The sequence below is a fragment of the Heterocephalus glaber genome, unplaced genomic scaffold (assembly GCF_053883595.1).
Source record: "Heterocephalus glaber isolate CG9 unplaced genomic scaffold, H.glaber_assembly_v1.0 deba00001577, whole genome shotgun sequence".
In the NCBI taxonomy this organism is placed as follows: domain Eukaryota; kingdom Metazoa; phylum Chordata; class Mammalia; order Rodentia; family Bathyergidae; genus Heterocephalus; species Heterocephalus glaber.
Genome location: NW_028258358.1, coordinates 5,080,458 through 5,152,546, shown reverse-complemented (window position 1 = coordinate 5,152,546; position 72,089 = coordinate 5,080,458). Strand labels below are relative to the sequence as shown.

The window sequence follows — 72,089 nt, the reverse complement described above, 5'->3', positions numbered from 1 at the left end:
AAAAGAAAGCAAATCACTGATAAAATGAACAATGTAACTGAAAGATGCATCACAAGGAAATATATGCTAATGACCAATATACATAAGAAATATATTCAACATCATTAGTTATTGGTGAAATACAAATTAAAACAATGAAATACCACTTCACACCAACCTGAAAAAATAAAATTAAAAGTATGACTATAATATTAGAAAATGCAGATCATAAAATATTTCTTGAGAGGAAAAATAGATGACATTCTGAGCAGGTACAAGATTAACCTTTGGTGAACACTATTTTCTTTTCACTAGAAAGAATATAACAGAAGCGAGTGAGAGTAGGCACAATCATATTTTCACTACAGTGGTAATGTCAGAATTCTTGGGAAAATATATCTTTTGGGGGATTTATCATTTATATTCTGGTAGTGAAAGACGCAAGAGCTTCTGGAAGTAGTGGAGAAAAGAGAAGTGAAAATTTAAGAGCAGGAAAATGAAAGATTGTTGAGCAGTGTTGAATCACCATTTACCTTTTGGGTGATTGCATAATACTATCATCCAGGATTTTATGTACAGGTGGCAGATTATATAGATTCAGAGGACAGAGTTTGGAGTCTTACCCCATGATTTCCCATCTTATCTCTGAAGTAAACCATCCTTGTGATCTTAGAAATGTTACATTTTACTGTGCTTCCATGCCCTCATCTGTAAAATGGGAATACTAATTGTAATTAGAATTTCTTTTGTAAAGATGATGTGAGTAATAGATGAAATTATAATAGCAATAACTTTACCCACATTCAACTGTTCTGGTATCTGCAAGGCAAAGTACATTGTTCAAAAAAATCAGACTTAGATTTTTTTTCAAGTCATTACAACAGGCACTCAATCAAAAGACTGAAGAATGTTTTCAAGTATATTATTATTGTGATAGGACCTCTTGGGACAACATGTCAGGGGTGGTAACTTTTTATAATGTATTGATATCAGCCTCTGTGTATACATGTGCAGTTCTGATGTAACTCTGTGACATAAATGATATGTAGACAGACTGTAGAAGGTTAATGTATATTCAACCAAACTCTAAAGTGTTAGTGTGTATCCATATAAGGGAGATACAGACTCCCAAAAATTGTATAAAAGAGTGCAACTAGGCCATGTTCAGCACTCAGCCTTTGGAATCTAATCTGGAGTCATTGCTGAATCTAATAAAGCTGCTTCTTGGTGTCCTGTCTCTACATGAAAATTCTACACCATTTCAGGGGACTTGTGGCCAGGATTAAGAGATGGTGTATTTCCACCACCTGAGTCCAAACCTGAGAGCTCCAGCCCAGGAACCAGTTCAGCAAGCACCTCCTGCCCTATTTGGTAAGACTCAGGTTCAATCTGGTAGTTCTGCCTTTAAAAAGAAAACAATCCTAAAATTTATTTGGAACTAGAAGAGACCTAGGATAGCAAAAACAATTCTGGGCACAAAGGTAAGCCAGGTGGCCTCAAAATCCCTGACTTGAAATTATAGTAAAAAGCTATAGTGATAAAAACAGCATGGTGGGGGAGGGGGCACTGAGGATCAGTGAAACAGATTAGAAGATGCAGAAATAATTCCAAAAACACTCAGCCACCTCACCTTTAACAAAGAGGTCAAACACCTTCATTGAAAGCCTCTTTAATAAATGGTGCTGGCAAAACAGGTTTTCTACATGCCAAAGACTGAATCTAGACACATGTCTCTTATCATGCCCTACACTGAAATCAAAATGGATTAAAAATCTAAGTATTAAAGCAGAAACATTAAATCTACTGGAAGAAAGAATAGGTGGAACTGTAGAAGACACAGGTGTAGGCAAAGACTTTATAAACAAAACCCCATTTGCATAGGAAATATCACAAAGAATCAACACCTGGGATCTCATCTTATTAAAAAAAATTTTTGTTGTTGTTTTTTGATTTTTTGTTTTTTTTGGTACTGGGGATCGAAAGAAACCACCAACAGAGTGAAGAGACAACCTACAATGTGGGAAAAAAATTTTTGCCGGCTGTTCCTCAGAGAAAGGATCAATAGCTATATATAATTATAATATATATAATATAATTATATATTATAATTATAATATATATTATAATTATATATATTATATATAATTATAATATATATAGTATATAATTATATATATAATCAAATTTAAAGATCCAATACAAAAATGCGCACCTGAAATAAATTGACACTCCTCAGATGAAGTACAAGTGGAAAATAAATATGTAAAAAAATGTTAAATATCATTGTTCATTTGGGAGATGCAAATTAAAATAACACTGAGATTCCATCTCACTCCAGAAAGAATGGCTATTATCAACAAATCAACTAATAAATGCTGCAGGGACTGTCAGAAAAAAGGAACCCTTTTCCACTGTTAGTGGGAGTGTAGACTAGTGCAACCAGTGTGGAAATCAGTGTGGAGATCCCTCAAAATACTAAAACTAGTTCCATTTGATCCAGCTATTCCCCTTCTTGGTGTGTGCCTGAAAGAATTAAGAGAATCATACCACAGTGATATAACCTCACCCATATTTATAGCAGCACAGTTTGTAACAGTTACTTCTTGGAAACAACCCAAATGGCCATCAATTGATGAATGGATAAAGAACATGTGGTCTTTTTATCAATGGTGTACTACTCAGCCATAAAGAAGGATAAACTTGAGAAATATCTAGGTAAATGTATGCACCTTGAAACCACACTCTTAAGTGAAAGAAATTGTAAATGCAAGTTCAAATATCATGTTGTTTCTCCATTGTGAGAAATGGAAAGTGTAAATAAGGACCAAAATATATAATAGATATTGTGAAATAGGAAGAAAATATTCAAGTAGGAAGGGGAACTAGGGATGGGGGAGGAGAAAAAAGAAGAATGGGAAAAGGAAAAGAGAATAGAAGAAAAAATGGATACAAAGCTTTTGTAAATAATAAGGGAAAGAGGGGTTGAAGGGAGAGGAGGGTAAGAGGAGAAAAAAAGAAATAAGGTAGATCATGTAGAGATACAAACATGATGAATGTTATCATTATGTAATATAAAATGAATCAATAAAATTAAACTTTTTAAAAAAGCTATAGCTCAGCAAGCTGTGTCAGGAAACTCACCTGCACTGGGATCAACTCTTGCCAATAGGTCTGCTAAGAATTAGATCTAGTCCCACTAAACAGGCAGGACTTTCCCCTTTTGAAATTCTCTATGGGTAGCCTCATCCTCTTTTTAAGGGGATAAGGGGGAACTTAAAGGAGCTAGGAAACCTCATTCTGAGACCACAAATGCAGGAATTAGGCTCAGCCTTAGACACTCTATACCAATGGGTTAAGGAACGACTGTCCATAAGTTTGAGCACAGACACTCTTTCAAGCAAAAGGACGCTGTGTGGGTAAAAGAATGGAATGTCCAATACCTGAAGGCCACACTCCCAGAGAGGCCCATTCACTGTTATCCTATCCACCCCCACTGCAGTAAAGGTGGATGAGATAGTCCCTTGGATTTACCACAACAGAGTAAAGCTAGTGTCTCAAGACTGGGAGCACATCCCCAATTCATTAGCACTGTGTAAGCTGATGTTCTGGAGGGAAGTAGACTGTGAGCACTGGAACACTGAAAGACAACAACTCTGCTTTAGTCACTTTGGAGGCTAAGTAGTCTACATATGACAGAAGCCTGAGGATGCTGCTGACTGGTGACACAGATGAACTGAAACCCTTTTGTAATTATCTGTAATGTACTCTCACCCCTTGCTCTTAACTGTATTTGAGTCTCTAGCCCTGCTTTTGCCATAGATCTGGCTGAGACTTCTCCAGACAACTGGCAATGTGGCTAGAAGTGCCTGTTGTACTTCACCTTCCTCTTGGGGAGGGATATTTTGCTGTTATTAGCTGGTTTTACTAGGGGCCCCACTGTTGAACCTGAGTTACCTATAATGTGACCCATGTATTCCCCTGACCAGATCAGGCCAGGGAGTTACTTGGACTTCACCATACCTGCTACTCATGCTTAGTGAGGATCCAAGGAGCCTACACACATGAAAAGACAACCTATTCTTTCTACCAACATGAAAATCAGTACACTGGTTTTGACCTGAAGTACTCCCCAACTGAGGAATGGTTTGAAGTCTGACACTCCCAAGGTGAAAGAACTTCAACTAATAAATCCTGGGTTATGAATCCCCACCTGCCAGTATCAATTGATGTGTGTGCTACCATTAGTAAAATATCCCTGGAGATGATGTTTGAAAGAAAAACAGCCCCACAGGACCTGTCAGGGCAGGACCTTTTTACAATGTAGCTATACTATGCTCTGTGTATTTATGTGTAGTTCTGATACATAAATCATAGTGAAAGAGACTGTATAATGTTAATATATACCCAATTAGACTGTAAAATGTTAGCATATAAACATATAAGGGAGACAAAGGAATAAAAATTTCATAAAAGCGTTCATCTAGGCCATGTTGGCATTCAGCCTTTGTATACAAATCCACTGAGTCAGTTCCAGGGTGAATAAAGCCACTTCCTGTGAGAAATGACTCAGTGTCCCATCTCTCTACACAAAAATCCTGCAGCATTATGAAGCAGTATCTAAACTGAATAATTAAAGAATTGAGATGGAACAATCATGGCAGAGCAAATGAGTAGGATTTCCATACTAGTAGGAACAGTGGAAAATAAAATAGAAATATAGGGTATATATTCAGAAAGAAGAGCAGTTCAGATTTCTGAAATATTGTGCTTGTCAATCATAAAGATTTTATGGTATTTCTATGGGATTGTGGGATGTGGTGATATGAAAGAAATTTTTATTTTAAAAAAAGAAAATGAAAGTATTGTAGATAGGTAAGTTAATTAGATATCTTGTAGGCAGTTAGACAGGGTCTCCCTGAAGGAGCCAACACTGGGAGGAGCCAACATGGAGAACAATTGAGGTACATTCACTGGTTAGCATTATATAACAAAAAGAGGTACTACTTCCCCTAGAGATGAATTGCAGTGATATTTTAAATGGGGAAATTCCTTTTATGTGACTTGTTTTTTCATCTGATCACCCATTTAATCAATATTACCTAACTGACTGTACTTGTAATCTTACTGGTTTTGCCCCACCTCATGCCCACCTTGTAATTTTCCACTAGGTCTTATAATTTTGTGCCACCTTGAACCTGCCTCACTTCGTGGCTTTGCTCCATAAAAACACCCTGAGAAATAGGGTACCCGACAACCTATTTTTCAATCCTCCCTCTGTCTCTCTTAGACAGGAGCTATCTTTTCTCAATAATTTTTCCTACTCTTAACCTCCATTGTTCCTAGAATTCATTCTTTGATTTTACAGAACATGAACTCATGTTTTAGATATCTAGCAGATTTAGGAATTTCATCTATTCCCCTTATTTCAAAAGAAGGTGAATAGCATATTTCTGAACTGCTTATCCATGTGCAGTCTGAAGTCACAGAACTGTGAAAGCAGTAAACGTAGATAATTCTATGATCCAAATTTCAAAGGTCATATTGTTTAGAAGGGAGTGAACAAATGTCTGAATATCAAGTAATATATAGGGGAGAAAGTGATATTCTCATATCATGTGCTTCATTGACATAATCTTTTATTGGAGAAAAGAGGATAAAACCTTTGAAAATGCTTTGAGAAATTTAGAAAACTCACTCCTTTCTGGTATCTAAAGGATTCAGGGTGCTATTGTTAAGGAATATTAAGGATAGGAGGCAAAAATAACTTTTAGAAAAGTGGCTGGCCATTGAAAAAATATTTCAGGATGATAGAAAGTTATGTAGAATTAGACAAATACAGGATTATATGGAATATAATAAAGTACAAACAAAACTGGAAAATGACAGATCTGGGACTCTGGGTGTACTTGGCATTATATACATGGAGCTTAGTAATTGAATTTAGATCTCAAAGTCTCTTAATAGAAGATGTATGGTCTACCAGTTCTTGAAAGACATCTGCAGCAGTCATATATCTGCTCTTTCCTGAAGTTAATGATTGTTTGTTGGCTGTGAGGAAGAATAAACTCAGTTGGAACATAGATAATATTCATATATGATATTCAGGTGACCATCCTTGCTGGAAACCGTGACAATTGGGGATTTTCCCCTTTGTTCCCCATGCATATCCAAAGCCATAATGTCTCTAAGACATAGAAGCTCATCAATGAGTAGTAACATTTGAGTAGATTAATTGGTATAAGTAGCAAAGAAATACTAATTGGGAGAAGTGCAGAGAATGAACTTCTCTTCACTAATACTGGTTCAATTACATAAGGTTATCTCTCTAATAGGCAGTGTTTAATATTTATTGACTTGTCTATAAAAATAAGTTCAAATTACCTGTTACTGAAGCCTTTCTAAGTATGTCTATAACCCATTTTCTCAGTCTTATACTGTTTTATCCTAATATTAGTCAACACTATGTGAAATCAATCTTAGTCACCCAACTTTACCTCTTGGTATTTTATTTTTATTCTCCTTTCTTTCTACATTGCACAGAATATAAAGAACCCTTTCCTCATCTTCAACTGCTTAGAAAATAATCATAACCTCCATTATCTGTATTTTTACTTATTTATATTTTACCTCATGTTTTATATTTTGCCCCCAAGTTTTATATTTCTCATTGTCTTCCCTATGATACACACTCCTCCAGGGAAGTGTTGTCCTGATCAGTTTCTACTCTTGATGGCTGAGGAATGTGTTGTTTAGAAGCAAAATAAAACTATTTGTTAAATACCGTTAACTAATATGGAAGAGGAGCTACTATGGACACCATTTTTGCAACAAGATTTTGTGTATCTTGAAACTTTGCCATCTAACTATTCATAATTTAACTTAATAAAATTCTAGAAATGAATAAGAAACAAATAAACTTTTTGCATTGTGTGCATAAAGATGCCCTTTTTTCCTTTTTTTATTCAAGAAATATTTCTAATTGAGGAGGAATTTTTATTAGTATATGTTTGCAGTACATAATGATTACATTCATTGCAGGGAGTTGGTATATATGATATATATATATATATATATATATATATCATGTGTATATGATATATGGCATATTCATATAAATATATATATCAGATCCTAATTCTTTTTTCATTCCTTTTCCATTCCCTCCTTCCCCCTCCCACCATATCTTTGCCCAATTCTTTTTTTCAAAAGATCTATCTTCTTGTTTCTTGTTATTTATCTTTTATTTTGCTTTTTAATTAAGTGACCTATATGTCCATCAACTGATGAGCAGATAAAGAAAATGTGGAATTGATATATACAACCTAACATAAAGAACAATATGTCTGAGTTATTTATAGGAAAATGGATGCACCTTGATTCCATAATGCTCAGTGAAATAAATCAGACACACAGCTTAAATATTTTATGACTTCTTTTATATGAGAAATCAAAAGTATAAATAAAGAGCATTATAATATTTACCACTAATTATAACATAAAATTGAAATAAACCTAAAGAATCATTTCATCATTTCTTGTTACCTTTCTTTTTCCAGGACTATCTTCTAGGACCAAGGATTGAATACTTTAAATTTCCAGCCTTTTGATTACAACACCAAAAATAATATTGCACATTCAAATTCTAATTTTTATTTTTTGGATGACAATGATCTACATGATTCTCTGATTATATCTTCAAGCCACTTTTCCGTTCTATTTTTGTCATTGCATATTTTCCCAGTGAGACTGTTTGGGGCATTTCCCTGTGGAATCTTCTTCTATTCCTCATGGAATTTTGCATCAACTTGAAAGCTCCTAAGAGCTTCTCCCTCTTCAGGAAGTCCCTGTTCCTCTTTCTACTGAGCCTGCTCTTCCTTCTCTTCAGCTAGGTACTATGTTCTTCATTGCACCAGTGCCCACTCTTCTGATTTAATTGCTCTCTTCTGATGCAGTAGGGCCTGAATCTTCTCCTACAGTGATCGTATTACTGCTCCCAGAGATTTGACCTCATTCTGGGAGGTTTTCTTTGAACCTTGATCTCAGTCTCCAGGCCTCAGTTCCCTTGCCAATGAAACTTACTTTCTGTGTTCAAAGCATTGGTGTTTGTTTGTTTTTCCAAAGTACCTGATTTTTCTGTCTCCTGGAACAAATTCCTAAATCAACATGTTCCTCATTCCAGAGGGTTTGTTTTCTTCCCAGAGAGATTTGTTGTTTTTTCTAAGAGATTTATTCCATCTCCGAACACCTCATTGTGCCTATAAACATGTTTTTCTACCTCATACGTGCTTCATGTCTGAGTTCATTTTGACTATGGTACAAAAGAGAAAATAGTAAAAGAAGTGCAGTGTTTTCTCTTTATTCATTTTGATTCTGAGGCACCCATTGTTTTTTAGCATTTTAAACGAGTAAATACATATATACATTCAGACCCTTCTCAGGTATGATGGGTCCAATACACATAAACTGGTGATATTTACAACAGAAAAATCGCTAAATTTGTTGAAGAGATTTTCACATAGTATTAGTGGTTGTGCTGAGTTATATAGGGTATGATGTGGCAGGGATCTAAACCAAGCTTAGTTAGGCCAACTAAAAGACAAACAATAAAAATTTGAATAAGTCATTAGCTATTAGGCTGATATCACTCAAATGAGATTTAAATCAAACCACATAATTTGATATTAATCATTATATTAACATTGATCATTATTAATAATTATATTAATAGTATATATTATTATATTATATTAATAATATTATTAATAATTTTATTATTCTAAAATACAAATTGAATTGATCAAAGTTAATACAGTGATTTGTTACCTGTATGTCTGAGCTAAATTATTTTTACTAAATATTAATCTTTCATATACAGTTTATTTTCTCTATAGTGCATATTGTTAATATGGAAATATTCTATGTATTTTTAAATATTTCTAGCATTTAAAAGTATTTGTAGTAAGAATTAGCTATTTTAAAAGAACACAAATACTATAATGTTTAGAGTATAATGTTAAATATTGAAACAAAGGGTCACATTTAAATTTTTGCCCCCCAAAAATCCATTGGGCCCAGGGATTTGGCTCAGTGGTGCCACCACCTGCCTTGCAAGGTCAAGGTCTCAAGTTTGATCCCCAGTACCAAAAATTAAATAAATAAATAAAATAATTTTTGTGATCACTGAATTCCCTGTAAGCCTATTTTCTGTTATGTCATCTATACTGCTGTCATTTAGTATTAGCAATAATACTAGATCATATATTTAGTACTTGGCTGTTTTAAGAAAAAAAATGAGAGAAATATTATATTTGATGTTTCTGTTTTTAAATACTATGTACTTAGCTTTGTTTCCATATAAAATTATTAATATTGATGGAAACCTGATTTTCTGTGATTAGTCAAATAGCTTAAAATGATTATACGTAGGAATTGATAAATACTAATAAGTACTCTACAAAGGTGAAAAGTTGCTAAATGTTTAAAACCACTTTTGAATAATCAGAATAAGCTTAATTAGTATGTTATAGCAAGGAAGTATACCTCGTAAATTTTTATTCCAGTAATCCTATGATTAATTTTCTATTTATTCTTAATAGCATTTTTTAAAAAATTATTTATTTATTTATTTCTGTATTTTCTTTTTATTATTTTGCTGGGGATCAAACTCAGGTCCTTGCACTTGTGAGGCAGGCAGTGGAACCCCTGAGCTAAATTTCCAGCCCCTCTTCATAGTATATTTTTAAAATAATATTTGTTAATTTTTATTTTTAAGTCCACTGACAAATAATCATTGTGAACTAATTTTGTATTTTATATACTAGTACTAGTAAATTTCTAACAAGTAATACTAAGATAAGTTTTATATTCTTCAAAATATGGTGTCTGATAGAAAAATAACAAAAAGTACTGATTTGTACTTTCTTTTTTCAAATACGCAACCTTACTGAGATGAAACAATGTTTAGCTATTTGGACATTACATAGATGGTACAATGTTTTTCCTAGTATTATAAATTCATTATTGGTTTAAGATAAAAATTTGAAAATTCAAGATGAAGTAGCATGAATAAGCCAGACCCACATACATCAGACTAAATGTTTGCCAATTCATTTTTCCAGACTTGCTAGTAGCTATCTACACTGTATCTGTTTAACAATGTTAACAAGAGTGCTATTTTTCATAATGTATTCATACAGTCTAAATTAATAAAAAAGGGGCTGGGTTTGGTGTCACACACTTGAAATCTCAGCAGTTGGGAGGCTGAGGTAGGAGGATACTTGTGAAGTTCAAGGCCATCCTGGCCATAGTGAGTTCCAGGCCCAACTGAACTACAGAGTGGGACACTGTCTCAAATATATGTGCTGCAAACATGTACTAATAAAGATATTAGTAAAAAGAGAAAAACTATGGCATGAAATATGGCATGAAGAGAAATATAATGGCATGAAATAAGATTTAATATAAAATTTTTTAAATCCACATGAAAGTTTTATATTTCTTTGTTTTTAACATGATGAAAGTGGAATATGCATTTGAAAATCATCATTTGTAACTTCATGTACTTTATGTAAATATGTGGCAGTATCTTCTTTGTAACACTACTTCTGCTTTTGTAAACCTGCTACCATTCACACATATTTCTAAAAAACATAGAACCCTGTGCATTCTGTGTTGGAATACTGTGATTCTCAACTTTAAACAAAAACTGTAAAGGAATAAAAATATGGTGTTGTCTTTTATCTATTTAATAAGTTGAATTCGTAATTTAAACTTTTCACAAGTAAAGTAAAGGAAGTTTAGGCTCATAGGAATATATTGTAATATGAACATTAAGCAAACTCCAAAATTATGTAATAATATCCATCACTGTATTTGCTTTCTGTTTGATAGAAGAAAACACTTAATATTGACAACATAAAAGAGAAGTTTAATTATTTCATGGTTTCAGAAAATTCAGTCCATGGTTGACTAGCCGCAAGGAAGGAACATCATGGCAGAAGTGGATGGTGGAGCAGTTGCAGAGCAGAGAACACCGCCAGGAAGTATGAAGGATGAAGAACCAGATATGAATGCCAAGGTCATGTTTCCATGACCCACCCAGACACTAATTCCCTCAGTGGCATCCAATCCAAGAAGCTGCCAAATGAGCTTGAAGAGATAGAGATATGCTAATGTTGAGCAGTTGTTAAGTGTTCAATTTTTAGATCTATGTTAGGATTTTTTTGAATTATTGTTTGGTAATTAGTAGAACAACACACATTATATTTAATTATTCTATATGTATTGCTTCATTCAAGTAAAAAATTAAGAAAATAGGAGGTGTTCATCTGAATATTAATCTATATTTGCATTTCATTTTTTAAAAATAGAAATCTGCCATTTAGTAGCAGTGTTATGTTAAAGAAGTTATTTACTTTTTTCACCCTCAGTTTTATCCATTCTGTAACAGGGAATAGTTGAGCACTTTCCTATGAGTATATACTGATATAAAAGATATGCAAAGAACTTTAAAGTTTTGCTCAACTGAAGGTGAGTTACCATCACCATCAATATTGTCTAAAGTCTCTCTTATCAGATTATTTTCCTGCTTATATTTACTTTTCGGAACATCTTTGCATTTGTATCAAATGCATTGTCCCTTATGTCAGAAAATAAGCTGCATTTTTACATTTTCTAAAATTCCCAGTCAAATTATTATTTTCATAATTGGCAAATACATTATTTCAGATTTTTTAAGATAAATTACAAATTTCAAGGTTACTTAACATTTGGTATTATTAAGTAAATTAACTAGAAAAAGGAAAAGAAAAGTATTCCGGAGTTGTTTATTAGTCAGTATTAGAAGTTTCAGACTATATTAAAGGAAAGTAAATGTAATGTTGATAACAATATTAATTTAGAAAAGAAAAGTTTCTAATCACATAGATAGTTCTAAGTACTGATTTGTCAATTTGTGGGTGAATTATCTAGTATTTAAATTTTAACTTATTTCCAAAAGTTGACAAGTGTCATGTTCTATATACATTTAATAGTGTTCATATAATTAAAGAATATCAAGAGGACAGAACACAAAGATTCAAAATCACATCCTCAGGAAGCTTTCCACACTGATTGGCAACTATACGGCCTCATTACAAACTCAGTATTTACTTTCTGGGCTTAGGTTCAAGCCTTGGCACATATGAATGCATAAAATATTTTGAGAATATAATCAAAACATTGGGGACTTATAAAACAATATTCTGGAGTTATATTGTCTTAACATTAAAACTAGTTCAGTTGGATCCTGTCTGATACTTTGCATTTCTATGACCTTTAATATTCTCTCTGAGAATGAGCTGTCTCTGCTATAAAAGTCAGCCTAAATGACTCGTATCTAAAGTAAATTCTAGTCGTTGGAAGATGAACAGCTTTAGGAATGTCAGGTTCAAGAGTCAGAGAAACTTATGGAGGAGAGGTTGAAGTCGTAAAAGTCTTAGGTTGTTTTAGTTCTTAAATATCATTGTGTTCCACAAGTTATTTGAGATACAATATTTGGAAAACAGCCCAAGGGAAGCAAAAGACCTGCAAGATCAAGTATAATAAACACATTATTGGGTTTTGAGGAAGTATTCTCAAACAGCATTGTTATAGTTTTATGCAGCAATTCTAAACTCTAATAACTCAAAATATGACAAAATTTGGAGGCAAGAACTTAAAAGGGGTTACAAAATAAAACGTGGTCATGTGAGTGGATCCTAATCTACTAAGACTCGGTTGTTTTTAAAGGAAGAATTGTGAATACCGTCAGACCACAGGAAAAGCTGTGTGAAGAAACAAGGGGGAAGATAACCATCTAAAAGCCAAGAATAGTGGCCTCAGAAAAAATCAACCCAGTTAATACTTCCCTCTCTGACCTCTAGCCTCTGGAACTGAGAGAAAATACATTTCTGTTGTTTAAATGTTCCAGTTTGTGGCACATTTTTTAAGACAGCTCTAGCAAACTAGTAACAAGCAATCTTCTTCCTTGCTCAACTACCAAAGAAACTGACCTCAGAAAATAGACTTGTGAAGAAATAAGACCATCAACAAGTTGATGTTGACTTTCCTACATTGCCATTTTTAATCACCTCGTAATTATAATTTCTCCTTTGAGCCCCAGGTTTCTGAAATCCACTTGTATATTTATTTGAGGCTACATTTAGGAACCCTACATTTGTAGTACATTTTGAGAATATTTTCAATCTTGTACAATAATGGCTATTTCTTCTTCTACTGCTGTGTATGGAACTGTATGTGTCCAAGGAATCAGCCTCCCATGGAGGCATCTTTCTAATATCAAGTTCAGCAATTCAGAAGCAACTTAAATTCATGTGGTTCCTTGCATTAGCCACAACAATCACAGCGTACCTCATTTGCGGTTTCATTCTTGAGTGGAAATAAAACAAAACAAGAGTTTTGGAGCTGCTAAATCTTTATAAGCTCTACTCTCTACTCATTCGTATGGGATTAATACTATACTAAGAATATAATGCTAGAATAGCCTCTGATATTTTAAAGTAATAAGCAAGTATTTTGGCAAATATTGTATTAAAGATTATGAAGACATTAATTGCTTTATTAGTGCCTACAGTTGAGTCTACTTTATCTATGCTTGCTTAGAAAAACCTGAGCCTGTGAAGTTAGCAGTGGAAATGTGCATGCTAAAGCCCTATATTAAGGAAAGGTACAAGTGTTAGCTTGCAGGGTCAAAAATGTAATCTAGCCTTTGTAGAAAGTACCCTAGATGTTTCCACGCATTTTTCTTGCTAAATTCCTATGGTTAGCCTTTGCTTATCAGGTCTCTGTTGGGTTTTGCTGATGAATGAGCCCCACAGATCTCTTGTAGAGCTTTGCAATGTCTCAAGTGGCCTCTTGTGGGCATTTTCTAAGGTTCAAGTGACTGTTAAGTGGGTGTCCTGAACTTCTAAAAGCATAGATATCTTTTCTTAAGGTGATAGGTTTGCTTAAGTTTCTGCACTAGCCACATGGTTAAAACATTTCAGGCCTCAGGAATCAAAAGCCAAATCCTTAACAATAAAAATATCGCCTTGATTAAACCTAAGCATTTCCCAAGGTGAAATTTACCTGCTCACAAACTAAAATCTAAATTCCAATATCATACATCCTGTGCATAGGAGTAGTCTTCATTATATCTCTAATTTATCATCTCTGTTTTATGGTTTAGAGTACCCAGCTAGCATACCAAATTTAACATCTTTGAAAATAATTGCTCAACACTGCAAATGTCCCAGGGAGGAACAAGATCTTGTGTAACATGAAATATTCAGAGAATTAATAGTAACTGTTCTCTGTGATAAGAAGAGTGGAGTTTAGCCATACATATTTGAAATAAGTCTCTACCTTCTCAAAGCAAAATGAATAAAATTGTGTAGAGGCCAGAAAGTAGACTAAGAACTTTCCACATGGATCTGAAAAATACCTGACTCTTCTACCTACAAGAATTAGCAAAGGAATGGAGACTTATTCTTGGGAAAAACTGCTGATAGAATGCCATTCTGAAATAGAAATGAGAGCCTGATATTCTATAAGAGAGAGGTGTTAAGTATACTAAGTAAAAGAAGTTTAAGAGAGGCATAGAGCAATAGATAGAAAGCTAAATAACTTGGAAACAAGGTTTAAGGTTTTTAGACCAGGCAATAACAGTCTTTCATTGTGTTACATTTGTTTGAAAAAATCAACACTAACCTAGGTTGTGGAGATTAATCAGGATAGGTTCTAATATAAATATAACTTTTAATCCTAAAATTCCATAATTGTTATTAAATATGACAAAATCAATAATAACCAAAAGCAAGCCACTTAAGTTAAACTTATATTCAAAGGACATTGCCTCAAGTTAACTAAAACAAAATACAATCACAGCAATGGTTTCTTTGAGTTAAGTGACTATCTAATTACTTTATAGAAAATTACCTTTCTTCCTTAAAACAGTGTGAAGCTGCCAAATCCACTCTGCAGTGCTGAGCCTCATGCTATTTGGCTTCTGGGCTCCATCTGCATTTGTCTGTATTGCTTTCATCCTCCTCAGGCTCCTCTCAAAAGGAGAAAGGAGAATCTGCAATTCATGTCAGGGCACCCAGCCAGATTAGAAGCTGCCAAGTAACAACATCAAGTTTTGTGAGAATTAAGTTACTTAAACCTTCTCTGTGCCATAGCAATTGTGGTGTTGGATGAAAGGTTATGCAGTTTGAATCTCTATTTCCACCCTGCTGAGAAAAGATAATTTAGAATTGAGAGTGCGAGGTTATGATGTGATTTCGACATTTTACAGTGACCTAACCTTTTCCAGTGCTCTTCTTACTGTCTGTTTTTGTTGTTAGTGATTCTTTTAAACTCCTTTTCTGCAGTTGTCACACTATAGCATAGAGAGTAGAATGTGAATGACATTATACAGTACAGTTTTAAAGGTTTTGTAGTTCTGTGCACGTCTTCAATAATTCATTATCCTGTGTAGCAACAGTGATGATATGTATGTGTTTTTTTAAAATTAATACTTTGGCTATTTTCTTCCCGATAAATTATTTTAGATTTATTTATGATAAAAAATTAAAATTTGAGAATATATGCAATAAGATATATCAAGGAATTCATATTGAGTGAGTCATTTAATATTTTCAATATTGTTTTCTCAATAGTAAATGATAATTATGATAGGATAATTTATAGATTTAGTTTGAGATTTATAAATTGATAATGGAACATATTAAGGCTATATAGTCAGTGATGAATGAAAATAGTCACAATTATTATATTAATGCATATTTTGAATCCAACCTATGGAATAAGCTAAAGTAATACTTTAAGTAGTTACAATATTTTGTAGTTTTAAAATTATTTTGTAGTTTTTATATGCAGTAATATAGGTGAAATTTATGACATTTTTGTAAAAATAACAATTAAAATTGTCAACTTAAATGTAAAAATAGAGCTATTTCTGAAAATTAAGGACAAGATATTTAATAACTTATCCAAGTCACTTGGTTACTAAAAACAGGTCCGAACTCAATATTTTGGGCTTCAAATCTGATACTGATTTAAGCTAGTGCTTAAGATATAATAAGTTCAGAAAATAGATATGCAGGCCTGCTATATAATCAAAGTGGCTTAATGACTATAGTAAATGTAAAAATGGCTTTATTATATTAGTGAACAAAATCAGTAATTTAACATCACATCAAAGAAGGAGGTTAGCTAAAGTGGTTATTCAAGATCTCCTTAGGTTTTTAACAGAGTATATATGTGAACGCATGTGTGTTTTCCTTCCATATACATATATATCCTTTTAAGTACACTATTTGTGCTTCATTTTCTTATTTTTTTAAAGAAATATTCTGGGTTTGGGGAGGAAAGGTCACCAATACAAAAATCTTCACCATTTATTTAGCTTTCTCTGAAAACATGTAATTGGGTTCCTAAAATATTTCTAGCAAGTAGAAATGTCAGTATTAATGTGTGTCATTATTTTAAAATCCATAGACCACAGATCCCATGTTCCATACTTTTACAAGTTCTGAAAGTACTGAATTTTCTCTCAGCCTCACTCAGATGATTAAGAAACAAAGTTTTTAAAGAAGAAATTTTGGAACTATTTCTCCATATTTTTTCTGAATCAGTTTTTTTTCACAAATTCAAAAGACAAAAGTCAGGACAGGTTCATTTTGCTGTCTTGACCAGGGCACTTGTATTCTTTAATATTTAATATTAATATATAATAATAGCCATTGCAAAAATTGGTTCTGCATTGTGGTTTTAAAGAGTCAAGTTTTCATATTTATATTTCAATGATTTTATGGTCTAAAAGTAAGATGCACAAAATGACCTTTATTCTATGGCAATTGGTTAGAGCAATTCAAATAATAATGGAAATTCTTTATGGAACTGTCCAGCTTTCTCGGCCATTCAGCCTTGATAAGCTTCAGCAAAGAAGAGAAAGTAGAATTTTTTTTCTTATTTTTCACAAAATATCCAAAGAGTGATTTACTAGAGCTAAATAGCGCAATAAAACTGACAAGCTCTAACAGGTATATATGCTGAAGCACGTAAAAAGCACATGGGTCTAACATATTTATTAAAAAATATAGATATTAAGGATTGAAGGGATACAGGTATGGTTTTAAAGAAAGAGAAAGTATAAAACCTATATTAAGAAAATGTACTTTTATAGCACCTAGTGTAGCTGGAAGGGAATTTAGAGATAATTTCAAAATGTTCCCCTCTGATGGAGCTGCTGATGAGGAGAAAAGACTAAGAATATTGCCAACGGAAATATTACTAATAAATATCTGAAACTTCACCTGATTGAAATTCTTTGGCAGGAATATCTGATGACTTTTTGTTTTATCGTAGTTGACTTTATTTTATTTTATGTACTACAACATTTAATTTCTCTCATATAGTGAAGTTTCTGCTAAGAGGTTTCAGTGTATTATTTCAGGAGATATTCTGGTTCCTGGTTTTATATGAGCCAGAAAAAGCCTAGATAATCCATAGACCTTTTCCTTTGTTTATGTGATGTAGTGATGTCATAGTGTTAATGGGTGACTTAGGTTCATACATACAAGCTCTCTTGCTTGCCACTGAACAAATCTAAGGAGGCCATTTATTCAAAACTAGCTCCAAGGAAATGGAAAGTCCTATCTCAAATCACCGTCTTCCTGCATATAAGTGAATTGGGTCTTTTACAGAACAGTGACAGGATGAGAATACAGTGAAACAAAGGACATATTCAGGTTTGTTTCACCCTTCTCTTGACCAAGTCTGCTCCTTCCCTTGCCTACAGAAATGAAACTGCACTTCGACATCCTGGACCCAGCATCTGCAAATTCTGTCCTGGGCTCAGGAGAGCTGAGGTAGCCATTTATGCCCTAGGCCTGAGGAAGTGTGGAGAAGCCACTTGTCTCATAAAGCAAAAGTGAAACTTTTAAAGTTCCATTTCACAGTGCCAGTTTACCATTGGAGGGAATATGAGGAGGTTCCCCTCAAAGAGGAGATGAGGACTATAACTTGTCCATGGTAGGTACTTGACTCATCCTCACAGAAAAGCACTTCTGAACACATTAGTAATAAGGAAAAGGTTAAAGACATAGTCTACTATATTTGACAGAGTGAGAAAGCTAAAAACAGGAGAGAGATTTTAGGGTGAGGAGCTAAAGGGGCCATAGCTCTGATGGAGAGGATCAGACTGGTCTCTTGACAAAAGGAAAGGAACAGGTTTTATAGAGTTGGGGTGAGCTAGATCTGAGCCATCATTATTTCAGTTCTGGTCTTGCAAGATGGCTTTAGAGAAGTCCATGTCTCTTATTTCAGTTTCCATGATACCCCTGTTTCTGGTTCAATCTCAGTTTCCTGGAGGTTCTGATGGAACCCAAGGTTCTATTGATTTAGCACACTGACTGGGGACTTCTGCCAGCTTCCTGGTAGTAAACTGCCCTTATAAATCTTTTATTTTCCTGCTATCAGGGTTGAAGGGGGATAAGATAGTTTGGGTAAAATTTGGACTTTTAGACAGACACCCTGTCGATGATTTACATGACTATATGGAAAGCCAAGCAGAAGTCTGACCCACAGTTTTAAAGTAATAACAGAGACATATATAAAATAAAGGATTTATTCTGCTTTTAGTTACCTGTGTTTCCTGTAGGCTCAGCTGAAACATATTTTGTTCTTGTTTTTTTTTATATATATATATTTTTTAGCAAAGACACCACTTGTATCCCTGACTACCTTAGAAGAAAACGCAGATCATCCTCTTAGTGAGTAAAAGGTTAAAGGGCAGAAGTTTGTTTGTCCTTTGTCTCTATGATGGTTTTTGTTGGGTTAGGAAGTACTTATTTGTGTTTCTGAGTCTCTTGACAAACCTTACTATGACTTACACATTCTTACATTTCTCTGAGATAAGTAGAGATGAAGCAGTGATCCATTTTGAGTAGACTTGATACACATGAGGGTATACCCAGGAGCTGAGGGCAGAGGAGAGTGAATGTAGTTTGAAAAGCATATTCAATATTCTTTTTTTGGGGGGGGTACCAGGGATCGAACTTGGGTCCTTGCGCTTGCGCAGCAGGTGGCGAAACCACTGAGCTAAATCCCCGGCCCATATTCAATATTCTTGAATAAATCAAGTGTGATGTCTGCCTCTGAGTGCTGTACAATTATTTGAGAGTATCAAATTATCAGACTTGGAAATCCGAAAGCAGTATGCTAACTGAGAGAACTCTGAAGAAGCACTTAGAGAGTACACACCACCTAATTAATGGTGGACAAATATTCTCAAATACTAAACTAGAATGTGATAAACACTGTAGTAATGTGTGGGCTAATACAAGGAAAGAGAGTCAGTTTGGATAGGACTTAAATATATAGAAAGCATTCTTTCATAATTGACAGAATAAATTAATGAATGCAGCAGTGTCAGAAAATTTAAGAAGATAGGAAAACTAGTAAGCACTTCAATAATCAAGTCTAAATGAAATTCTGAAAAGATCTATTTTCCACATTGATCGTAAACTCTAACACAAAAATATAGGTATGCCATATTATATGAAATTAACAATAAATTGCCTGAAATTCTTTAGTCTCTTCATTTCCTCTGCAAATTGTTTTCTTAACAGTATTGTGCTATTCTGATCATAGAAAACTAACTAGGTAATAATGATCTTTTATAGATACATTTCTTAGTTTCCTCTCTCATATTTATTGCTGTTATCATATGCAAGTTATCAACATTTGCATTTTTTTTTTTTTTGGAGACCAACTATGACCCCATGTTCCCATGTTTACTTCATGACAGCTTGCTGAATGATACTAGGCTTATTATAAACAAAGAAAATCAGCACCTTCTTCCCAAAGGACAGATTGTCTTAAGTAGAACAGATATAAAAAATTAGAAAAAAAGTAAAAGCCCCAACCCAAGAACAGATGTTGCCATTTCTGCCAAATCTTATTCTGTCTCTAAATCTCATTTCTGTAAAGCCATGTAAGTTAATCACCAGAATATAATTTTATTTACAATGATTATATTGATACTCTGAATGAAATTAAAGTTCTTGGTAATTGATATAAATCACTAATACAATTCAAAGTGTCTTGCATTCATAAGCTAGATGTGACCTTGTCACTTGAAAAAAATTGTAGACAAAGAGACTTATTTTTCATTCTTCAGTTATATTGTTTACTAGATTTTATAGTGACTATGTTGTTTCTCATGAAGAGACTGCCGACAGTTGTTTGACAATGAAGTGTTCCTGTCATGAAAATATTTTCATAGACTCTGCTTTTTCCTTATAAACTTGTTACCCATTATATCAAATGTAGATATAGATTATTATCAATTGATACAATTTGATATATATTTAGAAAAATTATCTATACATATATACATATATAAAACACATAATTGGATATTTAGCTATATACTTGAAAATGTTTTATACATATGCACATGAATATATGAAATATATCTTCAGTTTTTACTAGTATATGCAAAGTTTCACCACTCACAAAGTTAATTCTGCTAAACTGCAGTGACTCAAAAGTTTTCCACAGAGAAAGGAAATACATTATGTGTTAAAACTCCTTAGTCTTTATTCTCAGCCTAAGATAATCAGAGATAAAGACGAAGACAAAAACAGGTAAGTCAGAGCTAGGGACTTAGCTCAGTGGTACCGTGCCTGCCTCGCAAGCTCAAGGTCCTGAGTTTGATCCCTGGCACTGCAAAAACAAAACACAAAAACCAGGTAAACCCTTGGTCCCATTTTTTTCTTCTGAAACAGTCAGGGACCTAACTCTCCTTTTGCTAATAAACAGTGACTCTTCCCTTTGGCCTACATATGTTCAATAGGCAATTGAAAACAGAGCAAACTTTGACCATTATTTTGTATCTGCCTCTTTTATTACCTTAAAGTTTGGGGTAAAATTTCTAGTTGTTGCCCTAAACATATGGTCACTTTGCATTTCTGCAGACTTCCAGAACACTGAGCCTGCCTGAAGCAGAAGCAATCATTTCCTGGAGCTCAAATTTTCCCTCAAACACTGCAGACTTCTTTGAAGTCATCTTGCAAAATCAAAGCTGAGGAAATGATTAAACAAAGCCTAGCTCACCCCATCCACACCTTAATGTCTGTAACCTTCCTTTTGTTAAAGGCTGATGTGATCCTCTCCATCAGAGCTGTGCCACTTTAGCTTCTTGAGCTGAAGTCCCACACCATTTTCTTTTACCATCTCTGCCTAATATGTCTCCCTATGCCCTTCACCAACATGACCTGAAGTCCTTTCTGTGGTGACATATCAATAACCTGACACGTCAAGGCTGAATTGAGGTCCCCTCTCCTTGAAAGAAGACCTCCTTGGTCTGATGGTAATCCCCCAGAGTATGGTAAATGTTGCTTTATATCAATGCAACAACCATATTTTATGTCTGTTTTATGTCAGTGGTTGTACCAAGAACTATGACAATAAGTGAGATATTCCCTATATACATGAGTTAGTCTTATAACCACATAGAATCAGTGATGTATGTAGTCTACTGTGTATGATGATAAGAGTCAGGAGTTGTACTTAGTTTTGAAGTAGTTAAGTTTTCTGAAAAACAAAAAGCTGTATTTTAAGTGAGTCCTAGAATAATGAGGAACTGAAGGCAAGGAAGTTGAAAAAATGTATTAATAAATTCACATGAAAGGTTAGCATGAATAAACTCATGTATTTAAACAATTATAGTGTATGGTGGGGGATAAAGGAAATAAATGAAGAAGAAAAAAATAAAATTATGCAATGTTAATAAATGTGGATTTTAATGACAAGTAAAATATTTTAAACTAGAGTAAGAAAACTCACTTTTTTATTCAGGAATTATTATTTATTAATCCCAATAGTCAAGGTTTTTGAGGGTCTACTATACTCAAGTATTTGGACATGTATTAGAAAACAAATTCAAAGGGATCTTTGCACTAATAGGGCTTAATGCCTACTATATTTTTTTTATTAAGCAAGCAATTGATTTTTTGATGAAAGAGATTATTGGAAAAAGGCAGCTTTTATTGGAAAATTATGCCCATCAAATCAAGTCTAATACTTAATTTGAGTACTCATTGGTCATCTGCAAACAACTGGTTCTATGGTTTGGGTCAGTGGGGCCAACACTGAAAAAAACTATGGAATTTTGAGATAAAATGATGTATTTATTGAAAACAACATGTAGATGAATTACACCAAATAAAATGGACAGGAATAAAGAATAGATCCAAGTCCAGAAGAGCAATTTGATGCAAATAAATACATGAAGGATAAGCATACAAATATCATTCCCCACACAGGACTGAAAAGCCATGCCAAAGAATCAGAGAAAAAACACAGAAAAAAGAAATGAGCTTCATGAAAAGATAATGATGGAATAAAGTGAGAAATTAAAATTTGTGATTATTTTGATAACTATCTAACATAATTTCCATGAAATAACATGAAAGCAATGGCTGCATTGAATTTCATGCAGCAATGGCTGGATGAAAATTTCAAAAATTGAAGTAGAAATCATACAGAATTATTAAGAATTTAGCAATGGACATAAAAACAGATTGGTAAATCGAAAGCTGATATTGAGTAAATTTTTTTCTTTCAAAATAAAAGTGCTTGAGCATGTGCATGGAATAATGCAATGAGCAGAGTCATGTTTGTGTGTGTCTGTGTATAATTATGTAGAAATAAGAAAAATTCCATGTGACTCAGTTTCATTACTTTAATATCTATCTTGCACAAATATGAGAAATGTACTGCCTTTCTGAAACCTAATTTTTCTAAGTGTCTTTTTTACCTACTAGTTGTGAGCTTAAATGTATTTAAGACTTCTAAATCTTTTCCTTATCCTTGAATTTGGCTAGGGGAGGGATGAAGCGAGGCAGACCACAACTTTAGTGATAGAAATTACATGAAAATAAATGCTCTGTTTGATCCAAAGAAATCTAATTATCTGTAGTCTCTTTATTTTGTAAAGAAAATAAAGTTTAAGGAATTGCTACATAATACAAATAATGATTTCTCCCCAGCAAATTTCCACAGGTCTTTTATTTTGCCTTTTTACAATTCTAGAATATAATAGCCCACCGGGGTTCAGAAAGTCCAGGACCTTAAATAAAAGTCACCAAAAGCCACTCCCTTCAAAATTAGCATTGTAAATGAGAGTTTCAAAAATGTTTCTACCAAGACCTTCTGAGAGCTACAAGAAGAAGTATATGAACACAGTGCCAAAGCTGTTATCAGGAGGAGAATGTCTTGGTTATTCCACGAATAGCCACATAAGAGGTCATTATTAAAAGCCCTAACATACAAAGAATGGTAACTTATGAAGGTTATTCCTAGGGTCAGAAATTTCATTGTTTGAATAAGGAGATACCCTTGCTCAGAAATCTTTGTCACTGTGACCGTAAGAAAGAAACACCTTTGAAAAAGATAACTCAGATTTCCTTTTCAGTCTTGTGATACTCAAATTCATTATCAGTATTACTTTGTTTTCTATTTATAAATGATAAATAAAACTAGAGAAAAAGATAACACTTTTTAAGAAAATTGGTGTTTTGATGCCTTAGATTCTTCAACATTTCTAATGATAAAGCAAGTGACCCAGAGATAGGATTTGCTTTGGGTTTGGCCACATGGCCCAAGAAAATGAGATTGTATGAAATGTAATATTGAGGCTTAAGAACAATTTCATGTTTTCATACTTGAAATATGTAAAAATACAAAAATCAGAGGTTATGTTAGCTTAAATATGTTTTAGAATGTACAAGATAATAGAAAATTACGATGAATGTTTTCATCATTAACATTTATTATAATAAAAGAAAATTGCTATTAATTCCACTCAAAATACTCCTCCTTGGTCAAAACATGCTTATCTGATCATTCTTGTCACTGTATTTTCTTAAATGAATGTCTTTAGTTTCACTGTCAGGATTGCCTTGATGTCCTGAATCAAAAGGTTCACTTTCATGGTCATTTTGACTTTGAGGAAAAGCTAGAATTTACACCATGCCACATCTCATAAATAAGGCAGATGAGGATACACTAAAATATTTTACTAACTTGCCTTTTCATTCATAGCACTTGGCAGCATCATTTACCATATTTTTTTTTTATCATACCTTGTAAATACTCACTAAAGAGGACTTCAAGAACTGCTTCAGAAGGTGCCAAGAACAATGACAGAAGTGTGTTTGAAGCAAGGGAGAGTATTATGAGGAAAATTAATGGCAATGTGTTTTTTACTGTAATAATTTTTAATGTAAGCGTTCATTGTATATTTCTATCACACTTCATACATGGAAAATGTGTTCTTTTAAAACATTTTTTAATGGAAAACTACTTCTGGTCATAAAGGGCTAGAATATATATGAATTATATCTCATTGAGAGTAAAAGTACAGCTTGTATAAAATTAAATTTTTAAAAAGTTACTTGACAGTATCATATAACAGACAAAACAGCCAGAATTAAGCAAATTTGAGTTATAATTTATCTATCAAGAGGTAAGGCTAACAATTTATATTTAGAGTGGATGATGATGATTACTAATATTTATGCAACATATACTATATATTTGATATTTCAAGAAATGCTTTGCTTGTGTTAGTTTAACAATGCCATATTATAGCTTTTATTGTAGTATCTGTTTTTCATTGAGCAAACATCTAGTAACTGACTGAAGTGATTTGAATATGGTTTTATATGGCTCCACGGAATTAGTGCTAAGTAACTCACTATTTAGCCTACCAGGGAATCAAAACTAAAATAGGTCAATTACCTAGTGAGGGCCTGGTTCAAAAGCATGTGCTTTATAGACCAAATGATCTTGTTTTATCTTAAAGCTGTGGATTTTGTTTTTAAAATTTACTTTATTGAGTTATGACTGACAGAAATAGCTGTACATACTGAATGCAGACAAATGGATTAGTCTGTACATTAGTATACACTTATGTTCCCCATGCTTATCCCTTGGCCTATGATGATCTCTCCCACACTGATTTTCAATGTGTGTTTTGTCATTTAGGTCTATATGTAAATATCCCCTCCTGTGAGTGTTCCTTCCTGCCCTTACTATTTAAAATAGTATTTTAATATTTTCTACCTTAGATCATTTTCCTTTTATTATTTGCTTTTGTTACTTCAACCATCATGCAATTGTATTATTACATAAATATATGTACATAAGTATTAGTTTTATACTGTCATGCTCATATAATGTTAAGCTCCATATGGATAGTAATGTTTTGCATTTTCTGCAATGCTTTATGCCTAGTACCTAAAGTAGTTCCTGGTTTATAGTAGGTATTCAAGGTATTTGTTAATTTTAAGCAGCTACTACTAGCCATTTTTATAAGTAAAGCATGGAATAAAATATAAGGAACAATCTGAAATATAATGATAAAAATCATAAAACATGACAAATATTAGACAGCAATTTCTAAAAACTGGTTTAAAAATACAAAAGTTAAAATAGTCCCAATTCATTAGGTCTACTCAGTTATTATTTTCTTAATCTCTTCCAAATAGATAATTAATACTATATTATTCTTGTTATTAATTTATATCTGTTATTATTGTAGATACCCCTGATTTATAAATGAAGAACCCTGGGGCTTATTAGTAATTTATCTTACAAGTAATACACCTAAATATTTCATAACTAGAGTACATAGTGAATATTTTTATTATTGGCTTTTAGATTTCTGATAACTATGTTTATTGTATATCATTCTGCTAGATATTCATGACATATTGTACAAATGTAGATACTTTCTTAGGGTATCCAAAACAAGCATGTTCTCTCTCCTGGTGGTTATAAACTATTGCTTGTTTTCAAAGGAAACAGAAATGTAGCACCAAGTCACAAAGGGATTTTACCTGTCACAGACTAAGAGCATACCACAGAGAGCAAAACCAATGGTACTATGCATCTGTGCCTTCAACATTTCATGGCTCAAAGCCACTAGACTCTTTTCTGCATGACCAACTGACTAATTGCTGTACTTGGCCTTTTCTATTCTCTTCAATTAATGCAATGCACAATTGCACATAGCAACAGAGTCACCCATACAGAACAGAATCTGGGCCAGAATTAGGCTCTAAATCCCAGAAGCACCTGTTACAAATATAAAGTGTCCAGATGGCCCAGTCTTTGTGGGAAAGTGTCAAGCATTGACTTATCTGTCTTTCTTACTTTTGGTTTAAGGTCAAAAACATGATCTGTTGGAAGCAGAGAGCCAAATAAAAATCAGAAAAAAAAAAAAACAACCCAGGTTTAGCATAGAAACTTCTCGATTTTGTTTATCTAAATCTCCATTGCCCAGTGGAGCTCATTGTTATCATTGACTAAGTATGTAAATGGGATTAGTCCATGATTACATGGCAGGCTTCCGTATAATTAGATAGATTTATTTAAACACAGCTGTAAATCATAAAATGTGAAATATTTGGTGATTGTAAATTCATCAGTTTGTATATTCAAAGTTTAGTCTTCAATCAACTTCATTGTTTTGGTTTTGTTTGAGATTCCAGAAAATGCAAAATAATAGCTTCATTTAGCTCAGCTTTTTATTATTTTTGTTTATTTCAATCACATAGCAAAAGAAATGAAATTACAGCATGATATGTCTTGATTGAACATTAATATACATATTTTGTGCTTCCTCTTTGCTCTGAATGACAGAATATTTAAATTTTATTTTGCCCTATGCATAACCCTTTCTAGTAATAATCTGAGTTGTAGTTAGTCATCTAGATATATTGTGAGTGTCATAAAAAGTGTTAACATAATGTACCTTACCCCATTATGAATTCTACATGATTTATGATAAATTTCTCTTGGAATTAATGCTTTATGTGATTTATCTTCAAGTGAAAAGAAAAAATTATTTTCTGAAAATAATTGTTTGTCCATTTGTTGAAAAGTAAATAATTCTCAAACATTGCAACCAATAGCAAAATTGAGTATTGTTTATTTTCCTGCCCATGCCAAAGTTATAAGAACTTTTATTACAAAGCGATCACACTGGCTGCCTGTCATTTCAGACTCTGGAAGGAGACTCCACATATAGAATACATTCTTACAGTCTTTTTCTAGACCACAAGCACCAATTGATATATATTTATTTTTTCTTTCAAAAGTAATACATTTTAAAAACAAGAAAGGCTGGAACTTTCTGTACTTTCTGATATTGTCACACAAAATTCAGATTCTAAACAGATGCATATTTTTGCCATTTGGAAATGCTAAATGTTCAGTCATTAAAATTTTAAGCAGATAATCAGGGCAATGATTGCTACTAAATTGTTTACTTTAATAGGCTATTCATTCTAAAACTGTCTACTAGAGTCCAAAAATTAAAAAAATAGTTTAGTTGAGACTTGTACAATGCATATGAGCATGCATACAAGTAGAATAATGTATAAATTTATAATCTTACACAAAAGGAAAACAATTGTATTGGGCATTTAATACTCATGAAGTAAATTTATATGAAATATTTCAAATTCTAACTAACATCTCTTCTCAATTCCTTGTTTAGAAATTAATTATAGGATAAGCAATATTACATTGATATCATTTTTTTTGGTATTCACATAGATAGTGAGTCCCTATATGTATATAATACCAATAATTATAAAGACTATATGGAACTGTCAGATTAAAATTTTCACTCAGGTAAAACCAAATGTGTATTTATTTTAATTTTGTTCTGAAGAATAATGTATGAAATCTACTTATGTACAAATTAGTTAGACCAACTAATCTCACTCAAGGCATCATCTTAAGCATATTGCTTCAAATTTGTCATAAATACAATTAGAAATAATTGCCCTCATATACTACCCACATATTAGATATAAGAGATATAGTCAAGCATGACTCCCACCAGTGGCAGACATATCTCATCCTAAAATCCCCATGGAAGGTATGTTTGATGGTAACATAGAATTGGAATGTAAAAAAGAATTACAATTTCAAAATGGGAAAGATGTTGGAATAAATGGATACATGAGGTGTTTATGGCACATTCTTTAAAAACATGGCAAAAAAGACATGAAGTTGAGCAAAACTTTAGCTTTATGAGGCTGAGAAAAAAAAATGACACACTTTGGGGCTCACTAAGGAAAGTCAGTGGTAAGACAAAATAAAAGTATGGGTGCCAAATTTTTGAATGTGACTGAAAGTAAACTAACTTGTACAGGAATTGATTAGTTTTGACCCATGTCAGGTCCACATTGGAAGTTCAATATTACTGGTGCACATACTCTAGTCGTCTCTTAGAGTCCATTGAAATCCTTTGCAGAAAAAATGAAATGTCACATACAGTGGCAAATTATCTCAGAATTTTTGAAATTTATAGAGTAGACAAAGAATAGAAATTTGATAAAATTATATCTTCAAAAATAAGAACTGATAGAAAAACAAAGGGAAATCAAGTTATGGTATTATGAATCATAAAACTCATAGAAATAACTACACTTGATATGATTAAACTAAAACAATATAATAACTTTAGAAGAAAATCAATAAATATTTAAAAATCTAAATAAAGATCCAATGAATGAGTTTAAAATGAATTAGATAGTATTGAAATATATTAAAATATTCCAATATATGTTTAATCCTCATTATCTGCACATTTTGTATTTGCTCATTTTCTAACTTTTTAAAGTTTCTTTTAACCAACAAATCAGTACTCACAGTATTTTCATTGTCATTCATGTATATGTCATGTAAAGAGAAGGAAAGAATTTGAATGTTCCATTCAACATCCCTAGCTAAGGTCAAGCAAGGTAACATCTGAAGTTTTTGAATCAGTTCTCATAATATAAATAAGTATCAATGTGAAATCTGTTTAATTTCCACTGTTATTCATTATAATGATGATTTTATTGATGGGGTCATTTGAATGACTTCCAAAACATAGTTATCAAGTATCATCTAATGTTTTTACATCCAAGAGGGCTGTGATGTGCCAGATGGAGTGTACACATGGTTTAAAGGAGCTTCATTCGGTCATGAGTTTAGTGTTAGTGAATCAACATATATTGATATGGAAAAGTTTTAGATAACTTAATAGATTGAATATTAAGGTAGTTGTCGAAGCAAAATAAGTAATGTGTTCTTTTAAGATTTGCTTTTCCTGTAACTCCTTGTTTAAGGTGAAGATTATCTGACTCTAACCAGTAACTTCATTAACCTAACAAAGTTACCAGGCCAGGGTGAATTTACAATATATATGGCCTATCTTGTGTCTGTGACTTGTAAATAGGAACTGGAATTGTATTTACATATCAAAGACCACTAGGGATGAGATAATGGCTAAAAAGGATATAAATATAAAAAGGGAAATGCTGAACAAAGGGTGCAGATATTGACCTGTTTGGTTTCTGGCATTCCCTTCCGCTGGCGAGAAGAAATTTTATTATTTTATCCGAATTCTGTGTCTCTGTGTATTTCTTTCCGAGATTTCTGTAACAATATCAAAGAAAGTGTCTCCATTATAACACACCCACCCACTTCAATAAACAATAAGGTTAACAACCAGTTTTCCGAGGAAAAAGAAAGGGAGGCAATAAACAATGGCATATTACCTTCAAGTACGGAATAAAATTGTGTTAGCTTTGCATCACTGAGACAGATAACCTGAGAAAACTAACAAAAACAGCAAAGATTTATTTGGATCATGGTTTTCGAAGTTTCAGTCCATGGTTGATTGGCCTTAACATTTTAGTCTGGAAGTGAGGCTGAGAATCAGAGTGGTAGAAGCTTGTGGTGAAGGAGCCCATTCACAACATGGTGGAGAAGAGAAGGAAAGAGGGAGAGGAAGATGCAGCAAGAAAGAGCGTGCAAGAGAGACTGGGAACAAGATACAGAATGGGTGAATCTTTAAAAACATATTAGTGACCCTTCTCAAAAACGTATCAGTCACCTACCTCCATCAACTTGTTCCCCATTTGTAATGGTTCCACCACCTCCCAGGGCAGCAAACATCTAGGAACCAAGCTTTCAACACATGAATTTTTGGAAGATCCAAACAGTAACAGAAAGCAAGTGACATATAATGAAATTATGCATGCAGATATCTGGAGAAAAAGAGACACAGTGCCATAGAAAATTTGAAGTGATTATAGAGTTAAATTTTATAGAGGAAATCTTAAAGAAAAAAACTGTAGATATTTGTAGTTAATATTGATTATATATTCCTGCTTAACAAATCACTTCAATCTCTTTTTTTTTCTTATGTACAGGGGAATCAAACTTAGGACCTTGTGCTTGCAAGGCAGGCCATAGCAATTCTGAGCTAAATCCCCTGCCCACTTCAATCTTTAAAGCTTTGAACAATAATCTTTGATGATCTTGCAGTTTATGCAAGTCAGTTACATACAGCCTCACAGGATAACCTGACTCAAGATCTCACCTATACTTGTACTTATTTTCAGAAGCTACATTTATCTTAAGATTTCCTAGTTCAACAATTCATTTCTAGGATATTTTACTCAACTGACTCTTTCTATAGATGCTCGAGTCATCACAAATGGAATTTAAATAGAACCAGCAAAAACAACTCAAGGAAGTCATTACTTGTTTCCTTATAAGTAATTCTTATAATTAACTTTCCATCACCATGATAAAATACTCAAGATAGTTGATTTTTAAGAAGAAAATATGAATTTGGGCCATGATTTCAGAGTTTCAGCCCATAGTCAATTAGTCATATCACTTTCAGCCTGTGGCCGTGCAGTACATCTTGGCAGGAGCCATTGCTAAGGCAATCTGTTCAAATAAGGGTGGATAGGAAGCAAAGAGAGAAAGGGGCTGGCATCCCAATATCCCTTTCAAAGGCATCCCCCAGTGACCTGCTTCTTCCCAGTAGGTCCCTCATCCCAATAGATAACACCATAGTCTGATGGCCAAGCCCTTTGCATATAGGCATTAGAGGGCACCAAAATGTGAAACACAAAATAATCTGAGTAATTTAAAATATAAGTGTATATACATTTAGAAATTTAGGTACTTTGTTTGTTCCAATCTTTAATTTCTCTTTAATTTCTTCTTCAGAATACGCTTTAAAAAATCCATATGCTTAAAATCAAAATGTTTAAAAAAATGGAAGAACAAGCTAAAATCAAATTCCCATGTCCAGCACCTTATTATTCCTACCTTTGTCCCAAAGTTATTCAGCCACTCCCTTGAATATGCATATATTTATTTCACATGCTTTAGGGGTATTGATCTATATATGAATTTAGTTGATAGCAATACATATGCAATAAAGGTGACTTTTTGCTCTCTAAGTTGGGTTATAAAGTTAACAGATTCAACAATTTATTCATGGCATGAGATCATAATGATGAATGACCTATGAAGAGTTTACTCCATCACCCTGCCTATTTTGATTTCTGGGAATTTTACAGTTATTAAATTGCTATCACAGTTCCAAATTCATTTGTGTGATCCTTTATTAAAATGATCCCATAACAAGTATCTTCATTCCCCAAAGTACACTGTAATGGGGACCCATTTCAATAAATAAATCATTCATTTTTTCACATTTTGATTATTATGTACTTTCTTAATAGCCCAGCTGTCCAATGTTATTTCAACAAACATATCTTAAGCATCACCCTTTTCACCCTTCTGGCTGATTGAAATTGTCAGTAGAACATTCAAATTAAAAACTGGGCAGAAAAAGCATATATTCTTGTTATTTAAGAAAAAGAAAGGAAAGTTTAAATAGGACATAGCAAATATAATTATTATAAAATATTAAATATATTTTAATTAATTTTGATTTTTAATAATATAACTCATTGATTGTGTAAAATTAAATTATTAAATATTATGTATTTATTAGGGATATATAAATGAAGAAAGAATGCAGACTGAGTTTTACCTTAATTATTCTTGAGCGCAATTAAATACCTGAAAAAATGTTTTTCTGCTACAATTGGACTAAACATGAATATATCCAGGTTTTGTACATCAGAAAGTTGTGGAAAAGTTGTATTAAATTCATTGGATTTAAAATTCCATGGTTTTTGAATATATCATTTGCAAGTAGATTTGTTTTACACAAAAGCAGCATACTCGCAGAAAATTTCAGGAAGCTTAGCTACCATGTGGCCTCCCTTTCTGTAGGTGCTCGGGTAAGATGGGAGTGGTATCCTCTTTTTTGTTTTTTTGGCGCTGGGGATCGAACTCAGATCCTTCTGCTTGTGCAGCAGGCAGTGGAACCACTGAGCCAAATCCCAGGCCCCAAGGGAGTGGCATCCTTAATCTGCCCAGTTTTCATGCCTGAGCAAGCCAGGACTCTGAGGGCTAACTGGCCATCAGGTTCAGGTGGTTTGGTCCTGCTCCATCTTGTGGCCTGAAGTTTGTTAGTTGGGGTGGTGATATCCAACTCATTATACCTTTGAGTCATATCCCGTGCATTCACTATGGCTACATATAAGGAAGATTCATCTTGGTCTGCCCTGATTTTCATCCAACTCACATAACAGATGGTTTTCTTGCCAGAAAGATGAGTGGCATCAATAAAAGTATCATTAAATGATCCAAAGTCTGATAGACACCAAATACATCCTGTCTTTGGTCACCTGAAGCCAGACATTGATGGCTTGTTCTTCCTTTTGTTTCCCCTGCCAAATGCCATTTCTGAATGTCATCTCCAGATTATGGTACTGGAAAAAGTACAAATATATTTTATATTAACATCTTCATGCAGCATTTCTAGAAATATTTGAAGTTATTTCAATATTTCAGTAATGTTACAGTAACTGTAGTGAAGAATTATTAACATGCTAAAAACAGATTTAGACTAATTAATGACCTTAAATATTATTATAAGACTATAGTTAAGACACATTAGAAAATCATTGCTTTATTGTATATATATATTAATATTATCTATTTGCAACAGTTACTAATTTATGATCCGTGACAAAGTCAAGGACAATTTGGGCTTAATTATTCATTTCAATAAATTCAGAGAAGTACAGTAAATCTCCTTGAAAAGAATGTCTAATCTAAATGTATTGTGCTGCATAATAGCAGGACATATGTAAGATTTTCAAATATGATTTGCGGAAAAAATTGATAACAACAGTGTGATACAGTGTGTTCTTTTTATTTTTTTTCGCCAAATGAAATTCAATCCATAACTTCACAGATGTGAAATTTTTTCTTCTGTGTGTATCATTTATGCTATTGAATTTTGTGTTCTTCTCAGTGTGTATAGGCAGATGATTATAATGGTGTTTGCTATTTTAGACTGTAGTATAAAACTGGATGTGTGACTGAATTTCAGTGTATTTAGGACAGGTGGCTCCTGTTGTTATGAGTAAGAATATCAATTATGATGATTCATAGATTTTGTGTAAAGAAAACCATGTCTCTGAAATATGAAATGTAAGGTTGAAAATTAATGCTTAAAAGGAGGAGTATTTTATATGCTGATAAAAACACTAAAATTGGTGCCTAGTTGTATATATTATTATGCACTACAGTTCAAATGATCATACTTAAGGAGGAGTTTGCTGAGTTTCAATTTTGAAGTAAACTATAAAATACAAATCACACATTTCACAATATATATTAAAGCATCTATTTGTGTTCTACTTTACATTTGTTTTTCTTTAGTACAAAAAAAAATAATGGCCAAGAAATCACATGCCCCAGTGCTCTGAACTATACTCATTCAGCTATAAAAATTATAATAAATCTTTGGAGATTAGATAACACATGTTTCCTGCTCAAAGTATGCTAATAATTAACCTGATGATAACATCTATGATCACTATATAGATATCAATACATCTTTAATATTTGTTCAACATAAATACCGTATATCCATTATAAGATATTTAGAATCCTATGAACAAAAAATTAAAAGAAAATCACTATTACCACAGAGATGACTTTTGATATAAATTATAACATTTAGAATAATGCACATTTACATATTATCTGAATTCACATCGCTTAAAGTATTGTGAAGAAGACAAATGAGAGCTGAAAAAAATAATTGTGACATAAAAATATAAATGATGAAAATATAATAGGTGCTAAGTGAGAAGACAGGAAAATCTACATTTAAATAAGTAGATCAGGGAACGTGTTTTTAGAAAGGTGAGTACAGGTTAATAAATACTTGGATGAAGAAAAGGGTAGTCAAATGAAGGAAGAGGGAAGAATTTCAAAGCTTGCAAATCCTGCTGTATGAAAGGTATTGGCATGTTTGATAATGTGAATGTCAATATCTCAATATCAGCAATGTTTGACACTGTTAAAAGTAGAAATGAAGAAAGGATACATGGAGGAAAGAAAGCAATTGAACTCTAGGGCATCATAAGATTTTATACTATGTGAATTAGAACAGCATTGAAGGGTTATGGGGATAATATACACTTGGCTCTTGAAATAAGTCTTATGAAGGCTCTGGCTTGAAAATGATAATGGATCTGATTTATTTAAGAAGGAAGGACAGACAAGATTTTATAAGGATTTAAAGCTGCTTAGTAATTGGGAAAGATTATGGCTCTTTTAAATTCATTATTTGAACAAATGGATAGATACTTATTCACATGGAGAAATGGGGAAGATGAGCATAGAGATTTTTTCAAGGAACAAAACTAAGTTCATCTTAATTATGTCAAGTTTAAAATATTTGTGAAATGTATTAATTAAAGGTGTTAAGTAAAAAGATTGTAGGGATAGAGACCCGACCCATAGGTAGAGAAAGATGAGGGGATACCCCCTCCCAAAGGAGTTTAGACAGATGGTTGAACTGGCTTAACCAACTGTAAAGAGCTGACAGCCTGTGGTCGCACTTCCTCTTAACCCTGTACCCTGTAAAGCTTGGTTTGCAAAAGTTAAAAGGAAAAAAAGGAAACCTGACTCAGAAGTGTGAAAAGCCCCCAAAAGACCCTTCCCCATCTTACCTAGTAACAAGCCAATCATCCAATCAAGTAGGGGTGCCCTTAGCCCAGAGACAGGATAGGCTCCGATTACTATAAAGTCAATACCTCAAGCCCCCCTCCAATGGTGGCTCTGTTTTGGGCAACACCGCCTGTCTGTCTGAAAGAAATCAGCTGTACTCTTGCATGCTTGCTGAATAAAGTACAAACTCTGGTTCTACTCTTTCAATCTCTATTTGATTCTTCCACAACCTTCTACATCATTGGGAGAGTCAGGATGGGGATTGAAGGGACTCTCCACCTGTCTCTACCAGCAACAAAGTGGATGCACATAAGGGTGGAGGGGGTGAAGGGAGGGCTATGAATGGGGAAAAAATAAGAACCAAGATGCATCATGTAAAGGTACAAGTTCCCAATGAGAAATGTAACTGTGTTGTATACCTAAAATGTACGAATAAAAGAATTTAAGTAATAAAAAAAAAAAGATGAGTACACATGTTACAGGAAAGATGTGACCTACTTGTGTAAATCTGTGACTCTCAGCATATACTATTCAAAAAAGTGATTGTGAGCTCACTATAAAGGAAGGCTATTTCTAAGAAGGAATGCTTATATGAAACAATCTTGTAGTTATAATTTCTGTTCATTTATTTTTGATACAGGGTCTTGCTCTGTAGCCCAGTCTGTCCTTGAACTCTTGATCCTCCTGCTTCAATGTTCCAAGTGCTGGAGTTACAGGTGTGCACCACCATGTCTTACCATAATTTGGAGAATAAAAAAAAGGAGAATGCTATATTATAAAGTACAGTTTGATTAAAATATATTTACTATGTATATTCAATTTCTTTGTATTAAAAATATGTTAAATCTATTGTATTTGTATACTTGCTGCTGAAGCTAGCACAAATCTATTTGCATTTGTATAAAGAAGTTTAAGAAATTCATAATTATGGTAATTAAAATATTTAGCTTATTTTTTGTGATGTATGATATCCCTCATAATTTTCTTTACCTGTATTTTTATATACTTTTCAAAATGTATCAAATATTGGAAAAATAATGAATTATTTAAGACCATTAAGATTTTGCTTGTGGCCAAATGAATAAGTATCATATCATTTATTAATTATAGTAACCTCATATATTTGTGTGTATAGATATTTCCTAATAATTAGTTCAGAGAGACAGATATACATATTATTCAATCAATAAATTGTCTCATCACAGTCAGATAATACCAATCTTAAATTATTTTTCTTTGCATTAAGAAATACTGTCTTCCAAAACATGGAGAAAACTACATAATAGCAGTACTTCTTTTTTTCTATCTGTAATTTTAATATTATAGTAAACTTTTTTTGAAAATCATAGCTCATTTATTTGTCTTAATAATTTTTAAAACTTTTTAGAAGTTTGTTTTGAAACTTGTAACACTGATACTTATATTTTCTCTAATCTTCAATGGAAGAAGTGGAAGAGTGTTATTATGATTTGTGTCTAGATGTCCCCCCAAAGCCTCATGAAGTCATAGGTATTGATTTTCATAGGTGGTTGAATCTTCAGTGTGTGATACTGGAATTAAGTTTGTGTTGCTGGTATTAAGGGTGTTGATTACTAAATTAGTCCCCTGATTGATTTGGCATAGTTCTAGGTATGGATAATTTAAAGGCCACCTTGAGTGTGTAGCCTGAATAAAAAGAGGGCTACTCCTATTACTTCCTGCTTGCTGCTTTTGCTGCCTCCTGCCTTCTGCCTTCCATGCCATGAACTGGTTTTTCTCCTCTGTCATACCCTTTACCATGCCACCCTGCCTTGAAGACAGCTGAGTATGCTCTGGAATCTCTAGAAACCGTGAGCTAAAGTAAACCTTTCCTCCTTTAACTTTGGGTGTTGGTATTTTTTCTCAGCAATGAAAAAAGTAACCAAGACAGGCACTAATATTTATTAGACAGTGGACATATACAGAATTTCTCAAATGGTTATCACTCTGAACCACTGTAACTGTCCATAGTTCACAAGTCATGTTTCTGGGGCCAGGGATTTAGCTCAGTGGTTCTGCCTCCTGCCTCGCAAGCTCAAGATCCTGAGTTCAATCCCTGGTACCAAAAAAAAAAAGTCATTTCCAGTGGAAATGTGAACCAAGTTTTATAACACATGCCTCCAGAAAGGCATTGATTCGATTCCAAGAATAGAATAGATGAGAAATAACTGCTAATTTTCTTTTTTTGAAATGTGTTTTAGTGTCTAGTATGGAGGTTGATTTGGATGTGAGTGAAGAAATATTGCAAAAAAAGGCTACACATGTGCCGGGGATTTAAGCTCAGTGGTTCTGCCATCTGCCTCACAAGCGCAAGGTCCTGAGTTTGATCCCTGGTACAAAAAGAAAGAAAGAAAGAAAAAAGATATGCATGAATTTTGAATGAGATAAAAGTTGAACTCTCAAGCATTTCCCAGAGGGAGAATGTTGGTAAACTTGGTCCAGTGGCTTAAAAAGCCAGCTTTATGGTAGGATAAGGCAATCTGGAAAAACATAGCCAGATTGGTCTTAAGATAAAATATCAAAATAGACTAGAATGAATAATCGATAATGCAAAATAGGAAGAAAAGTTCCAAAGGGGTAGGGGTAGTGGGAGGGGCAGGGGAAAGGAAAGAAGGGAAAGGAAAAATGCTGAGAAATGGAAAAAATGGAAATAAAGTCTTTTTAAATACGGAAGGGTGAAGGGCGTGAAGGGAGGGCTAGGAAAGGGGAAAAAAAAAGAACCAAGATGGATTATGTAAAGGTACAATTCCCAATGAGAAATGTAATTGTGTTGTATACCTACAATGTACCAATAAAAGAATTTAATAAAGTGCAAAAAAAAAAAAAAACCCCAAAGTTAGATTTGGGCGGGTTAAAACAGTCATTTAGTGTAATATTCTTAGAAATCCAACTGTTATTACAGTATATAATAAAGAACAAGGAAAAAAGACTGTCAAATTTACACACAACAATATAAAACAAAATACATCAATTTATAAATATATAATTTTTTCAAAAAAATAGAGAAAGATTCTTATGCTTTTAATAATAATTTAGATGATTACATAAAATATGGTCTGCTAAATGAACCATTTTGTAGGCCACATTTATTGTTGATTCTATAAGTTTCCATTGGTTAAATTTTTAAAATAATTTTTAGTTTAGAAACATGCAAATGAAGAACACAGACAGCTTACTATATTTGGGGTAACCATAACATTAGCAAATTCATATACTTTTGAAAATATAATTACAAATTGTTAATAATTGCATTGGGTAACTGGCATACTCTGTGACTATCTTGGGCAAATAAGGACATATGGTGGAAAAAAGATAACAGAAAAAAAATAAAGGCATATGGTGACTTAAGTGTACAATAATTTCTCAGATGTTTTTAATGGAGAGAGGGCTTCAAGATATTCTGACACATTACCTTGAATCTTACTTTTAAGTCATTTGTTTCTCTGTATTTTTTATGTGTATAAATAGGATTTTGTTTGTTTAATATTTCAAAATTTATCAAGAAGTTATTCTACAAAAGCAGCCAATATCTTCTTAAACTGGCTCTGTTCTGAAGACTATAAATATAAATTGTCTGACAATGATCATTTGCTGTAAATATATAATATTAAAGTTTTACCAATTATAAAATCAAAAATACTCCTCTGAAATCAATTTAATTTTTACAAAACAGAAAGGGCAAATGATAAGCACAGATCTATTTCCTCCATGTAATATAATTAAATCACTAAATTCAATATTTGTGATCTTTAAAAATCACACAAAGTGGTTTTATTCTTTAAACCATACAGATATTTGATCTCGAAGTAAATTAAAAATGTTTTTTCATATCTGCACTGCTTATAGGCACCACTTAGTTTGTTGTCAGTCTCTATCATGCTATAGATAATTCTCTAGGCCACTCTTACCCTCCAGGGATGTCAAGGAACAAGATAATTACGAGCTTATTTCTTTGTAGCTCAGTTCTGGGGAACCCTTTGCTAAAAATGCAGTTCCTATCCCAGTCACTCCTTCGCTTAAGAATAAGGACAGGATGTGATCTCTGAGGCGTTTAAAGTACTGGTATTTGTTCCCCAACCCGTTTTTCCAATAATTCTCCCACTACACAGTGCTCTCTGTGTTTTCATTCCAAACTTCATCCCCTGAGGTCATTGTTAGAGCAAAAAAGAAAGTCTTTTAATTATTTCAATATATATTAAAATTGTCTAAATCACTAGCCTTAATTACTTAATAAGTTATGAATATATTAATATGATTATTCCAGACTAAGCAACTGTTTATCATTAAGAACTACTAGGTGTTGCAGTCAGCAGGTTTGTCATGAACCAAATTCATAAGACAGTAAGATTCGGGATACTCTTACAATTGACTTGAGACTTTATTTTGTAAGATATTAAGCAGGTAAATGATATTGTCAAATATTCACTTATAAAACATAACCCTTTAGCAGAGAAGGTTGTTTGGAAATAACCAGGTCAGCATAAGAAGAATCTGGTTAAGAAGCTATATAGTTATGGGCAGAATTAATCTGTTGTTCATTCCTTTTCAAAGTATAATTTTATATTTTACTATGTGTTTGAATTTGAACTGAAGGAGCTGCAGTAGAAAAAAACAAATTAAAGAAATTTAAAGTCTTCCAAACATAGAAATACATGAGTTGTTTGGAAATTCTATTTATTTATTATTTTTATTTTGTAGCATGTGGAATGTAAGAAGAAATTATGTTACTGGTGTTGGGAAATCAGTGATAGATGATCATGGACACTTGTCATTTCTTTTTTATTCTTTAAAACTTTAGCACTCTCAGCCAGGTGAGACTGTTCATGCCTGTATCCTCACATGTAAGGTGCTAAAGCAGGGCGATCAGGAATTGGAGTAAGCCTGGGTACACGGAAGGTGCAATATTGGTTTATACATAACCAAACTGTCTCAAACAAATGAAAATTAGTACTCAGCAGTACTCTCTTTGGAATATTCAGTGTGGTGTGAATACTTTGCGGGGACAGAATCCCTATCCCCAAATTGAAAAACTAACATCAGAAAATCACTGTCCTCTTTTTTCTCTGCTACAATGTTGGCTAATCAAGCATTAAAGCCTAATAAAAAAAGATCATCTGGACAAATCTGTAGTCTCAGAAAATCATATTGATCCACTCATAGTAAGAGAAGAACATCCAAACAACTGGTAAAAGGCAAAAAATAAAAAGCAAGCTTATTTTATAAGATATGGATTCTTTTTAAAAGATATCAAAAGCTGGGTCTTATAAAATGGGGATAAGTTCTGTGTTGGTTGCTCTTCTTAGAGAAAATTAGGAGCACCAGAGATTGGCTGAGAATTGGATGGTTAACAATTCGGTACCCCAGAAAAAGATAATATTCCTGGTAAGAAAGAAGTAATCAATCAAACAAGGATGAGGGCTATGACATTTTACATTTGCTGTATGACCTTTAGGGAAATGATGGTTTCTGTTCAGTTTTCAGGTGCTTTGGCCTGTGTCTCCCAATCCAATTAATGACAGAGCTGCCTTTTATTTTTCATTGTAAACATTTTCCTTTTACAATCTTACCTTTATTCTCTACTCTGTCAATTAGATGGATTCACCGAACCAAGCAGAGATTCATGTGGCAATGAGGAGGTCTATGGAGAACCAATTTTTGTAGTAGGCCAGAACAGCAGGGGCAGCAACACGCAGGTGGAGGTGAGGGCTGGCAGAGTCACCATCTGTGTAAATCTCTTGATGCACTATTGCAGCCCTTCTTGGAAGACAAATATTATACCTTAAATTGGGTTATTGCAGCAGTTTCAGCCTGCCTCAAAGTTTTGTTCCTGCCCAGGTCCCAGGTGAACATTTGCCCACCACTCTGTGAATTTCCTAGTAACCTTTCAACAACCACTTTTTTTGCTTCTAATGCAGTATTAACAAGCTGAAAGCACAGAAGGAACAGCCAAATCCTGGATAACTCAGTTCTATTGTGGTCTGAAGTTTAGGGGTGCAAAACTTTTGAAATTTAGCTGTTATCAAATATATGAATATATGAAAATAGTTTTAGGATTCTTTCCAAGTTCTTAGAAAATGCCCTTGCATATTAAGAGGTCTGCATTGTAAGCTTCATTATCTTCAGAATAAATTCACATCTGTCCAAGATGGAAGTTAAATTTAGAGATTCAGATAAGATTTTCTTATTAAATCAATAAATGAATGATAAAAATGTTGTGAAAGTACCAAGACAGTGGAGAAGAGTGAATGAGCTACTTTGTACAATAGTGGAGAAATACGATTATTTTACAAGTCACAAATGAAATACTCCTTATAATCATATTTGCTTTTAATTCAAGAGATTATATCTACTTTAATTTCATAATTTCTGACTACAGTTACGTGATAAGGCAATTGTTGAGAGATTTAAAATAGTTTCTGTAACTACTTAATAAGGATAAATAATATTTATAACCAATTTACAATAGCTGTCAAAACATTAAAAAGCAATTATAAGAAATTCATGTGTACTAAATTACCTTCACTGTAGTTTCTATAAGAATAGTCAAATTAGCTTTGAAGACAATTAACTCTTTAAAGTGTAACATAAAAAATTAAAAACCTAGTATATTATCATTTGTAATAATATTCTAAATTTTGTTTTTATGAATTGGGTTTATGAAGCTTCAACTTTAAGTGGAATAGAATTCCTTCACACAGAACTTTAAATAACTTCAGATTTCCTTATGGCCCAGGATTGGTTTTACTTCTGTAATAATAAAAAATAATAGTGCATAGCCTATATAACTATAGCCTAAGACAAACAAGGACACAGTGGGGAGATACAATTTCTTAAGAATTTTAGGGATGTTCAGTTAGTGTAAATGATAAATGGTAGTTTACTTTTAAGCTAAACAGAATGAAACAGTTTTAGAGGATTTTGTAGTATAATTTGGTAATAACATCCAGAAATAGGAAAATATTACATACTCACAGGAATATAAATATACATAAATATAGATAAGTAAATTATTGTATCAATTTTAAAATTTCTACAATGAGCCCAGGAAAGTCACAGAAACACAAACTAGATGATTTATAGCAAAGGGCTGTTCTGTTTCCACTGAATTCAAATCTTTTCCCTTTAGGATAAAAATGGACAAATAGATGGGAAAATTATATTTCTTTGGCTTTTACTCAACAGATAACTGCTTAAAGAAATCACCAAGTATCAGTTTATAAAACCAAAATAAGGTCACACCATATATAAATATAAATTTTTACTGTACCCTTCCTATCTTTATGAGTACCCAGAAATATCAAACCCCATGAGTGCTAGAGCCTGTCATTGTTGTTAGTGGACAAGATTGTGGAATTCAGGGTCACAAGTAAGCTCACCTTCATAGTCCCCATATGCAGACAGGTACAAAGCATAGGGACAGCCACAGCCCTTTTTAACCAGATGGTATAAATGTGGCTCCAAATTAACCTAAAATCCTTTTTTTTTAAAGAGACATGAGAAGGATTTATTACAGGTAGATAGTAGATACAGATGCACTAAAAAGTGGAATGTGGGTCTGCAGAGAAGTGAGGCACTATCCCTAAAATTCTTAAAAAATATTCACAAATTTTTCACAGACTAAGTAAAGTTGCTGAGGTACTGCTAGGATTAATTATGAAAATAGTTCAACTTTGTATGAAAGGTATTCTGAATGCAAGTTATTTTTTATGGAAAAAGGGAGTTTTTTTGCCAAAGTAAAATGGATTGGTGGTTACAGATGAAAAAAGAAAAAAGTGAATGGCAAAAACTTATATGTATAAAACCTTACAGAACTTTCATCAAAATGGAATTCTTCCCAGAGCTAATTCTATTCAATTGATGGCATCAACCTTGTAATGACAAAAATGCACTGGGAAATGAGTTTGTTTTATTCAATCTTGCAATTGTGAGAAAGTTCATCATTAAGAAATGTCTGAAGGGAAAGAAAGGTCACTTGAATTTTATAGAAGAAAAAAAATGCCTGAGAATCTTATGGGAACCTTAGAGGAATATGAGAATGAACTCATTTCAGGATATGCAAAGAACAGCTAATTTCTCGCGAATAGCTGTGTATCTGTAATACAAAAGTATGAGGAGGGTGTATTAAAAAACAAAAATTTGATATGACTTTTAAACCTACCATTTGTTTCTGAAATCACAGTGGTAAGGAAATATTCAATATTACCAAAATGGCAAATGGTTTGGCAGTTTCATTCATAATTGATAATGTATTTGATCCATGAACCAGTAAATATATTTTTGTATATTAACATAAAATAATTTAAATGTCTACACAAAGTTTTGTTTAAATATTAATAATGTCTTTATTTTCAATGCCCATTAACCAGTAAATATATATATGAATTGTGTATATATAATTATTGAAATATTGCCCGACAGTACAGGGGGCCTAAATATTATTGTATGCAACTGGATTGAGTAATGTAAAAAAGAGTTAAATTTGGAAAGAGACATTAGGAAAAATAGTGTGTACTCTTTCACTAATATCAACCTTTAGAACAAATAAATCACATAAGTAGTGTTAGAAAGCAGATTTGTGGTTTTCTCTGATTATGATTGAGAAGACGAACTGTAAAATTTCACCCAGGAAATTTCTACAATGATAGAATTAACCAAGATGGTCGTTGCAAAAGAATGCATATATATTAAATGTCATAAAGCTATAAACTTAAACATATATGTATTTTGAACCAGACATGGTGACACATACTTTTAAATCCAGTACTCTGGGAATCTGAGGCAGGGGGATTCCAAATTCAAATCCTGTGAAATTTACTGACTTGATAAGACACTCTCACAAATTTTAAATAAATAAATAAATAAATAAATAAATGGCGTAAAACCCTTGAGTTCAATCCCCAGATCTTCAAATTTTGCATATGTGTACATGTTTTATAAGAAAATTATATGCCTCTCTAATATAAAGAAATATACTTGAGAAAAATTAACACATTGAATTTAAAACATTTGAAATGCATACAGAAAAAATAGGTTTTGATATAAAAGTAGTGACTAAAATAAATAATTTTCAGATTTATTTGCCTACTACAATCATCTTGCTTCTCATAACTTTTACTTTTCAATCAATATTATTTCATAGGTGTACTGTAGTGGAATACTAAAGAATTATATACAGAGTGGCACAAAACAAGACTTTAGAGTTACATAAGCTATGTTCAAATCATTTTTCCTCTTCTAATTACCTGTAATATAATACTTTCTTTCCTTAAATTAATTTTATTGGTACATTTAAGGTATACAATATAATTACATTCATCATTAGAAATTTGCACCTTTACATAATCCATCTTGGTTCTTATTTCTTCCCCATTCCCCTGCCCTCCCTTCAACCACTCCACCCTTTCCTATCTACAAAGATTTTGTTTCCATTTTTTCTTTTTCTCATATTAATTCCATTCCCTTCTTTCTTTCCCCAACCACTCCAACTTCCCCTTCCCCTTTCCACCTTTTCTTCCTATTTCATATTATGTATTATACCTTTTAGGCCTTATTTACACATTCAGTTTCTCACTCTAGAGAAACTATTTGGTATTTACAAAAGTATGTCCTATTTATTTCACTTAAGAGTATTGCCTCAATGTGCACCCATTTAGCTATAAATGTCTCTAGTTTCTCATTCTTTATGGCTGAGTAGCAATCCATTTTATATAAAAAAAAAACCCACATTTTCTTTATCCAGTCTCCAGTTGATGGGCAATTGGGTTGTTTCCAAGTTTTAGCTATCACAAATTGTGCTGCTATGAACATGGGTACACATATATCACTGTGGTATGATGATTCTTCTCACTCTTTGGGGAAGATATCCAGCAGGGAATAGCTGGGTCAAATGGAACCTCTAAGCCCAGTTCTTTGAGATATCTCCATACTGATTTCCACAGTGGTTGCACCAGTCTGCACTCCCACCAGCAGCCCCGCCAGCATTTATTATTGTTGATTTCATAATAGCAGGCATTCTTTCTGGGGTGAGGTTGAATCTCAGTGTTCTTTTCAGTTGCATCTCTCGAATGACCAGTGATGTTGAACGTTTTTTCATGTGTTTATTTGCTATTTGTACTTCTTTGACAAATGTCTGTTCATTTCAGATGCCCATTTTTGGATTGGGTCTTTAAATTTGGGAGGTCAGATCTCTTTAAGTTCTTTATAGATTCGAGATAGTAGACCTTTGTCTGAGGGACAGCTGGTGAAAATTTTTTCCCACACTGTGGGTTGTCTCTTCACACTGTTGGTGCTTCCTCTTGCTGTGCAGAAGCTTTTTAATAAGAAGAGATCCCACTTGTTGATTCTTTGTGCTAGTTCACAGGTCACTGAAGATTTGTTCATAAAATCTTTTCCGACACCAATGGCTTCAAGAGTTCTACCTGACCTCTCTTCAAGCCATTTAGTGTTTCTGTTTTAATATTTAGATCTTCAATCCATTTTGATTTTAGTTTAGTGCATGGTGAGAGACATAGGTCTAGTTTTAATTTTGGACACATTGAAACCCAATTTTCCAGCACCATTTATTTCCTCCAGTGAGGGTGTTTGGCTCCTCTGTCAAAGATGAGGGGGCAGAGTGTGTCTGGAGTTGTTTTTGCATCTTCTAATCTGTACCACTGTTCCTCAGATCTGTTTCTTTGCCAGTACCATGTGGTTTTTATCACAGTAGCTTTGTAGGATAGTTTCAATTTGGGGATTGTGATACAGCCTATCTTCTCTTTATTGCTTGGTACTGCTTTTGCCATTCTAGGTGTCTTCTTGTTTCAAATGAATTTTTGCGTTGTTTTCTCCAGGTGCATGAAGTATGCTGCTGAAATTTCAATTGGGATTTCCTTGAATCATTATAACAGTTTTGGAAGTATGGCCATTTTCACTATGTTGATTCTTCCTACTCAGGAGCAAGGGATGTCTTTCCATTTTCTGATAGCTTCTTCAATCTCTTTTTCAGAGTGCTATAGTTTTCAGAGTAGAGGTGTTTGATTTCTTTTGTTAGGTTGATTCCTAGGTATTACAATATTTTGGATGCTATTGTGAAAGGAATTGATTGCCCCATTTCTCTCTCAGTGAGTTTGTTTTTTGTGTACAGAAAAGGTATTGATTTTTGTGTGTTGACTTTATATGCAGCTACATTTCTGAATTAGGTTATTAAGTCTAGAAGACTTTTGGTGGAGTTCTTAGGGTCATCTATATAGAGTATCATCTCATCTGCAAACAATGACACTTTGACTTCTTCATTTCCTATCTTTATTTCTTTTTCTTGTCTAATTTCTGTGGCTACTATTACCAAGACTTTTATTTTTTTTGGTACTGGGGATCAAACTCAGGACCTTGCATTTCTGAGGCAGGCAGTCGAACCACTGAGCTAAATCCCCAGCACTTGAAGACTGTATTGAACAGGAGTGGTGATAGTGGACATCCATGTCTTATTCCTGAATTTAGCGTGAAGGATTTCAGTTTTTGACCATTTAATATGATATTGGCTTTTGATCTTTTATAGATGGCTTTTATCAGATTGAGGTAGAGACCATCTATTCCAATTTTTTGTAGGGTTTTTATCATAAATGCAGGTTGGATTTTGTCAAATGCTTTTTCTGCATCTATGGAGATAGACATGTGGTTTTTGTCCTTGGCTCTATTGATATAGTGTATTACATTGATTGATTTGCATATGTTAAACTATCCCTGCATCCCTGGGATGAATTCCACTTGGTCAGGGTATATGATCTTCTTGATGATCTTCTGCATTCTATTTGCCAGTATCTTATTAAGGATTTTTGCATCTATGTTCATTAGTGAGATTGGCCTATAGTTCTCTTTTTCAGTTGAGTCTTTCTCTGCTTTGAGGATCAAGGTGATGCTTGGTTCCAGGAATGAATTTGGGAGTATTGCTTCCCTTTCAATTTCATTGAAAAGTTTCAACAGTAGTGGCAATAGTTCCTCTCTAAATGTCTTGTAGAATTCAGCAATGAATCTGTCAGGGCCCAGGCTTTTCTTAGTTGATGTTTTTAATTACATTTTCAATTTCATTGTTTGATATTGGGTTGTTTAGAATGTTTGGGTCATCTTTGTTCAACTTTGGTAATTCTCACATATCTAGGAATCTGTCCATTTCTTCTGTTTTTTCCATCTTATTGGCATATATGTTCTGAAAGTAGGCATTGATTATTCTCTGGATTTCTGCTGGGTCCATTGTAATTTCACCTTTTTCATTCCTAATTGCATGGATTTGGGCCTTTTCTTTCCTTTTTCTGATAAGATTGGATAAGGATTTGCCAATTTTGTTTATTCTTTCAAAGAACCAACTCTTGGCTTCATTGATTTTTGTATTATTCTCTTAGTCTCCATTGCACTGATTTCTTCCCTGATCTTTATATATAATTTCTTCCCTTGCATGAACTTTGGGTTTATCCTGCTCTTCTTTTTCTAGAAGCTTGAGGTTCAGCATCAAGTTGTATAATTAAGCTCACTCTGTTTTCCCAATGTGAGTGTTCACTGCTATAAATTTCCCTCATAAGACTGCTTTCATTGTGTCCCATAGATTCTGATATGTTGTACTGGAATTGTCATTTAATTGTAGGATCTGTCTTATTTATTCTTTAATTTCTTCAGTGAGCCATTGGTTATTCAGAAGTGTCTTGTGCAGTTTCCGTGTACTCATGAAAATCTTGCAGCTTCTTTTGCTATTGATCTCCAATTTCATCATACTATGGTCTGATAATCTACAGGGGATAACTTCAATTCCTTTGCACTTAAAAAACATATTCTATGAGCAATCAGGTGGTCCATTTTGGAAAACAGAGTATGTGCAGCTGAAAAGAATACATATTCTGGTTTTGTAGGGTGGAACACTCTGTAAACATCTGTTAAATTCATTTGTTCAAGAGTTTGGTTGAGTTCTAGTGTTCCATTGTTTATTTTTCATCTAGTTGATTTATCTATTTGTGACAGTGGGATATTGAGGTCCCCCATTACTATTGTATTAGTGCTCATATGATTTTTCATGTCCATCAGTATTTGTTTTATATAGTTTGATGCACTAGTGTTTGGTGCATATATATTAATGGTTGTCATCTCTTCCTCTTGGATTGTTCCCTTTACAAGGATGTAGTGTCCTTCTTTGTCTCTCTTAATCAGTGTTGGTTTGAAATCCACTTGGTCTGCAAAGAGGATAGCTACTTCTGCTTTTTTTTTGAGTTCCTGTCTCATGGAGTATTGTTTTCCACCCTTTATCTTTCAGTCTATGAGTTTCTTTTTGAATTGTGTTTCTTATATGGAGCATTTTGTTGAGTCTTTCTTCTTGATCCATTCTGGCATTCTATTTCTTTTGATTGGTATATTGAGACCATTAACATTGATGGATATAACTGGTATCTATTGAGTTATCCTTGTCATGACTTTTTCTTTTTGTTGGATTCTCCCCCTTTGCAATTAATTTCTTGTCATGCCTGATGGATTCATTCTCCTGGGCTTCCTGGGATTGTGATCTTTGTTGTCTCTTCCTAGGATATTGTTTAAAATTTGTTTGGAGTGCTGGTTTGGTATTCATGAAGTTCCTGTGGTGCTCTTTGTCATGAAATTATCTTATTTCTCCATCAATTTTGAAAGATAGGTTTTCCAGGTATATTGATATTTGTTGGAGGTTGTTTTCCTTTAGGGGTTGAAATACATCACACCATGCTCTTCTTGCCTTGTGGGTTTGTTTTGAGAAGTATGATGTGATTTTGATGGGCTTTCCTTTGTATATCATTTGTTTCTTTTCTCTAACTGCTTGTAGAATTTTGTTCATCTGTTGGGTTTCTGAAATCTTAACTGTTGTATGCCTATGTGTAGATTCTTTTCGATCATTGGTAGTTGGAATCCTATATGGCTCACATCTCTATGTCAAGTTCTTTCCCCTATTTGGGAAGTTTCCTGCCATCACTTTTGTGAACAGTTTTTTTTTTTTTTTTTTTTTTATGTCATCTGTACTCTCTCCTGTCTGTTCATCGGCTCCAAACTGTCTGATGTTATTCTTTCTTGCATCATCTAGCAGCTGCTGTATTGATTTCTCATGGCCCCTTACAATTTTTAAGAAGTTTTTCTTTTCCTGGTCACTAATTGCAATCCTATTGTCCATATCTAAAATTCTATTCTCGCATTGGCTTATTCTGCTGCATAAACTTTTGATGGAGTTTTTAATCTCCTGGAAATCTGTTTGCATCTGTTTTATGTATTCCACTGTTTCCTATGTTGGGATTCCATCATGTTCCTCAGCTCCTCTATTTTTTTACCTGTGTCTGGTCTAGATTTATTAATCATGTCTTGTACTATGGGCACAATATCTTCTCTTACCTGATAAATTTTTTCTGATTTCATTTTTTCTAGGTCCTCTTTCATTGCCAGTTCAGGGACTCCAGGTGGATGAGCATCAGATCATTCTATCTCATTGCCCTTTGGCTTGCCTTAAGTGATCTGGAAGTCTAGTTTTGAGACTTATTTATGTATCTTCGCATTTCAAAAGATGCAGCCTGCTGTGTCTTTTCTGAGGCAACTTTTTGCTCACACAGTGGTTTTGAATTCTCAGCAAGCCACCGAGCAGCCTTCACTCTGCTGCTCAACAGTACCAATTCCTGGGTTCAGAGTGGTAGACTTCTAGATCCCTGAGCTGACCTGTTGTCTGGGTAGGCTTCTGGCTGGGGCTTGTGCACAGTTGGGATGTTATCTAGGTGTGCCTCTCGCTGGGACCCTTATGTAGCTATTGTCTGGGAGGGCCTTGGTTGGGGTCTGTGAACCCTAGTTCCCGTTGTCTGCACAGGCTTTGGCTAGGGTCTCCATGCACTTACCAATGGTATTGGGAAAGCCTCTGGGTATTTCTTATGAACCTGTACAGCTCTTCTGCAGGCAGGTCCCTAGCTATGGACGATGGTATGGTGGGCCTCTGGCAGAAGCCTGGGTGCCTGTGCAGCTCCTTTCTGGGCAGACTCCTGGCCTGGACTGGTGTGCAGGAGCCTCTGGGGTTGGGACAGACCCCTGACTGGCATCCGCCTGCAGCTTCACCAGTCTGAGCCACACAGCTGCTCCCCAGGGATCTGCACACACTCACCTATGGAATGGCTGGCTTCTAGCAGAATCCAGCATGCCCATGCAGCTCCTCTCTGGGTGAGTCCTGTAATATAATACTTTCAATAATTCTCTTACATTCTCTAAATGACAATAATAATAGTGAAAATTTACAGCATCTTTTTAGGATTAAATTTTTTATGTAATAAACTCTTCTTATACATCTGATTAATACTAATTCATATTTGTTTTAGATATTTTTCTTGTCTCTATTTCTTACTATTAAAATATTATTGAAAAATGGTGTATCATTTCATTAAATAAAAGAAATATATAAAGGAAGTTCCACATAACCACTTTGTAAATCTTGAACAAGCTACCACAAATAGAGAGAGAACCAATAAGTTAATACAATAAACTAGTAGAGATAAAAATAATTAATTCTTACAAAGTCTTTTCATTCTACAGTTATACTCATAGATATTTAGCCAAGAGAAATGCAAATGTATGTCCACAAAACATTGGCTACAAGCCAAATGTCCATCAACAGAAATTTTATTAAAAAATACTCATATATGTATACAATGCAGGACTAGACATCAATAAAACCAGATCAAATTACAGGTACTGCCACTACAAAATTATATATCTCAATTTTGAAATTCTGCACGATGAATGTGTCATTATACACTGCAAACATGCAGTAATAAAAAACAAAAAAAACATCAATTATGTTATTTTGGATAAATAAAGAGAAAAATTTATACAAATTGTAGTATATCTTTATTATGAATTTCTAGAATAGTCAAAATTAATTTTTAGTGATAGAAATTAGTTGAATCTGTCCTAGGTATGGGAGTGGGAAAAAATGAAAAAGAGGGAATTTTTTTTGATGGATATATTCTATATATATTTTGGAGTATTGATTGGGTAGGTAATACATTTATCAAAATTCACCAATTTAAATATGTAATATGCTTGTTTGTTTTATGTAATAGGTATCTTAATGTAGTTCATTTTAAAAACCTGCATGAAATAGTTTGCCTAAGAAATTTAGATTGCTGTTTCAACAATATGCAAGAAAAATAAAGTTAATATTATGGATGCTATTAATTGAGGTCTTATTCTCTAGCCTTATTGATGTTGAAACAAGTTCAAGGATAAATACGTGAAAATTCAATGGAAGCAAGATAATAGAAATGTAAGAAAATGGGTTACAAAATAGAAAATAATATAAAATTTCACAAAATGTGAAACTATGGCAGAGATATTACCATCTATAGGACTGGACAACTAAATTGTTAGTTGTCATTGAGAAGGTATTAATGTAATTGTGGGTCTGAAAGCCAAATTTTTTTAACTTGGAGTGCAAACGATGGTCTTGAATAAGAATAAGTGAAGGCATATTTTAAAACAGAAAAGTAGCTAGAGTAATGCTGTTCAAACAGGAATACAGATCTGTAGACAATTGATCATGTCTGTAGGTGAATGGAAGAACTCAAAAAAATGCTAAGGTCACAGACAAAAAGTCAGTGTTTGAACACTTGAGATGGTGGCTGTGGTTAATACTACTTTAACTATGAAAAAAGTGAAAATGGATCAAGGAAATGACAATTTATTTGTTTAGATAAGTTATAAAGGAGTAAAAAAATTTTGAAGGCAAAATCATTTTGTGTATTTATGAATATCAGATATGTAGAGAAAAATGTCCTATCAACTCTTTCCTGTCAAATCACTTTTGCTTCAATAAGGTCTTAATTGAAAACCTCAAAATTTAGAAACATATATTTTTCTTTTTTCCAGCCAAAGACTTCTTTAGTAGTGATATCTTCACATAAGTTCTTAATCAGATAAAATACTAATTTAATATATTTCTGTGTTTTAATGGAATTCTTCAGTTCTTACAATGGTAACAAAATTGTGGCCTGAAGAAACATTAAACTAGATAATAAATGTGATGGTTAAGCTTAAGGTTGAGTTTAAATTAATTGACTTGAGAGCTGTCCAGTGGCTTAGTGGAGTCCACTTCCAGATATACTTAGCTGGCTCATGGAGACATTGTCACTTGGCCACTTTCTCTCTGGCACTGTTCTCTTGTATTACTTCGTGATCAACATGAACTGAGCATCTGTACTCTGCCATCCCCTTCAATCATGATGTTTCCTACCTTGGAGCCAGCCAAACATGGACTGAATCCTTTGAAACTATAAGCCAAATTAAACCTCTCCTCCTTTAAATTGCAAGTGTTGGGTATTGCGACCTAGCAATGAGAAAGCTGACTAATATATTATATATTAGTAAGGCCATATATAGACTCACATAAGGGAAGGTTTTGGCAGTAGAAGTGTTGGAAGTTTATTCTTAATAAAAAAGTTTTAAAACTTTATGGGGATAAATAATATTGATTTTATAGGTAGTATAGAGAGGGAGCACCAATGCAACATTAACAATACAGAAAAAGAAAACACTAGAATATCAGGACAAAGACAGAACATTGTTGAACATGTTTAAACAAAATAATAAACTTGACAGAAACCATGCCCAAATATAATAGAATAAATTCCCAACCTGCAATTTTGACCTTCAGATACCCTCTAGAGACAAAAGTTACAATACTATTGTATATAAAAATGGAAGGAGATATTGTATGAAAAAATGATGAAAGTTCCTGAAATATTCTTGGGAACTGAGTTACAGGAAAAAATAATTATTAAAATGGAAATATTGTACTATAGCTTGCATGCTGATTTGAGAAAGAAAGTGGTAATTTTGTGTATCAAGGACATGGTTGAATAAGCTCCTGGTAAAGAGTAAGTGTTAAGTAAGTAAGTAAGTGGTAAGTAAGTGGTTACCCTTTCTCTCAAATAATCAATCGTTAGAATAAAATTATCTATGCTAATGTTAGGATACATTACTTTCTATTTACTCAATAATAAGCTTAGGAGACAATTAGTTTGCCAAGTTATTCCTTGAAATTGATATGTCAAGGTGACAAAAGTTGATGAATTATATCCACGTGGCACTGAATTATTGATTGGAAAATGGCCTTCACTGTTGCAAAGGCTCATGGGCATGTATATAATGCCTTCCTCACTTAAACATTTCCCTATGTGGCAGATTATGTTGTGTTTCTAAGTGCATCAATTGCCATTGAAGGTATTATTTCACACATCCCATCAATCCAAATATTATTATATTTAACATTGACAGAACATTTAAATACCACTAAATTTTTAAATTCAAATTATTTTAGTATTGAATTAAAAGTAATATATGTTTGTGAATTTTTGGTAACATCACCCCTTTTGGAAGATTCTTAAATATCCTTTTTATGTTAATACTAGAACTTGCTCTTTACAGAAATTCTCCCAAAGAATTTAAAAGGTAATATTTTTAAAATTTATATTTATTTTATTTTAATTTTACTTTTTATACAAGATATTATGTTACAATAATAGCCATGTAGGAAAAAGCAAAAGTCAAGAGTACAAAAATGAAACTTAAATATTTTAGAAATATATTTTTGAGAATATCAGATATTTCAGACTCAGCTTGAGTTTATTTAAATCATTTAAAAGGCATTTATGTGTTTCTCAAATTTCAACTTAAAATATGACAAAAGGAAAAGTTTATTCATCCTTGGCTCTGCACAAAGATGTTTTTGCTGAGATGAAGAAATTTATTAAGAACGACTACATATTAACAGCTTTGTATTCGCATTATTGGTTGTGCTCATAAGAGGGAAAAATGCTATTTATGCCCCACAACATTCGTCTTTAACAAAATGTCATACAATATATTTGTTCAAGGATTACTGCAGGTTTGACATGACAGAGGCGATCAAGATGTTGGACTTTTTCCTCTCTACAAACACATTCTTCAGCCTGTTCTTAACAGCTAATACAGTTCCAACTTCTGATATAAAAATCTATTTAAACAGTTCTTATTTGGATGAACCCCAAGTAACCTTTCTTTAAAATGATATGAAATAAGAGAGTTTGTATTAAAACAAGATAAAAATCAATTAACCTTTATATTTAGATAATCTAAAACTCTGAGCACTATTTGATTTTAGTGTATTGAATATAATAACGAAGTGACTTTTGAATCTCATTACTGTATTACCTGATAAAATGAGAAAACATTGTACATTATTTGATTTGGGATTCTTTTTATATATGAAAATATTTTGATGTTTTCTATGCTAAAATTTACCTTTCTATTGGTTCACAATAAATTATTTCAATAATAATTTTTTGTTGTTTCATTTGGTTTAGAATACTTCTTTGTTTTGGTCTATTCCACTAATAATTTATGGAAGTGTTAAAATACTACTACTTATATGTTATACTATGATTATAGACATGGGGAAAATTTAAATTAAAATTGTATTCGCTTTTATGACTTGGAATACGCCATTCATGCCCACATATGATAAATGACTGGTGATATATTATATTTGAAGGAACTATGGAAGACTATGATCAGAATGTAACAGTTGCCTCAAGATAATTATCTACCAACTCTGCCCTATATTTATTTTAACTGCTAATCCACCTGTGAAAAATGTCTGCACACATATTTTCATTAGTCCCTTCACATTTTAAATTGCATATATGACAAATAAATTTAGATATAGGTATTGGATTTACTAAGATTGGATGATAGTCTAGAAGTTTTTAAAGTTTTCTAATGCTATATGTTTCAGGTCTATATAAAAAAAATCATAAATATTTACTATATGGGAGGCTTTTGGCCTGCCAAAAATAACATTGGATTATATTACAAATTTTGTAGACTTGTAGTTTATCACCTCCATATTTTCCCTGACTTTATATATAGATGATGTACACCTACAGAGAGATGAAAAACAATGTAAGTTTTCTTTTCTTTTTTTTTTTTTTGGTACCAGCAATTGAACTCGGGACCTTGTGTTTGTGAGGCAGATGTTAAGTTTTTATTGAAACATAAAACAGTCATTAGTTTTGTATCTTAAAACACTTTACATATTTCTGTAATACCTCTATAAATGCAAAATACATATTTGATGACAAAGATTTTAGAATTATAAATAACAAAATAACTTCATAATGTACTTATATGTACATTTAAAAGCTGGAACACTTTCTAATGAAGGAAAAATATAAATATTAACATTCAGTATAAGAATCTCTAGTACAAAGAAAGATCAGTAGAGCTAGAAGCACATGCCAGAACATTTTACACTATTTATTGCAGATTTTTTACACTATTTAGTACAGAAGTTATCTAATAGACATCATTGATGACATATAATGTATGTTACTGAAACTATCTTCATTTTGAAGGTATTTCAAATTTTGTTTTAAGATTACTTTATTCTTGAGCAAAACTAAATGGCATGTATCTTCCGTATGATATTAAGCCATCCAACTTTTTTTTGCATTCTAATACTTCTGCTTCCAGAATCAAAAGATCAGACTCTTAGTAAGTGTTTGTTGACAGACTGATTTGTCCAGCAGCTTAATAGTAAAATTAATTTTCCTTATTGGACTTTTTCTTTAAAATTTTAAGGTCTATAGCAAAAGAAAGAATAGATACAGATTTCCTGCTCTCATTCACATGGATGAGTAAATGAAAAACTACATTTGTAGATTTATAATGAATAGTAATGTACACATATTAAGACATACAGTCATACATTACATATACTATTGTTTTATATGTCACAAATACACAGAAATAAAAAACAAGAAAGAAATATTGAATTTTTTTGTGCATTTCTTTTGTTTAAATCTTGATAATATTGATGAAGGGGTACATTTTGCTTTGTTACATTAATTGAATTGGTATTGGTATTTATTAATTAGTTACTTAAGCACATCCTAACATAATGTTCAAAAATGAAAAAAAACAATATGTAATCTATTTACAGAGAAACAGAATTCATTAAAATAATATTTTTAAAAAATGATTCTTTGGCCCAGGATTTAGCTCAGTGCTTTTGCAGCCTGCTGCGCAAGTGCAAGGACACGAGTTCAATCCCCGGTAGCAAAAAAAAAAAAAAAAAAAAAAGGATTCTTTGGTTTCTTTAGTTTTAGAACCCAGAATTTTTACATTCAAAGCTGTATACCACTTAAATTATATCCTATTGTTTTCCTCTAACAAAATCAAATAGTTTTTAAAAATTACTTTGGTAGGAATGTAAACTAGTGCAACCAATATGGAAATCAGTATAGAAATTTCTCTAAACACTAAAATAAAATTCCACCTGGCCCATTTATTCTTTTTCTAAGTATCTTCCCAGAGAGCTAAAGACATCAAATTACATGCATACCTATGTTTATAGCAGCAAAACTCAAAACTGATAAATCCTGGAAGCAGCCTGTATGTCCATCAATACAAGAATGGATAAAGAAAAAAAAAAAAAAAAAAAAAAAAAATATATATATATATATATATATATATATATATATATATGTTGGACTACTTGGAGATGAAGGATAAATCCGAGGCATTTATAGGAAAATGGATACAACTGGAAAAAATAATGTTAACTGAAATCAGACAGACAAGCTTAAATACTGTATGGTTTATCTCATTTGGATAATGCAAAGTGCAAATAAAAAGCAAAGTACAAGATTGACAAAAACAATCGTGGAGGTAGGCCTTTTGCAAATAGGAAGGGCCCAAGAGACTGAGGATGAAGGGGGGATAGGGAAAGGAGGCAAAAAATTTAAGAAGTGCCATGAACATGTACCAAATACCCACAATGAAGGTAATACATTATATGTTCCAAACATGAACTAAAAAAAAAATAATAATAACTATAATAATGAAGATGAGGAAAGGCAATCTGGAGAGGTAGAGAGGGTGGTGGTTAGGAAGAGGAAAGGGAACAAAAAAATCACGGTATGATAAGTACACGTACACATTCCCTAAGATGAATGGAAACTTCATGTACTACAAATGTAATAATAAAACAAAAAAAAAGTTTTTAAAAAGTATGCTTTTATTAAAAAAGAAAGTATGTTTGCTGAGATTGAACAAATATATGAAATGAGAGTTAATGTGACCATGTTTTATTAACAAATCTAGAATGGATTCATCAATGAAAAGGTTTCCACTGAAAATTAAGTTTCTTCTCATCCTGTAAAACACTTGATATTTAATACATACCAAGATTTTGAGACTTCATTCTGCTCAGGTTAGGATTCTACAAAAAGAATAACATATTTGGATTGTCCAAATGTAATTGAGTTCTTTTTCCTGTTCTTTGGTATTTTCTACTCCTGTTGTCTGAGCTGGAAATATTTACATTAAGTTAGAACTCTTAGGTTTATTCTATGCCTGTAAAATGACCCAAACTTCAATTTATGATTTATCATTGTCCATAGTTTACTCCTGAGAATTGCTTTGTGTAATAGAACTGGAAAACAATGTTAGCTGTGTGCTTTTGTATGTCACTGGGAATGTTTTCCTTTACTTTTTATATCACTTCAACTCTCTGTATAATTTGAATGTATCTTGTTATGTGTTTTATTCCACAACACTCTATTTCTGTATGAATACTTATTTGCTAATATTAAACACACTCTGAGTTCAATTATTCCTTTATAACAACTTCTATCAAGTTTCTTTCTAGAAAGCAATAGGCTCTTTGAAATAAAATAATAATTCACCATAAGAAAAAATTCTGTAAAGTCTTTCAATCTATTTATTTAATTCACAAAATTAAAATAAGCAAAAAGAAGAAGAAAAATAGTTCAAGAGGAAAATTGAAGGCAGCAAAAGCATTAAGCTTATAAGAAGAAATTAAAATGTAGAATAATTTCAAGCCATTTAAAAATATGGTAATCCATTTTCATAATAAAGACAGTCAAATTCAGAAGATCAATATAGTAGGATTGAAGTGCAAAATAGTTGTTGTTATGAAATCCTTAAATTCATCATTTTTAGGCTTTTTATTCACTGTGACAAAGTAAAGAAGAATGCAGTAAATCAAATAATGGTAAAAACCATTTAATGATTTCATACTCAGTGATTATTATCCTCCACTGTAAAGAATATTTCTTGAGGCCAGGGATGTACCTCAGTGGTTCCACCTCCTGCCTTGAAAGCACAAGGTACCGAGTTCGATCCCCAGTACCAGTAAAAAGAAATACAACTCAGTAGGCTAAAGCAAGAATATTTCTTGATCACAAGTGGTGAATTTTCTAAGGAGTATGAGTGTTTTATTATTGGTGGCACAAAATTTTGGTTAATGTTTTCATAATTTTTATTTGTCTCCAACATGTAATCTAAAACTATTTTTTATTCCTGAAAATTGTGGTTATATTTTTCCATTGTTTTTAATGTGAATTACTCTCAGACTAATCTATATTTGGAACATTACATATGAATTCTACTTATTTTCTCAACCAATTACACCAAAAATATGGTTTTTCTTAATGTGTATGTTTCAGAGAGTACCTAAAAAGAAGAGAATTAGAAGTGAAGATGATCATTAAATAATTTTCTTTCTACACTGAGTATCCTGAAAACATTGAAAACTAATGAAATAAAACATATAAAATAATTTTTTTAAAATAACTTTATTATCAAGCACACACACACCTACAAAAAATAAAAACCATTCAAAGAAGAACAATGCAAGGGGAAAAAATCACAATAATATCAATAATATTCAAACATAGTAGAACTCAACCAAAACAAAACTGAAAAGCATTTAAACATTTTTCCATATAACTTAAAAAACCATCTCAAACACCAACAAGGCACCAGAGGATGTGATTTGTTTCAGAAAGATCCCCCAAATCAACACTGAACAAATAACGATCTGGAAGAAAAGTCCTGTAGGGCAGTAGCAGAGGCGACAGAAGCAAGGGGCCGCCGTTAGTAGGTACGCCGGGGATCCCAGCAAAGAGAGTGTGACCCGGAAGCGGAAGCGAGCCTCCGTGCCAGCTCCGGCCTGCCATTGGGCCCCTGCCACCATGGACCTGTTGTTTGGGCGCCTGAAGACGCCAGAGGAGCTGCTATGGCAGAACCAAAGGTCCCTAAACCGTGCCATGTGGGAGCTAAACCGGGAGCGACAGAAGCTGGAGACTCAGGAGAAGAAAATCATTGCAGACATCAAAAAGATGGCCAAGCAGGGGCAGATGGATGCTGTGCGCATCATGGCAAAAGACCTAGTGCGTACACGGCGCTATGTGCGCAAGTTCGTATTGATGCGAGCCAACATCCAGGCTGTGTCCCTGAAGATACAGACGTTGAAGTGAAACAATTCAATGGCACAAGCTATGAAAGGGGTCACCAAAGCCATGGCACCATGAACCGACAGCTGAAATTGCCCCAGATCCAGAAGGTCATGATGGAATTTGAGCGGCAGGCAGAGATCGTGGACATGAAGGAGGAGATGATGAACGATGCCATAGACGATGCCATGGGAGATGAGGAAGATGAAGAGGAGAGTGATGCTGTAGTGTCTCAAATCCTGGATGAACTGGGACTGAGCCTAACAGATGAGCTGTCAAATCTCCCCTCCACTGGAGGCTCACTTAGTGTGGCTGCTGGTGGGAAGAAAGCAGAGGCCACAGCTTCAGCCCTGGCTGATGCTGATGCAGACCTGGAAGAGCGGCTCAAGAACCTACGGAGAGACTGATCACCCCCTTGCCACTGGGAAAGGGACAGAATGGATGCCCAGGGTCTTTACCATGACTACTCTGTAATAAATGAGATTGGATGCTCATTACCAAAAAAAAAAAAAAAGAAAGAAAGAAAGAAAGAAAAAACCTCCTGTAAACATCTCCCTAATTTAAATTTCGATGCAGTCATATGACACGGGATGGAAACACAATCCGAGAACTATGTTATTAGGCCATTTCATTAGTGTGTATCCTTAATTACACTTTCACTTTCTCACACTGGAGAAACTATTCGGTATTTACACATGTGTGTCCTATTTATTTCACTTAGGAGGATGGCCTCAATATAAATCCATTTAGCTATAAATGTCTCTAGTTTCTCATTCTTTATGGCTGAGTAGTATTTCATTTTATAAAAAATACCACATCTTCTTTATGCAGTTTCCAGTTGATGGGTATTTGGGCTGTTTCAAAGCTTTCGCTATTAGGAACTGTGCTGCTATAAACATGGGTGCACATATACCGCTATGGTAAGATTCTTTTAATTCTTTTGGGAAGATATCCAGCAGGGGGATAGCTGGGTCGCATGAGACCTCTAAGCCTACTTCTTTGTGATCTCTCCATACTGATTTCCACAGTGGTTCCACCAGTCTGCACTCCCACCAACAATGGAGAAGGGTTCCTTTCTCTCCACACCCCCGACAGCATTTGTTACTGGATGATTTCTTAATAGCAGCCATTCTTTCTGGGGTTAGGTGGAATCTCAGTGTTGTTTTCATCTGCATCTCTCAAATAACCAGTGATGTTGAACACTTTTTCACATATTTATTTGCTGCTTTTACTTCTTTGTCTGAGAAATGTCTCATGCTTTACATGTAAAATCATTTGTGTCACTCACTTATTTGTATAATAAAGTACTGTAATTTAAGGTAACCTGATTATCTTTGTATTCATATTTTTTCAGTGGCAGTCTGTTTTTTTCTCACATTTTGAAGGTTTTTAAAAAATTTCCAGAACACTTAAATCACTGAAGAAATTATTTGGGGGAGTAGGACATAATCTCTGGCTTTATTTTAGTTCACCTAGACATCCTATGATTCTTCTCTGTAATAGCTCGTTGAGGTATATTCTGTTAAAAATTTTGAAAGATCAACTAATTACTGTGGTAAAATAAAATAATCACTTTTCTGCTACATTTTTGAAAGAAATGGCTATCGTTATTTGATTAATACACACATTAAAGATCAACATTTTGTTTAGAAAATAGAGAATATAAGGAAATTAAAATTTACTTTTAGTGATGTGAAATGAGTGTCAAATATGTGTACTCTCTCTATTCATTAATTCAGTCAAAAGTTAACATTTCATCCTTTTTACATGGCAGATACCATGCTAGGAATGGTTAAGAAAAGAGATATGCTTACCAAACATAACTTTTAAAGAAGAAACTTCACACAGGAGCATTTTCAAATTCACAAATAGTTAAGCTTATGCTATAAAATTATACTTTAGGTACAACTAGTAAAGAAACATAAATTTAAAATGTAAATTTGTACTTAAGACTGAAAATATATGTACCAGAACTCTTTAAGAACCTGAATTTGGGTATTATTATTACAAATAATTAACTCATATGTTAATATTCAAAATAAACCATTAGTTTGTTAATTCTTCTTCCTTACTGCCTTTCTGCTATATAAAGAGGACCATTGGTACTACTCATCCCTCTTCTACTGCAATGTATAACAGTGGTAGGCAGCAATGATAGTGTTTTTGGTAACCCAAGTGTCTTGAAGATAGTATGCCAAAAGCTGAGCTTTTATTCACAACAAAATATGTCAAGAGAAATGACCTTGCTGTATGTTTATAATTTTCAAAGAAAATTTGTTAGAACTACTTTCATTTTTATCCAAAGAAACTGGACTAACCAAATGAGATGAATGAAATCTTACATAAATCATTTTGGCAGTGAATAAATCAAAGTTTAGAAATAGCTGTTAAGTGATTTTAGCTACTAAAGTGCCTTTAGGGCTTTATAGTAAAAGGACAAGCTGCTATTCAGCCATTCTGCAGTACAATATGAGATTTAAAGATACCTCTGGGATTTTACAGAAATAAAATTACAAAAAAAAAAATGGTCAGCTACTCCTTGTATCCAGAGGCCTGATGGAATAACTTGAATATATGTGCATGTGTGTGTGTGTGTGTGTATGTGCATGTGTGTGTGTGTGTGTATGATTGAGTGTATATGATCTATATGATTTTTTAAATTTGATACTAAATATATATGTAGTAGATTTAATTGGATATTTATAAGATATTCAGAGGGAAATATCTTGAGAAATTTTTCAAAAATTTTTGAGATTAAAACAAACAGCAGCAAACCTCTAGTAAAAATTCTAGTTTATATAGAATAATTATATCACCAACAAGCCAAATGTCTACTTAAAAATAAGTTCTTCTAAGAATTTTTCTTTTTCCCTACTGTCCAAATATGAAATTTTAAAATATATTCCAGCTTCAATTGCATAGACATTTGATGAATAAAAATCTTTCAACTATCCTTTACTCATTTTGGCCTGCCACAAAAATTTCCTGTGATTTCTTTTTACTGGTTGTTTTCCAAGACTTGTGAGTTATTTTGCTTAGCAATCCCCAACCTCTGCATGCTTGATCATTACTAATGTGCTCTAGGCATTTATTGTCCATTCTCCTAATCCCGTGGACAGGTTCATTGGGATTAATCCTGGGTAGTTTTCAGAAATGGGACTTCTCATAGAAATTATATTAGAGTTGACCTGTGCAGGAAAGAGATTTCGATGGGTTCTCCAAAGTAAACTCATGCCTTTGGAACCTACCCTCAGCATGTACTCATATTGCTTTTCCTGGGACCTGCTGACAGATGTTCTGACCTATGAATACTTGATAAGGCATCAGTATTGTAGTGCCAGACACTTATTTTCTATGCCACCAGATTGTTATAATCTCTACTTGGAACTGGGAGGACCAATTACTATATAATCTCTTCTTGCCAGAAATGTTTATCATTTTTTTTTCTCAGTGGATTCATGAGTCCAGGCGGGGGAATTGAAACTTTCTTTATGGAGTTAAGCATCATCTGTGCAAATTAACTATCAGCTGCAAAGTACATAATGTGCTCTAAGTTTCATCTTTGCAATAGAAAATTCATCGTACTCATTTTACCAACTCTTAATATCTTAGTTCTCCTGAAGGATCAATGTTACCTTAATCACCTAGATATTTGGACAGATATTTGTAAATGCAACATGTCAGAAATAAACATTTCTTGAAACTACAAATGTTGTGATTGCCTGAATGCTATTATCAACTAGTATCTGGTTACAATGCTGCATGACTACAATCTCAGGAATGTGGAGCTTAAGGCACAAGGATAACAAGTTTGAGTCATGATTGGGCAGTTCTGCAAGTCCCTATATCAAAACAAAGAAATAAGATTTAAAAGAACTGGAGCATACTTCAATGTAAAGGGCCTGGATTCTATCCCCTGGATCAATTGGGTAAAAAAAAATGTACAGAATACACATGAAAAAGTACATAGCTATTACCATACTCTCTTACACTACTAATGTTTCAAGAAAAAATAAATTGTGAATAGTTTTTTAGAATTTTTTTGTATGCAACTGACAATATGTATGTTTCTTATAATTATTTAAACACATATATTTTAGGACCACATTATAGCAAGGGGATTGATTATATTTACAGAAACATACACATATAAAAACACAAACTACATATTGTAACTACAGTTAGAATCTCATTATAGTAAATGGTTAGAAAGTAGTTTATAGTAGGTGGTCAGTGAAACATTATCCAAAGAACACATATTTGAAATTAAATTTCAAGGATATAAAAAGTAATATATTTAAAAGCCTACAGAGAGATTTAGGACACAGACTAAGTGCAAAAACCTTGGGGCTAGAATTGAATTTTTATGTTGAAAACTATTATGATTGAGGTCCAAAGAGGGGAAAGATGTGTTTCAAGGTGAAAATGTTAATCAATGACTGAAAACTCAGTGTCGGAACTACATCATTAATTTTAGAACTTTTTATTTGGATGAAATTAACATTTCTGTACTGCAAAACACTGAATCTTATACTTTGGTAAATTTAAAAATATTTCTGATAATAAAAGCTACATTTTGTTTTTTAATAAAATAATACTGTCTAGTTTGTATGTCATATTTATGGCATAATATCCACATAAATGAGAGTAACTTTTCCAAGTTAAATATCTGCTCATTTTAGTAGGTTCATATTTAACATTTAAGAAAAAAACTAATAATGGTAATTTAGAGGAAACTTTTTTCCTTCTTTCATTAAAAATGTATGTTTTCCTTCATAGTACTTCCGAAGTTAAGTATCCTGCATGTTTTCCTTTTAGTTTAAATATGAATAAATACTATTCTGAAATTATTTTAGTAGCAAATTATTATACTAAAATATTCTTCTTTAAATATATTATTCATCCAAAATGCATACTTATAAGTTATTTTAAGCTCATAGTTTATTTAGCTATTTTTCTTAATCTGTCATATAGTGAGTAAATTTTATTTGATTATATTCCCTATAATTAGGTCTCAAACAGAACATTCAGTACATAAAGACACACAATTTTTACAGTTAGCATACATCTTACAAAAGCAAGGCATTTAATATTTAATTAAATTAAAATGAGGAACAGGTGTTTCTTTAAAGGGATATCCAGAAATAGACAGGATGGAAGAGCAATGCAGGACAATGATGAGACCTTAGATGTTGACTGGTTAATGTAATAAAAAACTACTGTCTTTGAAAGTGGAGTCACGCCTTGAAATGTACATGATGACTTCATCTTTGATTTATATGGATTGTTACCAGGAATAAAAAGACTGTATAGAGAAGAAAGTTATATTGTGTAACTCATCATACATACCAGATATCCTTTCTTTTACCAGAGGAGTAATGATATAAAAGTTTATAAGACCCGAGGTAAGTTTTAATAATTACTTTGTACTTGAGGATAGGCATTCATTGGAAAGTAGAAATGTTACTCTGGTTTGAGATACTTATTTTTTATCATACATTTCTTACTGTCATAATTATACATATTTATTATACGAATATTATAATTATTTTGTACTCATTAAACATTTTATAGTTATATTCATTTTTATATGTATTTAGAAAAGTTAATTGCAAAGACAAGTAAAATGATTCTAAAGAAGGTTAATTTCCAGTTGCTCACTTTAGAATTGTAGGATTTTATTACATGATTAAAGTAAAGTGGTAAGATCAATGTAGAAGAATCTTTCTATATTTGTCCCTTTTTACCAGTAAGAGCACAACATAATTATTTCTTTTTGTTTCATGTGCACTTCTATACTCTCCCAGACTCTGACAACTGTCAAATTTTTGATTAATCATTAGTCATCCCTCCATACAATAAGAACAGATGTGAACTAATGATTGGAACTATTAGTGAATCACTCATGCTTTGAACAAAGAAAAATCTAAGAAATATTTTCTGTGATTTTATTATGATGGCATTTTAAATTTCAGCAGTACAAAATGTCTTATATAAAATCAATGAGTTCATCGTTTTTTATTCTCTCTATATAATAAAGCACAAGTAATAAATGGCAATTCTGAAGTAGCATTTCTGAGAGGAGTGATGATATTTACAAGTTTATTTTGAAAGAGAAATTCCTCCACAGAAATTTTTTTTTAATGTGTGAAAAGACTTTTCAGATTTAATTGTTTATTTATACATTTTAGATATACATAATGATCACACATATCATAGGGAGTTTGTACCTGTCCATGGTATATTTTAATTCATTTTTTTCATTCTCCTACCCTCCCTTCAGCCCTTCTTCCTTTTCCTATTAACAAAAGCTTTCTTTTCATTTTTTCCCTCTTTTCTCATTTTTTAAAAATTTTCCTTTCCTTCCTTTTCCCCTGGACCCCCCCTAGTTCCCTTTCCATTTTCTTCCAACTTCATAATATCTAGCATACATTTTTGGCCCTTTTTGACACATTTAGTTTCCCACACCATAGATACAATGTGATATTTGAACTTGTATGTCTAATTTATTTCACTTAAGAGTATGGTCCAAAATACATCAATTTACCTACAAATGTCTCGAATTTATCCTTTTTCCTGGCAGGGTAGTACTCCAGTGTATAAAAAGACCACATCTTTATTCATTCATTGGTTGATGGGTATTTAGGATGATTCCAAGACTTAGCTATTACAAACTATGGTGCTATAAACATGGGTGTGCATATATTGCTATGGTATGATGCTTTTAATTCTTTCAGGAAGATAGCAGGTAGGGGAATAGCTAGGTCAAATGGAATGTATAGTTCTAATTTTTGAGGACTCTCCACACTGATTTCCACAGCGGTTGCATCAATCCATACTCCAACTAACAATGGAGGATTCATTTTTCTCCACAGCTCCACCAGCATTTGTTATTGCTAGATTTCTTGGTAATAGCCATTCTTTCTGGAGTGAGACAGAATCTCAGCATTTTGTTAATTTGCATCTCTTGAATGATCAGTGGTGTTGAATATTTTGGGGGTATTTATTTGGTGTTTGTTGTTCTGCATCTGAGAAGTGTCTATTCATTTCAGATGCACATTTTTGGATTGGGTCTTTAGATTTGGGGGAACTGACTTTTATGAGTTCTTTATATATTCTAGTTATTAGTCCCTTGAGGAACAGCAGGCCAAATTTTTTTCCCACTCTGTGGGTTGTCTCTCCACTCTGTTGGTGGTTTCTTTTGTTGTGTAAAAGTTTTTTAATAAGATGAGATCCCAGTTGTTGATTCTTTGTAATATTTTCCATGAAATTGGGGTTTTGTTCATAAAGTCTTTAAAAGTTCTACATTTTGTTGTAAAGTCTTCAAGTCATAAAGTCTTCAAGAGCTCTACCAATTCTCTCTTCCTGCAGATTTACTTTCTGTTTTGATATTGAGATCTTTGATCCATTTTAATTTTAGTGTAATCCATAGTGTAAGACATGAATCTAGTTTTATTCTTCACCATGTGGAAAGCCAATTTTTCCGTCACCATTTATTACAGAGGCTATCTTTCTCCCAGTGTAGGTGTTTGGGCTCTTTGTTGAAAATAAGGTGTCTGGGTGTGTTTGGAGTTCATTCTGCATCTCCTAATCTGTTCCATTGATCCTAGGGTCTGTTTTTTAATACCAGGCAGTTTTTATCACGGTAGCTTTGTAGACTAATTTAAATTCAGGTATTGTGGTGTTTTCTGTCTTGTCTATGGTGCCCAGAATTGTTTTTACTATTCTACATCTCTTCTGGTTTCAAATGAATTTTAGGATTGTTTCCTCTAATTCTATGAAGTAAGCTATTGGTATTTTGGTCAGGATTGCATTAAATCTGTGTGAAAAGTTTTTAGGACAAAACTGATATGCCATTGCAATAGATTGCTATCCATTATTTGTTTCATTGATGGATATTTTACACTTTGCTCATTTAATTTAATGTCATATCCCTCTTTAAATTAGGATAAATAAATAAATATTAATTGCATGTGAAATATTAATAAGTTAAGGAGTCAAAATAAAAATGGGAAATGGACATGAAATTATTTTATGTTTATTGTATTTCACAAAACTGACTTCAAGATTTTCTATTTTTGATATATTCCACATATTTTCTGCTGCAGAATAATTTTTTCTATGGAAATAATTACCTCATCTTTCTATAATTTTAATTGGAGATCTTCAAAAACTAATAAGAAACTTGTGGAAATTTGAAAATAGAATGCACATTACCTGATATATATAGTGTCAATATTGAATTTTTTAATTCTACTTTAATTTTAAAATCATATATTCAAAAATTCTTCTCCTTGTATTAAGAAGTTCATATAGATACATATTAGAATAAATTATCCTAATGATTTTACACCTGAAATCTATTTTTATATTCAGCAAAAAACATATTATCTATGATTTCTATTGCATGTGTTTGTGTTTGTGTGTGTGTGTGTATTTGGGTTAAGAGAGTATAAAAATTTTACTATCTACAAATAAAAAGTTAAGAATTATTGAATGATTATGTAGTGGGAGGGTATAAAATGATAATCACAATGGAGTTTATTTTTTTGTTAGAACTGAAAATTAAAACAGTAAAAAAGGAAAGAAAAATCATTAATGGTAAAGAAAAGATTAGAAATATCCAAGTGTAAACATTTAAAAAAATACATGGGCTTCAATTCTTTTCATATAAGTCATATTTTAAATCATTTAGGATATTTTCAATTCTATAATCAAGTTTGTAATTTTTAAATTCTTTTATTGGTACATGATCAAGTTTTAAAATAGGCATTTATTTAAAATTTTCACTATAATGCAGTTAAAATTTAATATTTTTCTACCAATGGATTATCTTAAACTATTTGTTCTCTGAAATTGATTCACTAACCACCAGAATCAACATTTCTGAGATCTTGTTAGAAATGTATGCTAAGGTGAATATAATTAATAATAATGCATTACATATCTCAAAATATTTATGATGGAAATTTTTAAATGTATTCACAAAGAAGATGATAAAATTTTAAGGTGATGTGTGTACTAATCATCCTGAGTTGATCATTGTGGAATGTATACATGAATCAAAACATCACTATTTTAACATATAGATAAATCTTTCCACATAAAGATTGTGGAAATAAAAATTAATAGAAAAAGAAATCCACATTAAGACTCAAGCTAACACATATTAGTTCAAATTTCTGAGATTGGAGCCCAGGGTGCTGTTTTTAAAAAAGCTATTTGTTTTTCTAAAGTATTGTAAGTTTTCTGAACTACTACTTTAATTTGATTTAGTTATTTAGAGATATTTTTGTTTCTTCAAGTGTCAAATCACTCATATATTCTCTTTGTTTCATTTAGAAAACTTTGATGGAGATCATACCCATAAAAATAAACATCTGAACAAACAGAGATGAATAAAGAAAATTTAGTTGATTTAATAACTTCTCAGACTAACAGAATTTTTATCTCAATAGTTCCAACAATTATATATGTTAGGCCCAAATAGTTATATGTGACCATGAAAATGATGTATCTTAGAAATTTGGAGTAACGTTCTCTCAAAGTTTATACTTTTGATTAGACACATAAAAAGATGTGACAGCTAAATACAATAGATTTATCCAGCCCGGGTTAGCACTGTAAATAAATCTATATACTAAGGGATAATTGGAGGTTAATAGCGTGAAGATTTTAGTTTAATAACTACAATGAATCCAGAGATTGGTGATGGTTTTTGAAATTAGGAATCATGATAAATTTTAGCCAGGAAAGATACACATGATATGTGGAAATTGGTGATGGGAAGACATAAGATACATACAGCACTATTAGACTCAACTGTTGGAAAGTCCTGGAAAGTTAAGAGATTATTGCAAATTGAACATCATTGGTGGTAGTCAGAAAAAAAAAAGAGACAAAAAACTAATCATGGTTAAAATGTGGAACATCTTTGCCTGAGATATTGAGCTTGTAGGGCTTGTTATTGAAATATTAAGACTGTAACCATGTTGAGCAATGGAAATAAGGTAGAGATCATTGCCAAGGAGAGCAGTTCAAAAAATTGAGAAGCTGATTTACTAGTTAAATAGACTATACAGAGAAGTAATTTAAAAATGTCTCTGGTAAAAAATTATACATGATCTTTAAGCTGAACACAAGATTCAGATAAAAGAAATAAAAGGAAATCTAAATAAATTGAGAAATATATACTTGTTAGGTACATATTGAGGATTTCATTTTTGTACTACCTAAATTGGTACTTTCTCTTACATCTTCATTTCATTTCTACCATATAGATATGAATCATAATTTTATATTGATTTTACTTTCTGCACCTTGGTAAATATATTTGTTTATTTAGAAATTTTTGTAGCTTCTATGAAATATCTATTTAAATAATAATGACATGTGTGAATGAAGCCAGTTTTGTTCTTTACTTATTAAAATAATCTTCCTTATTTTTTATTGGACCTGTGAATATACAACTCAGAAATAAGACAGATTGTATAATTCCACATGTAAATTTGCAAAACAAAGTTTGTATTTTCATCTCTTTTCCACTGATATACTTCTTGTATTTTCTGGGTTTTAGGGACCCTTTTCAAGGTTAGCCTACTAAAGAATTGAGCATTTCTCTTGGTATCTTAAGCACCTTCACGAGGCTTCTTTCATTTCTGCAATTCAAGCCTACTTGTGGGTCAAAATTATAAGTGAAAAGCAAGGAAAATTGAGCCACTCATTTTACCTTTTAAATCCACTCATCTGGATATACAATTTTGTCTTGTGTCACCACCTGCTCTACTTTGAGTATATTTCAGCATTTTCAGGTAATTTCCCTTTGAATACTTTTTATAGTTTTCTTAGATTTTTTAGCAGGAAAGACAGGATGAAGGAAGATTCTCATATTTTAGAAGAAAAATGATTTATTTAAAAATATTTTACCTTACAGTTTTTATTTTTGTTACTTCTTAAAAATTAAAGTTAGAATCTTACTTTTCACTAGCATTTCACTCTAAAAATATATATATATATTATGCTCAACATCTATTCAATTTGTTCTAAAGCCATGTAAGTCATTGATACCCTCTTTGTTTGCCTAGTATTTTTCTCCTTTAAATCACTAGTGATGAGTAATATATTTTTTAATAATTTTAAATCTTGGGGCTGGGGATTTAGCTCAGTGGTTCTGGTGCCTGCCTTGCAAGCACAAGGTCCCGAGTTTGATCCCCGGTACCAAAAAAAACCCAAAACAAAACAAATAATTTTAAATCTTTTTCTAAGATTTTGTGAATTTTCAGAAACATTTACCGTCATGGCTTACTCTTCAAATATTTTCCCACTTGTTTCAAAGTATTTGTTCTTGTGGGCCGGGGATTTAGCTCAGTGGTTTCGCCACCTGCTGCACAAACTCAAGGACCCGAGTTCGATCCCCGGTACAAAAAGAAAAAAAAATTCTTCTTGCGATTCTGCATTCTGCTTATAAAATGGGAAAAATAGATGTGTGTGTTTTTTTTTCTGTCATCTCGAGGAATATATGATTTGAAAGCTGTCTTATATTGAAGACTGAAACAATGCTTCATCATGATATCTCTGTTCTGTGTTAAGTAGTCATTTTAGCCTAGTACTTCTCTGTATTCCATGTAGTTTTAAACATTTTAACACTTAGCTCCCATATCCAATGAGTGTTCAGTGCTTCTCTTCAGGCATGGTTAAGAGTGTTGAGTACATTACCAATATAGAAGAATAACTTATTTCCTGTTTGTTCTTTAATATTTTTTTAAGATACACTTAAGATATCAAATGAATACAACATAATGAACTTATAGTCCTACAAGACGTCTTGGTCATAATTTTCACCCTCACTTTTCAATGTCTCAACTCTACATTGACTAGATTGATTTTTAAATCTAAATATTTTACTTAATATAATCCTTTCCCAATATTCCTACATGAGTATGAGTTTATTTTCCCCTAAAATTTTGTTTTCTGCTTTAATAACCTCCATATATTCAATCCTACTCATATCTTACTATCTTTTTTTGAGTTATATCCCACATACATTTCGTAAATATGACTTTCAAATGTTCATTGGACTGCAAATCAGAACTACCTGTAGTGTCAAGCAAAGCAGAGATATATTTCCTAGATTATACTGACCTGGTAATCAACAGCTGAATGTAAAAAGACTTTTGTTCAGTTAATGATGAATTTTCTTCCTAAATATATTATAATCTGTAGTAAAGAAAATAATAGATATAAATACAGTTTTACTTTCAATTTAGTTGACACCTATTTAAAGACATTGTTGGGGCCTGTCTTTCTTCCTATACACAGTGTGGTAAAATTTGCCCTTTTTTGAAAATAAGGATCCTCTTTGTAGGCCACATGCATAAACTACTTGGCAGATGTTTCTTCTCTGCTTCAGCTTTCCAATCACTCTCTTAGATGGATTTACTGCTTTTCTATGAAAGGAGTGCTGGGTTTCAGTAAAGATGCCAATAATTTCAAATGCAGTGACCTCAGCATGAAATAACTTTTCCAAAGCTGAAAAAAAGCTGTTTGAAACTTATAATTTATCACCTTCATCCACAATATGTTTATATATTTTTATTATTTTTCCATCATAAATATAACTTTAGTAGTTTGGTTACCTTGAAATTGTACATAAAGAAAAATACGTAAATATTAATGATAGTGAAGGATATTTAACTCACTAGGATTCAAACTGCAAGCATTTGCTTTGGAGAAATGATAAACTCACTATACAATGTGTGGAAAAATCATGAAAGACCTATTATAATG

General features: G+C 32.7%; 1 pseudogene; it reads left to right on the top strand.

Annotated features, from left to right (window-relative positions):
- Positions 1–58,930: 58,930 nt before the first annotated feature.
- LOC101719113 (charged multivesicular body protein 2a pseudogene) lies at positions 58,931–59,797 on the top strand (annotated as a pseudogene).
- The last annotated feature ends 12,292 nt before the right edge of the window (positions 59,798–72,089 follow it).